The following is a 60,948-nucleotide window of genomic DNA, read 5'->3' as shown; positions in this document are numbered from 1 at the left end:
AATATAATAATAAATGTATTATTATTATTATTATTTTACCTTTTCTCTATCATCCTCCACTTAATATCAAGGACTTTATAGATTTTTAACTTTATTTGATATATGTTTATCACTGTATTCTTTTTTCAGGATAGCATACTATTCTTTCATTAGAATGGCCAGTGTTGCATGTTTGCAGCCCAGCTGTTTATTCTATTATGTTAATAGAGCATTCTTCCTGTTTTCTTTCTTCTTTAGTTCCTTTGCTCACGCTTGCTCTGTGCAAGTCCACAGAAGGTATGAGCCAGGATTCAAACATCCCGTCTCATAACATTGCTGTAGTCAGGCAGCATGGTACAGTTTCCCAAAAATGTTACAAATAACTTTTATTTTGCAAACATCATGAAGGGAATACAGAAACACAATTGCTGGAAACACTTACACAAACCCTCATTTCTCCACCCTCCGTTCCCCACACACCTCCAGGCTTCCTGGTCTGCCCAGCTCCTCTGTCCCTCTTGACAAATTATTCCTTGTCCTGCTTTCACACTTTCCTCCAGCCTCCGCAGTTCCGTGTCCCTCTCCCCACTTTCTGGATTCTAAGACCTTGCAAGACTTGCTTAATTACTTGTTGACAACATGACACTAAAAATGTCTATGATTTTCTACATTTAAAAATCCAACAGATCCTCATACAGGTCATGCTACTAGTAAGAGAGCTCTTCGGGACTGTGAGATATAGTATCACTAAACAGACATGAGTGATACAAATCAATGCTGCTGCTATAAACCAGCAACAAACAACTAGAAAATATCCTCTTAAAAAAGATGCCATTTACAATAGCAATAAAACCTAAGAGGTGTCTCAGAATAAAAAACCTGCATAAGCTCTTTATGGAGAAAATTAGGAAACTATAATGCCAGATGGTGAAGAAGAACTAAATGTTTCATACTTTAATAAAATAAAAGGTATACACGCAAAATAAAAAGAATACACAAAATCCATATGAAAAAGATGTATATCCCTGTCAAACCAGGTAAAGGATATGAATGGGGAATGCTCAGAAGAAATACAAATGACCAGAAATCAAAGAAGTATTCATTAAAACCACAATGAAATATAATTTCCTGAACACTAGAAAAGGATTTTAAAGTTGTAAATATGCAGGATGACTATCAAAGTGTGGAAAATGGGTGGATACCTATAGAAAGAGTGTAAATTGGTATCATTTTGGACAGTAATTTTATAATATCTGCCAACATTTAAAATATCCTGTGGTCCAAAAAAAAATTACATCCTTTGGTCTAGCAATTTTGCTTACAGAGTAAATCCTTTCCAAATACGCCTGTGCTATGTGCAAGGATATTTACTGCAGCATTATTTGTAACAGAATAAATTTAGAAACAGATCTATTCAAATGCCACCAGAAGTGGGCTAAATAAATAAACAAATCATGAAACATCATGGAATACTACTCAAATGTTTGAATGAATGAGTTTTACCTCACAAAAAAAATGTGCAGGAAATACATGAATAAAACTTCTGAAGTCTATTGTGTGACATGAAGACCTGAATAAAGGAAAAAGGCACTTTTCCATTTGGGGCTAGAAGATTCAATAAAGAAAAGATCCCATCTTTCATTGTTTAATCCATTATTTTAATGGGATGCAAACAAATATTCCAACAGGATTATTCTAGAACTTCACTGATTCCAAGGAGCATGCAGGAATATGAAAAAATAAGTCATTAAAAAAAGAAAGAGAGAGAACTCTGGAGAGACAGACTCTGCTGCATTTGAAAGTGTATAACAAAGTGAGAGTAATAGTTCATTATGAATTCAGAAATAGGCAGAGAGATGAATAGAGCAGATGAGTGAGTCTGGAACTAGACCAAAAAATATAAGGTCATTTAATAAATAATAAAGGTGGCATTTAAATCAGTGGAGAAAAGATGGATTACTTAATAAATACTGTTGGTACAACTGGCTAGTTATCTGAAAAGTAATTCAGCTGGAGCTCTACCATAAACCTATACCAACATGAATTCCAAATGGATAAATAAATCATGGTACAGGCATCAGTAAAACACTACAGAACAATGGGCATGAATACAGAATCACATGTAACAGGGATAGATCTTAAAGACCGTGTTCAGGGATGCAGAATTGGGTGGTAAAACTATGAAGAACACCAAAAGGAATATTCTAGGAATTTGTACAGTGCTTTCTTACCAGGGCAACGGAGATTTTTTTTATATAAATTTATTTTTTATTGGTGTTCAATTTGCCAACATATAGAATAACACCCAGTGCTCATCCCATCAAGTGCCCCCCTCAGTGCCCGTCACCCAATCACCCCCACCCCCCGCCCACCTCCCCTTCCACCACCCCTAGTTCGTTTCCCAGAGTTAGGAGTCTTTCATGTTCTGTCTCCCTTTCTGGTATTTCCCATTCATTTTTTCCCTTTTTCCCTTTATTCCCTTTCACTACTTTTTATATCCCCCAAATGAATGAGACCATATAATGTTTGTAAAGCAGCAGATTTTAATCAGGAAAGATGATAGTGGGGGTTTCTGGGGAGGGAACACAGAAAAGCAATATTTAGTTTCTTGACCACCGTGATTACATGGGCTCATTTTATAACGTTACTAGGTTGTACACTTAAATTTTATGCCATTATTTACATTACTTTTTTTACAAGAAAGATTTAAAAGAGGGGTGCCTGGATGGCTCATCTAAGCATTCAGACTCTTGGTTTCAGCTCCCGGCGTAATCTCCTGGAATTCCAAGCACAGCACCGTGTTGGACTCTGCGCTCAGCATAGAGTCCGCTTCAGATTCTCTCTCCCTCCCACTCCCTCCCTCTCTCTCTCTGTCAAATAAGTAAATAAAATCTTTCTAAATAAAAGGTTTAAGAGAATTAAGTGTATGGAAAGAAAACATAAGATTTTTTTCATTATCTCAGAGTAAGGCTTTTCTAAGTATGAGATAAAACTCAAAAAGCAATTTTAAAAGATTGCTTGATTTGAGACCATAAAGAATTCTGCATGAAAAAAACACCCAACAAGTCAAATGACAAACACCCATTACAGGAAAATGGTTGTAATTCTTCTCACGTTTCTTACTATAAAAAAACAAAGGACTGGAGGGTGGTTTTTCAGAATCTTGTGAATGCCTTATCCATAAGACATAAGAACAAAGAAAAAAAAAGAATGTAGAAGTTCTCTTTATATTGATGTGGTGTGATCTCCAAGATATGTTATACTGTGTATGGTCTGCTACTATTTGTGGAAATAGCATATATCTAGGTCATGGATATGCAGATCACATACTCATGGAGTTGTTTATCATGTTTGTGACAGACACATATGCACATACATTTTTCAAAGATGAGAAGCCACTCCATATGCAGTGAGGTTGCATAATATCTAAGACATATTGCTACAGAACAAACAAAAAAAGGCTAGATGAGAGTACTATGACTCTAATTTTTTAAATGGGAAACTTCAAACACATGCAAAAGTAGAGACAGAGGTATAATGAACCGGTGTACCTATTCCTCCCCACCTAACAGTTGGCAACTTTTCCTCTGTACCTCCCTCCCACTTGATTACTCTGGAGCAAATCCCAGACACATCATTTCATCTGCAAATACTTCAGTATGTACCTCCGATAAGCCTCCCCACCCCTCTCTTGGCATAACAAGTACATCAGAAAATAAAAACTTATCAATAATTCTCATATCATCAAATATCCAATGGTCACATTTCCCAGATTTTTTTCAGAAGTTTATTTTGTTTAACAGTTGATTCATTACAATCAGGATCTGAACGAGGTCCAAACTTCGTATCTGTGTTTGGTTTCAAGTGTCTTTTAGTTCACGGGTCTTCCTTTTACCCCCTTTGCAGTTTATTTGTTGGGGCAGGAGGAAAGTTAATTTATAGGTTCCCCCCACCCCAGCCTCTTTTTTTCCCCCCATCTTTGCAATTTATTTGGTGGAATTAAAAAAAAGAAGAAGAAGATTGTTTGTCCTGGAGAGTTCTCTGAATTCCGGATTTTGCTGATTGCATCCCCATGGTGTTAGCATGTTTGTGACCAATTTTACTTACTTGCCCCCTTCAGGTCCTCCTTCCACTCTTCTCCACGCTGGTCTTTGCTCCTGGAGGTTGACCCACGTAGATGGCATCTCCAGGTTCCATCACCCTCTGGCTCCAGGGTCTGGCCAATAGGGAGCCCCGGGGGGGAGTGGGAAGGAGGGAAAAGAGTGAAGTCAGAGTCATCATTTTCCTGGCCCCTTACCTGCAAGGCTACATTGGGTTGGCTGTGCTTCTTGGCCGAAGGTAACTGTTCCTCTCAAGACACAACTCCCTCCCTTTCCAGGTTCTGGTAATTCTTCTTTCTTCTGGGGAAGGCTTCTCTGCCTCTCATTCCATTAATTCTTTCCACACTGCCTTCACCTGGATAAATAACCCCGCTTGGAATTTCCCTAATCAGAGTTCACCATCTGCTTCCTGTTGGGACCTTAATTTATACAATGCTTCTCTGCTCCCAGTATTTCCAGGAAACTGGCAGTCAAATCTGGGGGCCTGACTAGATTCAGATTAAAAATTTTTTGTTAAGAGTACTTCATGGATGGTGTTCAAGATGTTATATTGCATCACGTCAGAAGGCACATAATATCCGTCCATTATAAAGATACCTTCAGCTTTTCACCCAATGGGTTTTAGCAGGGGTTGGTGATCATGGCCTCTTGCCATTGTCAGGAGTTAGACAATGATGGTATTCTATCATTCTTTCTTCATAGATTAGCTAGAAGTCTTCCATAAAGAAGAATTCTCTTACCATTTATTTGTTTACCATGGGATGCAGTTGGTACAAGGCTGAATCAATGCTCACTTCTTTCACTTTATATCATTTGCAGAATTATGAGCTGGTTTCTCCAAAGGCAACCAATGATGAATTCATGGATTTTCATATCTGATGTGCTTGAACCCTTAATTTTTTAATTTCTTCTTTTTTAAGATTTTATTTGAGAGAGAAAGAGAGGGAGGGGGAGAGAGAGAGAGAGAAAGAGAGAGAGAGAATGAGCAGGGAGAGCGGCAGAGGGAGAGGGAGCAGCAGACTCTTTGCCGAGCTGGAAGGCTGACCCTGGGCTTGATCCCAGGACGCCGGATCACGACCGGAGCCAAAGGCAGATGCCTAATCGACTGAGTCACCAGGTGCCCCCATTTTTGTTCTTTCTGACGCTCCAATGATCTCATTCCTCAGCCAGTGGGAGCCACTTCAAGTTGGCTCCTTCTTTCAATATGATCCCAGGAGTCTTTGGGAGTCTTTGATAGTTTCCTTGCTTTCTGATGCAACAAGGTAGGCCAGGTTCATCTTTCCTGCCCCAGAGATGGAAGCAGCCATTTCTCCAAAGAGCCCTGGTTCCTTTTAATGAGAAATGGTTAATAAAAAGCCACACTAGGGGTGTTCCTTGATACTGGGATATTATTTCCAGATCATATTTCAGCTAAGAAATTAATACTTTTAGAGAGAAAATACATCATGTGCTCATACTGATACTTATGATTCAAATTTAGGATTGCAGAACTTTTAATTTTTGGTTTTATATGTATACATATATATTTTTTATTTAGACAAAGAAATAGCACACAGTGGGAGAGGGGCGTGGTGAGGAGCAGAGGGAGTGGGAAAGAGAATCTTAAGTAGGCTCCATGCCCAGCACAGAGCTGATGCACAGATCTCACTACCCTGGCATGACCTAAGCCAAAATCAAGGGTTGGACGTGTAACTGAGCCACTTAGGCACCCCTGATTTTATATTTTTATATCTTGTCTCTTATGCTGGAAATCCTGGTTTCTAGCAACATTAACAGAATTATTTGCATATATATATACACACACACACATTTATATCTTCAGAATAGCCATTACCAATGCCATAATTGCTGAAACAGCAAGATGTTTTTACAGTCCTTTTTTGTTCTTAGACTATATCCCACGAAAGATGTACATTCAACTACTGGTTTTTTTCCTCACTATTGTGAAAAAAGTCACTTAAAATAATATCACCTTATTAAAGTCACCTCATTCAAGACTTAAAATAAGACCTCTGTGTAAGTAAGCTACCAACCTGATAATTAGGTTCACTTCTTTCACTTTGCTTTTGATTTTTAAGGATTGTGCTCTTACTTTGAGTAAAACTTTGTTTTATAATTGCAAATAACATACATACAATTCCAAAGCCAAATGCACAATTTTGTACATTGTATTGTGTATTGTTAATTTAAAGTCATAGTGACAGGAGAAAGAAGAAGAGGTAAATTGCAAAGCTCCTCTGGCCAATACAGACAATGGACAAAGGGCTATACCTTTATTTTTAAAACAGAAATGTAAATGAAATGTTATCACTTGGGCAATATATAATTAAGCAAAGCTACTGATTAATTTTTTTAATTTTAAAGATATCACTTTTTTAAAAGATTTCTTTTTTCTTATAGCACATGATTGTATTTCTGTAAAACCCAGACAACTTTAAAGAGTGTTCTGTTACAGGGGTGTCTGGGTGGCTCAATCAGTTAGGCATCCAACTCTTGGTTTTGGCTCAGGTCATAACCTCATGGTTATCAGATCCAGCCCCAAGTCAGGCTCTGGGCTCAGCGCATGGAGTCTGCTTGAGATTCTCTCTCCCTCTCCCTCTGCCTCTCCTGCTCATGCTTTCTCTCTCTTTCAAATAAATAAACTTTTTTTTTTTTTAAAGTCCTTTGTTACAAATAACACTTGCAGCTAAAATCAGAGCAGGATGAGAATCCCATATTTTAAGGGAACAGGCTTTTTTTTTTTTAAGATTTTTTTATTCATGAGAGAAAGGCAGAGACATAGGCAGAGAGAAAAGTCTCCCCACAGGGAGTCCGATGTGGGACTCGGTCCTGGATCCCAGGAACACACCCTGAGCGAAGGTAGATGCTCAACTGCTGAATCACCCAGGCATCCCAGGAATAGGCTCTTTGAAACAGCTTTCTGCTGCTCTCCAGAGAGTGTCTGCTTTTCCAAATTTTCAGGGTAAGAGGGAACACTTCCTCCTTTTCTGAGATTCTCTTCACTAGAAATTGCCAATAAGGAGGCTCTCTATTCTCAAGGCCAAGCCCTGGAATCCTGTTAGATAGCAGCAAGTGAAAAGAGCAGGCCTGGGAACTCAGAATGAGGAAAATAAAAGCACATTCATTCAAAAATCACCTGACTGCTCTCAGAGCTCACAAGGGGCGGAGCTTCACCTTCATCTTCCCCAGCCACCCCCTCCTGTTCTCATCTTCTTCACCCAAGCAGGCTCTTCTAGAAGCTCTTTTGATTTTGGTCCTTCCCTCAGAATTGGCCCCAAATTCAAAGAACCTTTGGGATGTTTTGCATTCCATGTCTTCTTTGGTGTACCCCCAAAGTGGGGGCACCACTTTGAGGCACCAAAGGGTCTGTTTGTTCATCCTGTTTCCAGAACCCATGGCTTGGCACACACAGAGAGGATGTCAGGATTAACTGGGTATAGTTGGCAGGTCCCCAAATTTCCCAGTGTTCCTCAATGATCTTGTAAGAACTTCCCTATAGTCAGACTCAGAATGTGGGGAAAGCTGTCAAGAAGAGGGCAGATCTACCTCCTCCTTGGGGGCCTTTGTAAATTTTCTGGTCAGTTTTATTCAGATTATTATTTGTATATTTTAAGCAATTGGGTGTACCTCCTCACAATGGCAGAGACATGCCTATGACAAAGACCGACAGAATCTATCAACAAAAGGACTTCCTTAGTTCATACTCTCGGAATGTCCTTTACTATGAACAGTGATCAGGGCATGGATTTTGCTGACCCAATTATAAACCCTTCTAGATTTAACAATACTTCTATGAAACCCAGTCCAAAATACTACTGGTGTCCTGAGCTGGGGAATGATCAGCAGGTAAACTCCTCCTCCCACAACTAAAGTTAGAGTTTGCAGAATTTTGTCTAGACTGAGAAAATACCCATCACCTTGACTCCCAGGCAATCTCCAGATGGTTGCCCAGGCTGGGAGAGGGCTGGTAGGATCCAATATAGCCTACTCCCAGCCAGGTTTTCATCGAAATGTTACGCAGGCTAGAAAAAGCCAAGCAGGTGAATTCATCTTCCAGACAATTCTTGTCCAATTTGCAGTAAGGCTCCAGGGAGAACCCACTGCATTTCCTCTGGAAGGTTTCCAAAAGGCTGTTTGGCTAGGCACAGGCCAGAGGGAAGCCCCTCCCCCATCCTGTTAGTATGAGGAGAATGTGCCAGAACTAATGCCAAGAAAATGTTCTCCTCCCACTCCCACGTTCTTGACCAGAAAGAATCAATGTGCAGGTAAAAGATGATCTTTTTAGATTTCTCCAAAAGACTACTAACCACATTTTAAAAATTAAAAATGTGTTATGGGGTTTGTGACAGTAAAGCACATACCAATAGCAAATCCCCAAAGTGAAAAATGGAGTTATATGTGGCAACATTCTTACATTGTATGTGAAGTATTATAGAATCCATACAATAAATAAAGGATGCATAATGTAACTTCTAGAGCAATCACAAAAAAAAATTACATAAAGATATAACTAGTTAGAGGAGGTAACACAGAATGCTAAGAAATCACACACAGCTAAATGACTTGCTTTGGCCAATGAAATCAGAGCACATGTGTTGTGTCATTTCTGGGTGAAAGCATCTGGAGCCAGGACTCGATTCCTGTCAGGTCAGTACTGGTACATTCCATTTTCCTAAAAAATGATAAATTTTATCTATATTTTCAAATGTATTTGCAAAGAACTGTAGAAAGTAATGATTTTTCTTGTTTTAGTAATTCCTTATTATTTCATGTATTTGCTCTTTCCCTATTCTTTCTAGTAGTTTTAAACTGTTGTTGGCCTTTTTCTAGCAGGTTTCTTAAATTTTTTTTTCAAGTAAGTTTATTCTACCGTTTTTGTTTTTTCATAATTCAATTTCTTTGGTCAACTTTCTAGTATTAAATTACACAGAGTGCTGTCAGAAAGTCTGATGACATCTAGTTTTTCTTGATACTGTAAGCCATTGTGTCTTTTTGCCTAGAAGCCCAGAGGATTTATTTGCCTAGGATCTTCTTAGAGTTGACACTTCTGAGTCTCTCTTCCCAAGTGCATACACAGTGTGTCTTTACCGTATTTGTATTCAGAGCATTTTCTCTCTCGGAGGAAAGTATTACCAAATTACCACTGAAATATGAATTTTTATTCCATTGTTTTTTTTCCTTTACAATATAAAATTCAATATACCGAATTTTCAACTATGTCCAACTTGATTAGATTTCTTGTGCCTCTTCTTCCTTATCTGTAACTTTCTCTTATTTTCTTTCACTTTGTTTTTCCTTTTTCTTTCCAGTTGACTGTATCTCCCCTTTGTGCATCTTGGATTTAGATTTCTGAGATCATTTTTCTTTTATATTCAGTTTCTTTTCCTGGGTCCTCTCAGTTCTCATTTCACATCTGCTTGGTCATTTTTACTCGAAGCTTTTGTTTTGTGGTGTCCTCACAACTGCATTTGCTTGTCTAATTATTTTGTGTTGGAATGCTGCATTACAATTTTTTTCTGTCTTTTATCCTCCTGTGTTTCCTGCTAACAAGTTTGACTTTAAATTTTCCGATTTTAGTTTTATCTTGCAATATCCCCTTTAGGATGCTGTTTTTATTACTCTTCATATTTAGGCATGTTAAGTTTACCTGAGCACCTATTAGCAGGATATAGGTGAGGAGCAGGGCAGGGAGAGTATTTTAGTTGGTCTCTAAGTCTCTCTAAGCTCCCCCTCCTGGTGCAGCAGTGAGGTAGATTCTCCAGTATTTAGCACCTTTGGATGGTCCAGCTTCCTGTGATCTTCTGTTGCTGTAATAAACCTCCAGTGCCAGCCCCTTCCATGCTTCCCCATACACCACCTCGGACTGCCTAGGGCCTCTCTTATCCCCAGAAGGGGCGCCTCTCCAGGACCTTCAGCTCTGGTCCTGTGCACTTCCCAAACCCCACCTCCCTATCCTTCATTGCCAATGCCAGCTTGCCCCATGATAGATGTTGGTTGTTATCTTGGTCCTGCCATTGCTAGGACTCCTCCATCTTGTAGGCAAGTTCTCTGCTTCTTTATGGCTTAAAAATTTCCTACCCATACCCAGATTCCTTCCCAGACTCGACCTAGACATTTGTGTATATAACAAATGACCACAAACACAGTACCTAAAGCAACAGAAATTTACTCACAGTCCTGGATACCAAATCAAGGTATCATCTGGGTCATACTCCCCCCATGAAGGCACTAGGGGAGAATCCTTCCTTGCCTCTTCTAGCTTCTGGTGGCTCCTGGCATTCCCTGGCTTGTGGCTGCCTTACTCCAGCCTCTGCCTCTCCATTGCTTTCTTTCCTGTGTCATTTATTTTATAAGGATACCAGCCATTGGATTGAGGGCCCACCCTACCAGGCTGATCTCACGTCCAGATCCTTAATTCCATTTACAAAGAACCTATTTCCTAATAAGGTCACATTTAGAGACACTGGGTTACCACCTGGACATATCATCTCAGGACACAATTCAACCCACCGCATCACCTTGACTTTCCCTATAGCACAGACTCACCCTGCCCTCATGGTGACTTTGGTCAGTAAAAATGTGTGCTATGGGAAATGGCTTCTGGGCCTCTGGAACGACTGAATTTCACAGGGCTCCCTGGGCCTAGGAAAGGAAGAGGAGCCCTGGTGGGCATGAGGCACAAGGGAAGAGTACCTGGGTCTTAGTGGATGCTCACAGACATAAGCGGAATTGGGGGAATAGAGATGTCATGGAAGGAAGGGAACAGAAAGAGAAAACAAGGAGCAGGTCAGTCTGCCTGTGGGACTTCCCAGGGCTCAGTAGTCCCTGTCCATCCCTAGGGCTCATCTCAGCCTGAAAGCTCTGGTTTCCCTCAGTGCGTACTGTGGTTACCACTCCAGCCACGATTTTTGTATTTATTTCTGATTTCTATCATTTCCTATGATAGCTAGAATTTTCTCTTTCGGGTTCAGCATTACAACTTTTTGTATAGTTATACTTTAACTTTTTGCCTAGCTTTGTAGCAGGTTGGGGGCAGGGGGTCTTCTAAATCAGAAGTCTGCCATGTTGGTAGAAATCCTTAGGTGATTTTATTCATTATCTCATTAATCCTCCTACAGGATAAAAGTGATGGTCATTCTCATTTTCTAAATGAAAGAATCACTATCTGTCACATTATTCTCCTAGTTTCATATTTTTATTTTTTTCCCTGTTTAACACGAAGTTGATGACATTTTTATTTGTAACCTAAAGTTTTTGCTGGAATAATGCTAGTTGCTATAGTAGATAAGGCCTGAGCGCTCTGCAGCTTAACACAGTGAGAGTTTACTTCCTCACAGGGGAAGAATTTGCAGGGCCGCTGCTCCAGGCAGTCATTTAGGAACTTGGTTCCTTCCACTTTGTGGCTCTGCACTCCTCGTGGGCCTTAGATGGCTCTCCATTCAGCCCACAGTCAGGGAAGGAGGAAGAAGAGGGCTCTTAGGGGAGGTTTACTGAAGCCAGCCCTGGAAACAATGGGCGAACTTCTGCCCATATTCCACCAGCCAAACTCAGATGGCCCTGATAACAACCACAAGGGAGGCTGGGAAATGTAGTGCAGCCATGGGCCCAGAAGGAAAGGAGAATGTACTCTGTACACAGCCAGGCTCTGCCTACACTTCTGAATCCTCTGGCACCCTCTCATTCTCTAATTTTCTGGTGACAATCTAATGGCAAAGTTCTATTAATGATAGATGTCACTTTATTCACTTAATCCCTTAGGTAGGCATAAAATAATCTTTGCAAGTTACATTTGTCTAAATCTCCATTTCTTGGTTTAGCCTTGTCTGCACATCTCTGAACACTTAACTACACTCTTGTGCCACTTCCTTTTATTTTTACCTGCTCTGTTCCTTTGGCAAAACTGCTTATTTCCAGAGATGCCACCAGGAGGCAGAGGCAGCATAAGCAGGAAACAGTCAGGGTATCCCTACCACCATCTTAGCCCGGGCGGGGGGCTCAATCACTCTTTGTGGCTGCCCAACTTTGAGAGCTGCCCTAACTCAAATCCAGAGCTAGTTGGTCCTAGAGACACAGGACAGTCCCTTCCTCAGGCTATCTCCTCCTGCCACGAGAGCCCGAAGCTGGGATACAGGAGTCTGTTCCTTCACAGCCGCCCCCAGAACATTCAGCTGCATGCAGTCATGGCCCACCTACCCAGGAACATCAGATGCCTCAATGAATAGGGCTCCCCGGTTGAGAGGAAGTCCTCAGCATGGACTCTTGATCTGTTCTTCTCAACAGAGTAGACAATCAGACTATTCTCAAATGTTCTCTGGTCATAGATTTAGTCATCCATTAAAAATCCTGTGAGCCCTCAGCACCCTCCAGGTCCAGCACTCAGCTGTAGATACTCTACACTGAATGGAACACTTCCTGCTCTTCAGAACACTTCAGTTTAAGGCAACAGTCCTGGGGGAGAGACAAAGCCCAGGCTTGTGGTGAGTGTTCTGCTGGTGGTCTGTGCAAAGCTGAGGGAATGCACGGATGGCATATGCCTGCTCGGCATGCTAGGGAGAGTGGGGCAGCTTCCTTCAGAAAAGCCACGGTAACCCGTAAGGCGGCTGTGAAAGGTCACGGTATACTTAATGTGAGGAGTGAAAGATGCAACTGGAGAGCCCAAGCCCCTCAGCCTGCCCTTCACTGCAGCCCCACACCTCCTCAGTTCCGGTAGGCCCAGCTTAACCATGTCTGGGCTTACCTGCTCACCCAGGGGCCTTGCCACCAGGGCTCGGCCTCCCTGACCACGCTGATTTCACTATGTCGCTCAGGCTGTTAAAACTGTTGACAATGGGAGAGGGAGGGACCTCCAGGCCTACCAGAAGTCAGTGTGCTCCTCTTCCTGGGAACAGGATATGAAAACCTCCCTCATGTGGAGGTTGGTCCTGCCTTCTTCTTGGCAACTATTCTTTTTTCATAACAGCACATGCCTATCAAAGTCTCCTTAGTACCTGGGCCCTGCTATACATGGCCAGTGGCTCACTGGCAATCCTCTGGGAGACCCTGGGTTGGCTTGAGTCTTCTACCTTCTGCACCACCACTGCCCACTCCAAGCCTTTAGTTTCTAACCCGAGGGCTGCAGATCCAGGTGATAGCCCCTAGTACACTGCATGAGCCAACAGGTCCTGAGGGGGCCTCATCGGAAGGATGGGCTAGAGGCTCCATAGGATTTAAATGGACAGATTCTGGGACAGACACTAGCGTCTCAGGGGCCTCTGGGCTCAATTACCAGGAATGTTTCAGAGTTAAAATTCACACTGAGCAATCTCTATAAAAGAGAGGGGTCATTTGTCCATTTAAGATGATGCTGCAAGGGCACAGGGAATATAAGATTATGGCAACACTGAGGCAGCTACAGAATTCACCTTTTCCTGACTTGTTTCATTCTTCTGAAAGGCCCAAGAAAGTTAAGCAGCCAACAAACTTGTGGACATTGAAAGAAAAATCTGTAGGAAGGCCTCATGTGGTGGAAAAGTTTCCAGCATAGAAAGTATGAACAAAAATTGGGCAAAGGCCTCATTTCTGCCCATTCAGAAGTGGACCTATGCAGGTCCCTGATGGAGAAACTCTGCCATTTGGTCACCTTCTCTAGGCCCTTTTTACCTATTTTAAGAGGAAATGATAGAAGGAAAACATTTCCAGCTCCTGAGATTTCGTGGGCAACTGCTTTTGTCACATTAACACTATCTTTTGTTTATACACCTGTGAAAGTCCTCCATCTGCTGGGCAGTCACATGATTTCTGAATAAAGTCAGAAGAATATCTACACTGACAATATCCGTTTTGAAGGATTCTTTTAAAGAACTTTTTAAATAAAGAAATAAACTTTTTACGTTTTGTACATCCTTGTCCTACACGGTCTTCATTTACTGCTGCAGGAAGCTGATGCCACAGTTCGTCCTTGGTTCAGGAACAATACCAGAAAGCCATTTCAAGTCTCTTCACTGCAGGAACCCCCAAGTGAACACACTTCCAAAAGGAAACTCCCAGTGTCCCGTAACTATTCTCCCCAGGAGAAATCCACCTTGTCGCCCAGTGCTACCAGCTGGCTCAGGGCAGAGCCAGCTAGCACAGCCACCGTCCGTCACACTGGCCGAGGCCCCAGGTCCCAGAGGGCATCTACTATGCCTGCTCACCAGCACTGCCTCCACTGGCCCCCGAGCCTTTGCCAGGGGCCTGCGTGTCTGAGAAGCGGGAGGCCTGCTTGGGCAGACGGATGGGGACGTAGATGTTGGATGCACAGTGCTCCTTGAGGTACTCTCCTCCCTTCTCTTCATACTCTTTCCTGGTGATCCACACTTCATCGTTGTCCAGATGGTCCAAGGCCCAGTCCCGAGCGCCATACCAGGCGTCCAGCACAGGGTTGGAGGCAAGCTGGACCTGAAACACAAACAGCACTCAGCAGAGGGCCATCTCCAACCCTAGGGCTCATGGAGTGACTATTTAGCAGGCTCAGCTGCAACCCCCTATGTGGTATCACCAGAAATACACACATGTGGGGGCCCCGGTGCGGAACTGCCCGCACCCTCCAAATACAGCTGGGTGGGGAAGCTGCAGACTCTACAAGAGAGCACACAAGAATGCAAAATGCAGCAGACTCGACCTCACACAATCAACGGCTGCCAGCTAGTTCACCAACACTGGACCTGCCACAATGGGGCAACAAAGGCCCAGCTGCCCCTCCTGTTCCCACACTGTCGACCACAAACTGCCATAAGCTGCCACATGGAGAAAGGAAGCAGAGCCAGCACTCCAGGTGGAAGAAAGGGTTTCTCACCCTGACACCCACTCTGTGAGCAGAGGGAAGCAGAGGCTGATACAAGGTGGTTCTGGCCGTGGTGGACAAGAAAAGTCAGGAGTGAAAAGCAGAGAGGATGGCCCAGGCATTCTCCAGGACGCTGCCAGTGCTGTTTCCACTGCTTACTGTCAGAGTGAGGCCACAGTCAGCAGCCCCGTGGGAGCCCCTCAACTCGGCTGACCTGACCAGAGCAGGAACATCCTCTGGAGCTCCAGTTAGGCTTCCTGTGTCGCCACCTGACTCCCTGCTCCTTCTTACCTCCCTCCCCAACCACAGGATTTCCAGGTTGGAATGGTAGTTTGAGAACTCTCTGAAGTAACAGGGAGGTGACATAAAGTAGAATCAGCATGCACAGATGGAGGATGAAGCAGACAAACACAAAAGTCAGAAGATTGACTGGGCTGACATGGGACATACTTGTGATAAAAGAGCGTCAGTAAATTAGGGTCACAAGAGCCCTTATGCTCTGGCTGGAGCAGGAGAGAATGAGTGTGAAGCAGTGTGATACTCCTGGCACAGACTAAGTATTCAATAAATGGTAGCTAGCATTATTACCACTGAAAAACCAGTAAGATAATGGAATAAAATAATGAAATACTATACAGCCATACAAAAAAGGCTTTGGACATATACCTACTGGCAAAGAAAAAAAATTTTGAAAAGTAAAACAAAAATACAGGTCACAAATAAGCCATCAACAATCTCTCCTTTTTTTTTTTTTTTTTAAGCTAAAATCAAATACAAGAGAAGAAAATGAACCAAAAGTTTATATGTAACTCACAGTGGCTGAACTACAAGTGTTTTGCTTTTTTTTCTATCCTCATTTTGGCCTACTTAACTTGTCTGAGATTTTAGTAACATTTTTTAATGTTTTGCTGGGGTTTTTTTTGTGCTTATGTTGAGATTATTCTTTGTTAACTTTTAAAACACTATTATAATTGAATATTAAAATGTTTTGCTCCTTAAATAAGAAACCAAGAGAAACTTAAAGTATGTTCAAGTACCATCTCAAGATCTTAAATGGCTCACACTTGAGCTGCTGAATACATAACCTAAATGTTGAGTGAGTATCAAGGGTTAATTCTGGCATGACGCATACTTATCACATCATAGCTGCAAAGGAGCAGCAAAAGTGGAAGCCACGGAAGCTGGGGCGGTGCCACATGAGGCTGAACCAGCTAAAGGACAGCAGCAAAGAGCAATCTGGCAGCATTCCTACAGCTAATGTTCACAAAGTAATTCACAGGAAGGGCTTTCGCGATGATCAAGCAATAGATCTTAAACATCCAATAATATGATGTGTTATGTCATCACAAGTCAAGTTTGCCAGCGCGCACCTGCACTCACTTTCTGTACCGTCACCACCACCCCCCACAGGGTCTGGCCCTCCTCCTGCCTCTCTTCCTCAGCCTCCTTCATGGTTACCCCCACCCTCCCAAGACCTTAAATGCTGATGTTATGTAAGGCCTAATCATGGACATCTCTATCCTCCAAACGGTGCCCACTGACAACACAGTTTGTGCTGGGGGATCTGAGTCCACCCTTCTGCTTTCCTCTCTCCAGCACTCAGCAGCTGGCTATGAGTCATTGCTTCCTGGGCATCCCACTGGAAATCCAACTCAACCCGCCTCAGAAGTGGAACTCATTCTCCACCCACGAGCCTTCTCTTCATCTCCCATTTCCTAGTCTAAGGAATGCTGTATTTGTCCCACCAGTTGCGGGACAACCTAGAGCGTAGGAATGGTCTTGGGTCCCACACTTTTCTCCCTAAATCCAACCTGTTATTCAGTTCTTACAACTTCACTCCCCTAATCTCTGCCACATCAACTCCTTCCTGTCCTCTCCCAAAACCTACTGCATATTTCCTGCATAGCCACCCAGTGACACTGAACCAAGACCTGGGGCACAATTCACAAGACAGTCTGTCCTCCCTAATAGAGGTGTGTAAGGAATACAGGGAAGGACAGGGAAGGCTTCTGGCAGATGTGACATCTAAGCCAGCCATGAGAGACATGAGTATCAAGCTGGGAAGAGGATTCCAGGCAAAGGGAACCAGCAGGTGCAAATGCCCTGAGGCAAGGAAACATGATGTATTGGGGAACAAAGTACAGGGTGGAAGGGGAAGTGATGAGAGGTGATGCTGGAGTAATTCAAGGTCAGATCATAGGAGACGCTGCAACTGGTGGAATGAGGACTCCATCCTGAAACCTGGGAGCTGCGTCCTAACTGACCTCCTGCTTCTGATATTTCACATAGATACCTGATACCCTATTTTCCACAAGTCAAAAACAGCTTCCTAAAATTCAAACTAAACAAAATGATTCCCCTGCTTAGACTCCTTTATGGTGTCATGGGGCCTAACAGTAACAAGAGCTGTGCAAGAAAGAGTTAACCTGCAGGCCTAACTGCTCACGAGGCTGTCCTTGGCTGGCACATTCAAACTTGGATTTCAGGGGGGCTTCCATCCTGACTGGTAAGAGCAGCTCACTCTCCTGATGTTTAGACAAATAATGTAGTTTATGCTGAACACCAGCTTCCTTCTGTGAGTCTAGAATTTGGATATGTGCCAGGCAGGGGGTACCTAAATGATCAGCCCTCAATAAAAACCCTGGGCACTGAGTCTCTAATGAGCTTCCCTGATTGTTGACATTTCACATGTGTTGTCACGGCTCACTGCTATGTCCTGTGTGACTCCACTGGGTAAGGACTCCCAGAGCTCATTATCCGCTTTCCCCTGACTTCACGCCATACACCTTTTCTTTACTGATTTTGCTTTGTCTCCTTTCAAGTCATAGCCATGAGCATGATTATATACAAGTATGATACGTGATTATGTAGTGTGTGTGTGTGTGTGTGTGTGTGTATATGATTCCTGTGAGTCCTCCTAGCAAATCATGGAACCTGGGGTGGTCCTAGGTTCCTACTCTATACAACAGCTCACATCTTAAGTGTGCACTTTGTACAGGCCCTATGCTGAGCACTAGACCTGCACTAGCACAGTGAATCCTGGTCACAGGAGCTCTGATTATCCCTTTGCACCACTGACAAAACAAAGGCCTGGCAAAATTCAGTAAGAGTGGTAATGGAGTCAGGACCAGAGCCCAAAGACCATGCCGTGAATGTGTAATAAATACATCATACAGCAGGAAACCAAGATCAGCCTCAGCAGGATGTATGGGCCCTGCTGACCTCTCCACCGCACCCCCCTCCACTCCTCTTTAGCGGCCCTATGCTCCAGCCACACTCCACTGTACCTCAGTCCCTCAGCAGGCTTCTGGTCCCTGAACCTTTGCTCATGCTAGGTCCCTCTCTGGAATGCTCCCTCCATCCCACCCCACTCCACACCGTCTACATGGCACACACTTTCTCATCCTAGGGACTCAGGTCTGAACCCCTCCTGAACTCCAAGACAGGCAGATGCCCGTGCATGGATGTCCATCATGTTCTGGAATATCACGGTCTATTTAATTGGCTGCTGCCCCTCAGGTAGTAAATTCCCTGCAGCTAAGGGCTGTGACTAGGCATCTTAGCAGCTGCAAGGTGCCTGTCCTCTATGGGGGCTCAGACCATGTCTCCTAGTGATCAGAGATTTGGGAGATACACTATGGGGCATAAACACCATTCAGGGAAAAAAAAAGTATTTTGAAAAAATAATGACATGGGAAAACGCTCATGGCGATTTAAGGAAATGCAGGTTACAGGCAGGTTACACTCATATACAAAGAATCTGCACAAGAGAAGCTTTGCCTGTAGAATGGAGGGGGGGCGAAGAGAATGACTACTCTTCAGTGTGTACTCCTTGTAGTCCCCAAATTTTATTAGATGCATGTCTTTTTTCAGTTAAAAAACAACAACAGAGAAATACATAAAACATGATTCCCATTCTGCTTTAAAAATTCAACACATATCAAAGACCAGAAAAAACCCAAAAAATGTTAACAGTAGATATTTCTGGATGATGGAACTAGAAGTAATTTCCCTCCCCTACACCATATTTATGACTTTTGCAATCAGAAAACGAATAACTAATGCTATTTACAAAACAGCTGGTTATATGAGCAAGCAGTACCTTAAAAGCAGACTGGAAGGGCCTCATCTCCAACAACTCCTTCTCAATTCTACTTTTCATCCCAGGGTACATCATGTTTCCACCGGTGAGGAAAACGTTCTGAACCAGCAAGTCCTGAACATCCTTTGAGTATCTAGGAGAGAGATGATTCCTTCTGGCATAGTCTTACCAACGTAGGATCAGAGAATGCCAATGTAGAAATGTAAGAAATGTAAGGTCTTGCCAAAAAACAGAAATCTGCACATAAAGTGTTTTTAAAAACTTCCTGGGGCACCAGGCAGCTCAGTCAGTTAAGCATCCAACTCTCAACTCAACTCAGGTCATGAGACTGAGCTCTACATCAGGCTCCATGCTGGGGATGGAGCCTGCTTGAGATTCTCTTTCCCTCTGCCTTTGCCCCTCCCCATCTTTTAAAATATATAAATAAATCTTAAAAAAAAAACCCACAAAACTTCCATTTGTCATTTACGATTTTGCAGAATTCACTTCCTTAGTAGGATTACAAGTTTTATGCCTCTTAACACACTTTTTAAAAGAACTGACTTTATGGAGGACTGATTTCCAAACATTCTGATAAAGTCTGACAAAGGTAATGACTACAATCAAAATACAGATATTTCCATTACCCCAAAAAGTCCTGCCTTACTTTTGCTGACCCATCCCTCCACCTGCGTTTTTTTCTTTTTTCTTTTTTTAAAAAATAACAGCTTTAACTTATACATGTTTGAGTACTTTCCCATTGAGACAAAGCTCAAAGCCACTCGAAGTGGCCACAATAGCTTTTCTTCCTTGCTAGGTGCCAGTTTTCATTCTGTTTCAATCAACAGCAGCCAGGAAACTACAAATCATGCTCTCCACTTGTCCAGCTTGAATTATGAAAACTCACACTGCAGGAAAAATGCCTATATAAATGGGATGGGAAAGGAGCAGTTTATAGAAGTACAAACTCTTAAATATAATGTCGGCAAAGAGGAAAAAAACTCATAAGCTCTGCAAATTTTAAGGGTACTTAAAAATCACTAGTCTTCGATAATGTAAAGGTTTATATGAAAACCAATGCATGTACATTACTGTATTGCTTAAACATCAAAGAATTTCTTAAAGCTCCTCAAATCAACTGAGCATTTACATTTTCAGAAAAGAATTACAGAGCCCCTGTGACATGCCAGGGCTGGGGAAAGTTAAAGAATACTATCAGAACACAGCAAGTCAATGAAAAGGAGGGCATGAAACAGATTTTCAAATGCCCAACCATCTCATCTACCATTCAGTGTCAAATCCAAGGAAATGGTTCTGGAAGATGGAAGGAAAAGGAGGTTTAATCTCACCTGTCCAGGATGTACTGAAGGGTCTCTGCTATCCCAGCCTGCTCTTCCCCTATGAGGGACGGCTGGAAGATAATTTCTGGAGCTCGAATTCTTTCTGTCCCAACAAACAGCTGATGATAGGCTGCCAAGTTAAACACGGGCTTTAAAAACCCAAGGTTTAGAAGATATTTTTAGGCCACAGTGACAAATATTCTAGTTGCCAGTATTTCTTATTCCAACATAGCTTCTGTTCTTTGTTCCTGCCAGAATAACCTCTCCCTAACTCTCCTGATAGGATAATCCCATTTTCGGTCTTTCTCCCACCTCTGTATTACAAATACCTTCAACTTTGCATGATGAAATGGTCTCTGCATTACAGGGAAAGAGATATCAGAAGAAGAGCAGTGGAAAGGACCAGCACTGCAAGACCAAACCTCCAGCCAGCACAGTGCAGCCCAGTCGCTACACAGCAGAGAAAGCACTCTCCCCAGTGAGTCTCAGACTCAGGTCAGTCTGTCTGATTGCCATTTGCAATGACAGAAACTTAGGCCCAAATGGGGACTAAGCATAATTACCCTGGCTTAAATATAAATGAAACCATTAAAGCTAGGCTTCAGGTCTAAAGTCCTCAATTACTTGCCAAAATATTTCTTCCAAGGCAGACTGTTTCCCACAGGTTCACAATCTTAGTGCTGGAACCTCAATCAATAAGAAAAGCCCTGACTTCAGATGTTTTAGTATTAGTACCCTAGCCCACCAACATTCTAGAAAATAAAACTGGATTTTGTTTGTTTGTTTGTTTGTTTGCAAAAATATTCCTAAAGAAGCAGACTAGACCAGACTAGTTGTTTTTATCAATGGTTTCAAAGCAGAAACATGGTGCAGGCTACAGGAACCCAACCTGGACAGTGGTGACTGGCTTCTCCACTTCAGGGGTTTCCTCTGAAAACAAGGGTTCAAAATCATTGATGCTTTCCACATCTTCCAGAGATGGCTCCAGCTGCTCTAGGTCAGGGGTCTAAGAACAGAAGAAACAGAACAAAACAGCACCTGTAATTTAAGAAGGCCTTCACTCTATCAGTTCACAGTCACGAACAAGAATTGGTGTTTTGCTCAATGTCCTCGAAGTTTGTGTAAAAATTATTAAAATTTTTCTAAACTATTAAAAAAAAAAAAAAGACTAAAAGCTCCCGAGGCAGCAGAGAGCTTTGCGACTCTGGCACCCAGCACAATGGGCTTTCCTCTTCAGCCACAGTGAACCTAAGTGGATTCAACTCACGCTGGCAGAACCCCCAACACCGGACTTAGGACATACTGTAATTTTGACCTGAACAAGAGAATCTGAGCAGGGGTAGTGTGGTTCTAGGTGACATCTCTAGCCATCTGTCATTCTGCCATGTGAAAGGCAGAGGAGTTTCACCTTCTGGACTCAAGGGGGAGAAGTTACAGGAAGAAATTCCATGGAAGAATGCTCTAACAATGACAGCTGTTGTAAAAAGGACTGTCTTACGAGAAGGTCTTGGGGAGGACGCAAGCTGACTCGGTACTATCCACCTGGCATGCTGAAGGGAGGTCCCTGCGTGGGGTACAAGCCCTCTGAGGTCAGCCTTACCCTTGGAAATCTATGAAGTGCACAAATTACCAATATAATTCAGAGCACTTAAGTACACTTCTCTAGAACATTGCCACATATATTGCCAATGTAAATTAGCATTCAAACTCACTTTTTTTAAAGGTGTTTTTTTTTGTTGTTTTTTGTTTTTTTTTAATTTTTAAAGAGACAGAGAGTGCACAGGAGCAGGGAGGCGCAGAGGGACAGAGAATCCCAAGCAGGCTCCATGGTGTGTAGAGCCTGATGCAGGGCTCAATCTCAGGACCCTGAGATTATGACCTGAGCCAAAATCAAGAGTTGAACACTCAGCCGACTGAGTCACTCAGGCATCCCTCAAACTCACTCTTAAGGGAATGCCCTTCAACACTCCTGCGGTGCACACCCACCAGAACAGTTACATGCATATATGGCTTATAGAATGAGGGATAATGTATCCTAAATTCTGTTCAATATAAAGAATTCTACCAAATTTAAGGAGAGGGTGAACCCTGGAAAGGACGGGGAACATTTCATCTGAGACTAGAGAACAGAAAGAGAAGAACTAGTTTGGAAGTAGGTAACTTAAGGAGAGAAGAAGGTAGGCTGGGAGGCAAGAATCCATGGACTTTGCTTTCAGGGAAGGAGGTGAGAGCCATCTGAATACTGCATCCAATTCAGGAGCAGAAAACCTGATACTTGCACAATCCTCCCTGTGGAGATGACTACTATGCTTCAGGTGTGAGGAAATGGGCTCCACAGAGGATCAGCACTTGCCCAAGATCACATCACACTACTAAGTGTTGGAAGCTTGGCCCAAGACAGACGGTTTAGCTCCAAAGTCTTGGACCTGCCTCAAGCTAAACTTCTAGACATCGTGAGTCTGAGTGCAGCAGGACAACTGGGCTCTGCGAGTATGGAAAAGATCTGAGGTCACAGTGAACAGGAGAACAAAAGATTTTACAAGCAGCAGCAAGGCCAGCTGAGCGAAATGGCAGGCTTCTCTACCCCAGGACGGGCTGCGAAGCACATGAGAAGACATTCCCCTGGAGGTCTGCAGTCTAGTCTGGAAGACTCTGATCTCCCAGAAAGAAGCCACAACCCTGGGAATGCTTGGGCCTGTTCTAACTCAGCACTAAACTCAGGAGTCCCAAGAGAGGATCAGAAACAGATCATGAAAGTTCTCCCTCATTTGGTGGCTCGTCATCCAGGGCAACTGGCAACCAGGAGCACTGTGGTGTTACAGAAAGAAGGGAGGCTTTGGGGTCACATCAGTCCAGCTCTCAATGGCAACCAAAGATTTATTTAATGTCACAATGGTATAGTCTGAGCATATTTCCTCCTCCTCCTAGGGCATACCCCTAGGGCAGTGGTGGGGTGACAAGTGAACACTTCTTCCTTCTTTCAACTAGGCACTCATTCTGGTCCCTTAACTGTTACAATACCAGGTTGGAGGCACACATATGTCACTTGTGTATTTAAAATAACTACAGGCAATACTTGTGGATCCTTTCTCCGAATAATGAGTAAAGGCTAGCCCTAGGCTCCAGAGTTACCTCCTACCTACTGCTCTACTCCCTATACCTCGGTCTGACTCATCTTCTATCCCAACCTCCACTCCTGACCTCTCCCAGGGATGACCTCCCTTGTGCATTCACAGCTTCCTCTACCCACCCGGGAGCCTGATCATAGCTGCCACCCTCCAATCCTACTCTACCGCTGTGCTGCTCCAACAGCCACTCTCAGATCCTAAAGGGTAGGATCCCACCCATAGGCTCATTCCTCTTCTGCTCTGAGGCAGGCTGTATTTTTCAAAAACCATGACAACGGTATCTTCCATCCTACATGCTCTTCCTCCAGGGGATTTTGACACTCCCCACAAAGGGATGGGGCTTATTTCCTCCCCTCAAATCTTAGCAGGGACCTGTGAGACTCCAACCATTAGAGCTGACACAAGTGGTATCATGTGACTTCCTATGTGAGGTCATAAAAGGCCACACAGCTCCCTTCACCTTGACCTCTGAAACACTGGCTCTCTGGCTACTCTCTCTTGGGGAGCTCCCTCCTAGAAGCCAGTTACCATGCTGAGAAGTCCAAGGCACATAGACAGACCCCACATGGGTGCTCAGGTCCAGCATCCTGCTAAGCATGGCCTTGGAGTCATCCCAACCCAGATGCCAGCTAAGTGAAAAGCCCTCCAGGGATCCCAGTCCCTAGCTGTTCAAGTCTTCCCAGATGAGGCCCCAAGTGTCACAGAGCAGAGATCCCTACTACACTCTGAATTCCTGACCCATCATATTTGGGAGCACAACACAATGGTCATCATTTTATGCTACTAAGTTTAGAGTAGTTTTTCCACACAGCAACAGATAAGTGAAATACACTTCTTGTGAGCAGGAGTGGAGAAAGCCCCAGGCTGCTGCTGGAGGGCCTGCCATCCTCTTCGGCTTCCTTGTGCATTCCCCAGAGCAGGTGTCTGCAAGCCCTCCCAGCACTTCTCCGCAGCTCCCACTTTTAGTCACCACTGGCAGTTCTTAGCAGATGGCCTCAGATGCTTCAGAAAGCCCACTGCCTATTTATCCTGCACCCCACCTCTTTACCTTTCCTCCTGTCCTTCCACGCTCCAGTGTCATCACCCACTCTAGGCTGAGCCCACCACCCAAGCTCTTACGATGCTCCCAGTAACGCTGCTGCTCTTTCAGCTCTTCCTCGGTCTCTTACCCTGGCTTTTCCTCCACCCTCAGAATTCTAAGGAGTGGCCTTCCCCATGCAATACTAGGTCCTTCCATAGCAGGGTCCTGGCAAATTTCATCTTAAGTCCCACAGAGACTCTAAAGATAAGGCACTCAAACCAAAGGCATTACCTCCAGCCTCTGCCTTTCAGGATAGCCTTTGTGGGGCCTCCATGGGGCCTCCGTGGGGCCTCTGTGGGACCCTTGTGGGACCCTCATGGGACCAGAGTGAATCTGCACTTGGATGGCCTGGGTCTGAACCTCAGCTGCACTACCTGTAGCTGTGAAACCTTGGGCAAATTCCTCTACTCCCCTGAATCTCAGCCTCCTTCTCTGTCAAACAGATATATAATAGTACTCACAGAATTGTGAAAATTAATCAAGATAACACTTGCAGAAGTGCTCAGCACAGGGTCTGGCACATGTCACATGTTCTATTATCAGCAACTGCCACTCTGTCAACACATCCACTAAGTGGCACCAAAAGTCCTGGATGCTACCTCTGAAGTGTCTCCTCTACCTTCCACCCCCATGGCTGCTCTCCCACCCTTCCCACATCAGCTCTCTTCCGGATTACAACACATTTATACCTGCCTTCCCACCCCAAGCTTCACCCCTCCCATCATCCTAACTGTCACTAGTTACTTTCCTAACATAAAGTCTCCTTAGATTATTTCCTTGCTGGACATCCTTTGAAGGCTCTGTGTGAAGGCTGACTGATAAAGACCTTTGTAGGCTGGCCTCTGCCTCCCTTCCCTGCTTCATCTCCCACACTGCACACTAAACCTACCATGCTCCCTGCATGCATCCTTCTTTGCATCTAAATGTCTCAATCTATGATGTCCTTCCCTTATTTGCTACCTATTGAAATCTACAATCTTTCAGGGCCCACCTCAAATATACCAATCCTTTCTCAAAACTTCATCTATATTCTCACATACATCTACCATCATACCAGATAAGCTTCATTACAGTCAGCTAAGTATAATACAATATCCTCATTTTTTCAGATAAATGAAAGACGCAGAAAATGTATGTTAATCTATGTCACTAGTACCTAGCATACCATGCCTATTACTGTGTGTGTGGTGAGCCCCTGGGATATACCCTTTAATTTCCTTGGAACAGCAGATTATAAAATGTTCAAGTTTCAAAAGACTTCTTCAGCTATAGCAAAAACATCATCATCCACCTTCATCTAGCTATACTCAGAAGCATGCTACTTAAAGATCACTTCTCAGTTTCACTAGAAATGATAAAAAGATATTTTACTCATCCTAATTCATATGACTCACAGAGAAATAAAGCCAATGATTTCTTTTTTTTTAAAGATTTTATTCATTTATTCATGAGAGACAGAGAGAGAAAGAGAGAGAGAGAGAGAGAGAGAGAGAGAGAAAGGCCGAGACATAGGCAGAGGGAGAAGCAGGCTCCATGCATGGAGCCTGACGTGGGACTCGATCCCGGGTCTCCAGGATCATGCCATGGGCTGAAGGCGGTGCTAAACCACTGAGCCACCCAGGCTGCCCCAAAGCCAATGATTTCAAAGCAGACAATGGGCATGCTAGAGAGAACAGATTTCTCTACCACGGCTGGCTTCTCGCCTTCTAGGGTTTGCCAGAGTGTCCACATGTATTGTGTAGCATTCAGGAACACAAATAGCCATTCTTTTGGAACTGAACAGAATGACAATTTGCCAAAGCACATGAGAGAAGATGCGGCATGGTTCCCTGGAATAGTCTTGATGGAGTGGCATAAGAACAAGCAGAGGCCAGCTCTGATCTTGGCTAATCAGGCAAGAGAACTTTATATATTAAGCTCATTGTATTCTCCAAAAAGTGATGGTGCTCTAAAACTATGCCCTGCCCCCAACGCCATTGCTGTACTTAGTGATGGAAAGCCAACATCCTCTAGTTTAAATACTTCATTAGGAATGCTGACAAAGCCCACTCCTTTACAATATCCTCATCAGAATACTTGCAGAATAGCAAGTGTTGAAATGGACTGGTCTATGGGGAAAAAATGGATTTCAGAAAACACTTCAGTTAAAAATTCTGCTGGATTAATCCAATTTAGCCATTACTACTTGGATGGTATTTCAATATGAACTTTGATCCACATAAATCCATTCTCTCCATTCTAAACAAATTACATTGCCGGAAAACACCATAAATACGTTTTGAAAGGTAGAACTAGCCAGCCAGTGTCGTGGTCACATTTATCCCATGAAATTACTGTAACTGACCCTAATCACACTCACCCTCAATAAATGCTGACTGACCCTCATGCTTTGAGGACAGATCAACTCATTAAATTTGTTGTATACAGAGAAACTACTGAAAGTCCAAAATTTCAAAACCTCCCCAAGCCCAGAGAGATTTGAATATTATCCCCAGAGCACGGAAGGAAGTGGGGACTTAATAAGTACCTGCTAACTGCATGAAGGAGTGGCTGACTCACAGCCTGCAACAAATACAGAAAAATCCACAAAGAGAAGGAAAAACTAGCTCTCAACTGCTTACGAATCACATTTTATAGTTGTTTGGGGCTTTTCTTTTGAAATCTGAAATCCTGGGGTGCCTGGGTGGCTCAGATAACTGAGTAGACGTCTGCCTTTGGCTCAAGTCATGATGTCAGGATCCTGGGATCAAACCCCACATTGGGCTCCCTGCTCAGGAGAGTCTATTTCGCCCTCTCCCTCTACCCTTGCTTGCGTTCTCTGTCTTTCTCAAAAAAAAAAAAAAAAAAAAAAAAAAAAAAAAAAAAATCTGAAATTCCTTGCCTGCCAGTGGCTTACTGATACATCTTTGGTATAAAGATGCTGATGTCCTACTAGCACATTAAGCACGGTAAGAACTGAACAAGGGGGAATACACAACAAAGGCAACATGGGTCTGGACCCCAGTAAACAGCTGAGATGCAAAGCACAACAGGGAATCGGGGAAGCTGACCTGGGATACCACTCCAGAGTAAGACAGCAGTCATGGCCCCTCACCCACACTCTAGCCATCCTGGGAAGCTGTGTCCAGGAAGCTTGACTCGGGGTCTGCTCTGACATGCATGCCCTGGCTGGCTGTTGGCCTCAGGGAATCTCAGGTATTTGGAGAGCTGGAGATGGAGGCTGAGCGCAGCAAGTGTGTAAGTGAGCCTCCAGCTGAGAGTCAGAGCAAGCACAGGCTTCCTGCTGAGCCAAAGACACCTCTGAAGTCACTGGCAAGCAGCCACACCACGCCTAGCACCAAACTGGATTTTTCCATGGGACTGCTTCTTTCTAAATGTATAGGTTTTAGAATTTAAAGAAAGTTGATTTAAAAACAAAAACCTACCAAGCTAGAATGGTTAATCCTGGCCCAGAAATGTCACAAGTCAATGAACAAGTCCTTTGTCTTAGAACTCCAGAGCAGATAGATTTAGGACATGCACACACTTACTAACACTTTCTTCCAGTTCTAAAGCCAAGCAAGTCAACTCGTGTGTATGGGTGTGCAGCGCCCAGTGTGAGGGTGTGCATCACCTTGGGCCCTATCTCAGCCTGCCACTTGCCTTGATGCCATATCAACACTTATTAACACTCCACTGGCATGGAAACAAAAAGGAGAAGACAGAGAACACTGAAGAGCTTATTCAAACAGTTTTAGTCATGGCTAAATCAACGCATGGACATTTTATTAAGCACATCTACTAGGTGCTGTAAAAAATCCATCAACTATTATGAAGCATGACCCCTGTCCTTGGGGGGACATCACGATGGAAAGAAAGTAAGTGAAACATCAACCACAATATATTTAAGAAAATATGAGGAAAAGTAGAAGGGAGTGTGTGACTAACCGCAAATAACCATTAGAAGAATGTTCAGATTCAAGATGGCACCACATGGCTGGTGCGTGAATGTTCTTTCTACTCTACATGCACAGATGCCCCTCCCAGGGGAGCCAGAAATCTACAGGGTGACTCACCCTTGGGTACAAACTTCAGTCAGCACAAGGTCAGTGCCTCTCTGCCCTGTCCATGTCCCCATGGACGGCACTCACCATGCTGCTTTCCAAGTCTGGTCATACCTCTTTGAGGTCAGCCTTCTCAAGATAGTCCTCCCTCCTGCCCTCAGGTTAAACGACCCTACGGGACCCTCCTCCCAAGGCCCCTGGTACCTCAGGCTTGCTGTCCACCACATCCACCTCAAGGGTGACTTCTGCTTGGAGGATTTTCTGCTTTGCCTGCTCCACTGCTGAGCTGAGTTTCTGTATGTAGGACTGCAGTTCTTCCGGGGAGTCCATGTTCAGCTCTACCAGAGCTTTGTGAAACTGATCCATCTGGCCATCCTCTAAAAGTTCCTAAAACCAGAGCAGCTGCAATTCATCTTCAAAGATGACAACACAATCACAAACAGGAAGGAAAAAGAAGTAGTTTGGAAGCTAAACAGAGGAAAACTACAGCAGGAAGGGCTCCCACAACTCCCCTAGCCTGCCCCTCCACAAAATCTCACCTCCCACCCACAGTTCACACACCACCCTCTTCCCTAGCTGTCTCTAGGCTGCATCGTATTACAGTCTCAGCACCATCTGAATAGGCAAAACTAATCTATGGTGACAGATGTCAGAAATGTATTGGCTAAGAAGGGATATGCAGGAGGTCTCTGGGATGCCAGTGCTCTGGATGGCAGATATACATTGTGTCTCACGTTGTGACAATCCATCAAGCTACACACTATAGATTTGTGGACGTGCGCTACACTTCAATTCAAAAGTTATAAGACAAAGGAGATTATAAGGCCAAAGTAAATCGGTGAAGACCAAGCCCACAACTCTCTCAGAGATACCTGCTGCTCTGTATGCAGCATGACTCCTCTGTGCTGAGGAGCTCCACACTGAGAACCCTCGAGTCCTCCTTGACCGCAAGGGGAACTCAGACAGTCACTGCATTTCTTGGCTGAGGAAGAAGATCTAGGAAGAAACCTTTCTGGGACCGCCTGTGCAAAGGCTGCAGCGCCCTCCTGGGATGCACACGCACCTGCACATAGAGCAGTCTGTCCAGCCGCTCCTGGTCCAGCTGCAGCTTCTCCTCCCGCCGGCGGGCATTGAGCTCCTGCAGGCGCCGCAGCTGCTGCTGCCGCCTCTCCTGCTTCTCCTCAGAGCTCAGAGTGCTGCCCAGGAGCTTGCTAGAGAACGGGAGCTGCATCTTGTGGACATTGTTTTCGTAATAATCAGGGCATCTCCATTTTTGCAGTTCTTTGGAGAAATAATTTTGGAAGTTATAAAATGGAAACACTATTAGCACAGAAATTAGAAAGTTAATACCAAGCTTTGAGATCCAGATAAGGTAGAGAAAGCACGGTCCACTCAAACTCTGACTCCACCCCGGTGACAAAACGCAGATATAACACCTGGACATGTGTAATGCCTACAGATCTGTTCTCAAAATATTGCTAACTAAGGTTTGCCAGACAGACCTGATAACAGAAAGAAACTTGGAACTTTAGGGATGAAGAAATAGCAATAGATATGATGAAAATCTCGGTCAACATGATAGACTAACCTCTTCTGGAGTTCTTTTAAAATATGTTTGACAATTCAAAGTAAAAAGCCCTAACAATGTCTGTTGGGTTTTCAACGTGTATAAATGTAATACGTAAGACAACCCAGGATAAAGGAGCCCCTGGGGTGCTAATATTGCCACCTTCCACTGAGATGGTAAAAAGAGACTCTCAAAACACTGCAAGGAGTCTGTTGACTATAACCTCAGGGCAACCACCAAAAAACTATACAAAAAGATACAGTAAAAACACAACAGATAAATTAAAATACCAATACGAAAACAAAATTTTTAATATTTAAATAACCCAAAAAAGGCAGTAGAAACAGGAACAAAGAGAATAACAGACAACAAATAATAAAATGGTAGAACTAAACCCAACATATGAATAATAAATTTTAAACTGTCTTACCAAACTAGTTAAAAGAGACTGACACCGTGATTTAAAAAACAAAACAAAACAAAACAACCAACTATTAAGAAACTCACTTTGAATATAATGATAAAAGTAGATTTAAAAGATGGAAAGACACTCCATGCAAGCACTCAGCAAAAAAAAGTTGGAGTGGCTGTATTAACGTCCAAGTAGACATCAAAGCCAAGAAAAATTACAAGGGGTAAAAAGGGATACTGTATAATGATAAAAGGTCAATTTGTCAAGATAGAATAAGAATCCTCAATATGTACCTAACAAAAGCGCTTTAGATACTTAAAAGCAAAAACTGACAGAAATGAAAGGAGAAATAAAAAATTTACAATTATCTCTTGAGACTTCAAAACTCTTTTAATAATCAACAGAGCTACAAGCACAGGAAAGGAACAGGGACATAGAAGAACTGAAGAGCATCATCAACCAGTGAACCTAAATGACATCACAGACTACTCTGCCCAACAGCAGAAGTCCATGATCTTTTCAAGTATAAATGGAACATTCACCAAAGGAGACCATGCACCAGTGTCATAAAGCAAACCTTCACAAACTCCACTGATACCAAGGTTTTTTGACATAATGAAATTTAACTATAAATAAGTCATGGAAATACTACAGGAGTTATCTCTAAATACTTGACCATAAAACACCTTACTTTAACTTTCAGCCTTCCACATCAATTATTTATTAAACTATCAAATTAGATTGAACCTTTAAAACCTAAATGTTTTATTTTAATTAAGTTTTAATTTTAATTCCAGTATAGTTAACATAGTTTCAGGCATACATTACAGCAATTCAACGATTCCATACATCATCCAGTGCTCATTACAAGTATGCTCCTTAATTCCCATCACCTATTTCACCCATCCCCCCACCTTCCTGCATTTGATTTGAACAAATCATCCATTTGTTCTTGACAATTAAAAGTCTGTTTCTTCAAACAATCCAATCATGAAATGGGCAAAAGACATGAACAGAAATCTCACAGAGGAAGACATAGACATGGCCAACACGCACATGAGAAAATGCTCCGCATTACTTGCCATCAGGGAAATACAAATCAAAACCACAATGAGATACTACCTCACTCCAGTGAGAATGGGGAAAATTAACAAGGCAGGAAACCACAAATGTTGGAGAGGATGCGGAGAAAAGGGAACCCTCTCACGCTGTTGGTGGGAATGTGAACTGGTGCAGCCACTCTGGAAAACTGTGTGGAGGTTCCTCAAAGAGTTAAAAATAGACCTGCCCTACGACCCAGCAATTGCACTGCTGGGGATTTACCCCAAAGATACAGATGCAATGAAACGCCGGGACACCTGCACCCCGATGTTTCTAGCAGCAATGTCCACAATAGCCAAACTGTGGAAGGAGCCTTGGTGTCCATCGAAAGATGAATGGATAAAGATGTGGTCTATGTATACAATGGAATATTACTCAGCCATTAGAAATGACAAATACCCACCATTTGCTTCAACATGGATGGAACTGGAGGGTATTATGCTGAGTGAAGTAAGTCAATCGGAGAAGGACAAACATTATATGTTCTCATTCATTTGGGGGAATATAAATAATAGTGAAAGGGAATATAAAGGAAGGGAGAAGAAATGTGTGGGAAATATCAGAAAGGGAGACAGAACATAAAGACTCCTAACTCTGGGAAACGAACTACGGGTGGTGGAAGGGGAGAAGGGGGTGGTGGGGGTGAATGGGTGACGGGCACTGAGGGGGGCACTTGATGGGATGAGCACTGGGTGTTATTCTGTATGTTGGCAAACTGAACACCAATAAAAAATAAATTTATTATAAAAAAAAATCTGTTTCTTGGTTTGCCTTTTTCCTTTGTTCATTTGTTTCTTAAATTCCACGAGTGAAATCATGATTCGTCTTTTGCTGACTTATTTCACTTAGCATAGTACTCTAGCTCAATGCGCATCATTGCAAAACAACATGATCGACTCATTTTTACAGCTAATAATATTCTGGTGTGTGTGTGTGTGTGTGTGTGTGTGTGTTCCACCACTTCTTTACTCATTCATCTATCAATGGACACTTGGGCTGCTTCCATACTTTGGCTATTGTAAATAATGCTGCTATAAACATAGGGGTGCATATATCCCTCTGAATTTTGTTTTTGTATTCTTGGGGTAAATACCCAGTAATGGGATTACTGGATCACTGTGGTCCTATTTTTAACTTTTTGAGGAACCTACATACTGTTTTCCAGAGTGGCTGCACCAGTTTGCATTCCCACCAACAGTGTAAGAGGGTTCCTTTTTTTCCATACTCTGGCCACACTTGTTTCTTGTATCTTTGATTTTGGATGGTATCTCTTTTGATTTGCATTTTCTGATGGTAAGTGATGTTGAGCATCTTTTCACATGTCTCTTGACCATCTGTATGTCTTCTTTGGAGAAATGCTCATTTATGGATTATTTGTTTTATGAGTGTTGAGTTTAATCAGTTCTTTATATAATCTGGATACTAACCCTTCATTGGACATATCATTTGCAAATATTTTCTCCCATTCCATAGGTCGTCTTTTAAGTTTTGTTGTATCCATTCACTGTGTGGAAGCTTTTTATTTTGGTGTATTCTCAATAAAACACATTTCTAAATAATCAATGGTTCATAAAAATAAATATTGAGGGAAATTAGAAAATATCTGAACTCAATAAAAATTTAAAAATATCAAAATGTACAGAATGTAGATAAAGCAATGCTGAAAGGGAAATTTGCAGCATTAAATGCTTACACTAAAAAGAAGAATGGTCTCATAATAATCTGAACTTCTATCTTAAGAATCTAAAAAAAGAGGGCAAACTAAACCTAAACAAAGTAGAAGGAAGGAAATAATAAAAAGACATCAATGAGATTACCTAAATAGTCCTACTTCTATTAAAGACATTGAATCCATAGTTATAAGTCTTTATTTATTTTTTAAAAGATTTTATTTATTTGTTTATTCATGAGAGACACAGAGAGAGAGGCAGAGACACAGGCAGAGGGAGAAGCAGGCTTCTTGCAGGGAGCCCCATGTGGGACTCAATCCCCAAACCACAGGATCACAACCTGAGCCAAAGGCACTCAACCACTGAGCCACTCAGGCATCCCTATAGTTAAGTCTGTATAAAAAGAAATCTCCAGGCTCTAATGGTTCCACTGGAGCATTCTATCAAATATTAAAAAATATATATATCATCTATCTACACAATGTTTTCCAGAAAATAGAAGGCCGGGGTACCTGGGTGGCTCAGTTGGTTAAGTGTCCGACTCTTGGTTTCCACTCAGGTAATGATCTCAGGTACTGAGACTGAGCCCTATGTTGGGCTCTGCACTGAGCACAGAGCCTCAAAATTCTCTCTCCCTTTCTTTCTGCCCCTTCTCCCCCAATTAATCAAAAAAAAAAAAAAAAAAAAAAAAAAAAAGAAGAAGAAAAGGGAACACTTTCCATCTAATTTAATAAGACCAGCATCACCAGAATACCAAGACTAGTCAAAGACCATATAAGAAAACTATAGATCAACATCCTTCATGAATACATGAATATCGACATAAAATCCCACAAAATATTACCAACTCAAATAAAAAAACGTATAAAAATAATAATATACCTGAACAAGCGGGGTCTATCCCCCTACCCAATCAAGGCTAGTTCAAAATCCAAAAGCCATCATTAAAATCTCCCATAGGAGTAGTCCTAAAGCAGGAACACCACAGGATCATATCAATTGGTGCAAAAAGCACATTTCACAAAATTCAAAATCCATTCATGATAAAAATGCTCAGTAAAACTAGGAAGAGAAAAGAATTTCCTCAGTTAGATGAAGGGCATCTGCAAAAAACTTCACACTAATATCATATAGTTAATAGTAAAAGACCACATTCCTCCACTATGCCAAAAACAGGATCTGGGCATAAAACAGGGATGCTCACTATCACCACTCTTATTCAATATTGTGCTGGAAGTCCCAGCCAGTAAAATAAGGCAAGACAAAGCAAAAAAGCAAACAGATCAGAAAGGAAGAAATAAAACTGTCCCTTTTCATGGATGACATGTCTACATAGAAATTCCCAAGGAATCTACAAAAAAACAAAAATAAATTTAGCAAGGTCACAGGATATAAGGTCAACCCATAAAAATTAATTGCATTTCTATACATTAACAATGAGAAGTGGAAACAGAAATGAAACAAGCAAAGAAAGACTCAAGCATAAATCTAACATGTACAGGATCCGTATGTCGAAAACTACAACATGCTGAAGAAAGAAATAAAAACCTAGGTAAATGGAAAGAGCTACTATGTTCATGGATTAGAAGATTCCACGTAGTATAAAATGTCACTTCTCCCCAGTTTAGATTTAATATTACATCTTGATTTAATATCATATCTGGTAAAATGTTGTTTCATATCCAATCTAATACATATTTCATATACTTTCAATCAAAATTCCAACAGAATCTTTTTTGTACATATGAATAAACTAATCCTAACATCTATATGGAAAGGTAAAGGAGGTAAAATAGCCAAAACCCTTTTCAAAAAGTTAACAGTTTACTGAACAGTTTAAGTAAACACCAAAAGGAAGAGGGGATACTAAAAAGCCAAAGAGTCATCCTGGGCACAATTTAAGGAACACCCTCAATGTAGCCAACATCTATAAGCCGCAGGCAAATGCCCTCTTCATTACCTTCCACATAATCTTCAGCAACGTAGCTGTGCTCATGCAGGATCTCCTCCATGCGGCTGAGTGTGATGGCTGCCAGGTGCCCAGGATACTTCAGCTGCAGGAGGCGCTGGAGGTAGCCAGCTGCTTGGCTTCCTCCCAGATTGATGCGTTTGCAGTTTTTAGCATCTAACCTACAATCAAGGAATGGAAAACAGTGCTGACGTTTTTGGCAACATGGAAGAAAGAACAGGGACCACTTGGTGGGGAGACTGAGAGAAGGGTAACAGTCCAGATGAACAAAGAAGAAACCAACCAGGTAAGGGAAGAGAAAACTTTACAGATGAAGGGACTCTAAAGTTCCCAGTCTCTTACTCAATGCAGGAATTCGTAGTTCACACCCAGACACATGGCATCTAACTTCCAGTAAGAGTCTCAGAAGGAAACAAGGTTAGATGGAAAGATTGTGCACTCTGAATTCAGACCCTAATGTGACTTGTCAAGCATTTCTCAACCTGTGGGCCTTGTAGAATCAGCTGGGGAAAATGTTAAACATACTAATTCTCAGGACTCCTTTGCTTTGGGGCAGGCCCGGAAATATGCATTTTAACAAACTTCCCAGGTAAGTGCAGCAAAGGCTGGAGTTTAAGATCCCCTCCCCTAGATACTCCACTTTTACTGATGCATAAACATTAAGGAACCATGCACATACTGGCTTACTGTAAACTAAAAGGACCTGGTCCCCTTCACATGATATAAAGGGAAAGAGAACCAGAATAACATTTTTCTTAACATGAGAAAGAGGAGCAGAGCACTAGGGTCTTGAAGCATAATGAAATGCTGCCGCTATATCATGCTTCACCAGCAGATGCCAGCATAGAACAGGCTACGCTCCAATGTGCTCATTTCTTAGCTTTCAGGTAAAACACTTTTCTCTCAGTATGATATAAAAATAACAAGGTTATTTTTAATTTCTGCATATTCTGTTTACATAAAATAGAAAACTCTATACATCAGGAATGTTTGGTAATATGTAAAAGAAGTATTATCTTCATAAATTTTTGTAGAAACTTCAGAGAAAATACCACTTTAGTTCTAAATAAATTCAACATTTATTTTGACTTAAACATTCAGACTATAATCTTCTAGTTCACAAAGTGCCATCACCTACATAATTATTTCATCCTCAGGGTGAGGATGAAATTAGTTTCTAAGAAACCCTAAGAAATTAGTTTCTCCCAATTTTACATGTTAAGCAGCTATGTGAAGAGGGTAAATAACTTCACCCTCAGCAGGGCTGCAAATCCAGGCCTTCAAGGCCAAAACCAGGGCTCTACTTCCTACTTAAATGCCCTTTATGCACTGAGAAACCTCAGAGAGCACCATGCTGGCCTCGTCTCTTCTCTGAGCATAAAAGTCCAAACATAAAATGAAAACAGCTTTAAAAATGAAACTACCCTCACCTTTTATCCAACTTGGAAATGTTTTAATAAGTACCTGTATTACATGCCAGGCACTATACCTGGAAAAAAAAAGGTCTAAAAAAAAAGGTCTAAACAATCATGATTAAAAAGCTTTAAATAAAAAAATAACCTCTCAATAATAAGGTGACTCCAGAACATTTCAAAGACATTTTTATGGAGCACCTACTACCTGCAGGTACTATGTGAGCTATCTTGCCATAGTTCAAAATAGCAAAATTCTAGAATTGTGGATTTGGCCCTCGCAGACCATCTACTGCAACTTGGCCCAGGAGATCACAAGGATGGAAGGTGGATTGACTAAAGTCACATAGTCAAGTATGTCAGAGCCAAGCCCAGAGGCCGGTTCACAGTCCAATGCTTGTTCTTTCCACTCCACCTCTAAAGTGGGCCCCCAATAAATGTTTTCTGAATGTTTCTCAAAACAGCACTCAAATGCTGTCAAGGCTACTCACCTCCCTTCTAAGATGGGTAAAATATGTGTACACTGGTATCCAGATGAAATGATGAGCCCACTGGAAATCAAGTTCTTTGGCTTATTGTGGTAAAAGCTGAAGAGGCTGTCTATTCCATAGGCAACCTTAGGGATCCCATAGCACTCAAAAAGAAGCTCGGACATCATTTGTCGAGAATACAGTGGGTTGCACACAGCTTCTGTCAGAACTATGGGATGATCGACACAGCCCTACTTTGAAAGAAAAGAGAAAACAGACAAGTAACAAAAAACACTCTTTTCAAAGCACAAAAAGAAACCAAAGTCCTACTGTAAAGACTGGATTTGCTTTTTGGTCTTTAATCAAAAATCTGACCAGAAGCAACTGTAGAATACTCACCTCATCTCTACTGGAAGTTGTTGTAGAAAATATGAAAGCAGGGTCAATTTAAGGTTGTTAAGTCAAACTCCCTCCAAGGTGTCAGCAAACCATGTCAGCTCTGTCTTCGATTTACCTTCAGAACCCAATGGCTTCACACCACATCCCCCTCCCCCAACTTCCTTCGTGTGTAAGTCACCACCACCTCTCACTTGGGTTATGGCAACAGCCTCCTAACTGACCTCCTGGTTCTACCCCCTATGCCCCTTGCCAGTTTGTTCTGCATTTAGCAGCTACAATGATCCTTCTGGAACAAAAGCCACATCCCTGCCCTTGCTCAACACCCTGCCATGGCTCCTCATTTTATGCAAGTAAAAGCCAAACGTGATCTGCTCCCCCCACGCAGCTCTCTGACTTCCTCCTCCACTTACTATTCTCCTCTCACTCTGGCTGCTATCAGTTAGGACTGGGGCACATTCCTGCCTCGGGGCCTGCTCACTGGCTGTTCCCCGTGTGGAATGCCATTTGCTCATTCACATGGCTGCTCCCTCAATCACCTCCTTGAATCCTTGCTCAAACAGCACCTTCTCCCTGCGTCCTATCCTGACCCCCCGGGGGGGGGGTGGGCGGGAAGTCATCCTCTCCTCTCCTCCTACCCTACCTGAAAATCTACTACCTAATTCTAGTTATTTGCCTTTTCATACTAGACTGTCTTTTTTCCATTCTAGCTCCAAAGCACAGAAAAAATGTGTCACATTCACGGATGTATTCCGAACGCCTAGAAAAGTGCCTGACACAGAGTGGGGTGCTCAAGGCCGAATGTGTGCTGCAAGGGAGGAGGAGCGCTGTGTGCCCACTGCTGTACCCCAGGAGCCTGGCACACGGCGTGCACACGTTGGGCGCTTACGCCTTACTCGACTGACCAAATGAATGAGTGAATGAGCAAGTGAGAGCTCCTGTAGTGAGGACGACCCCAGAGAGCCCAGAGCGCGGAGCCGCGAGCCCCGCCCCCCCTCCCCCCCCCCCCCGCGTCACCTGCGAGGAGACACCCAGGTGCTGGAAGCTGTAGTCCAGCAGCAGCTCCTGCAGCTCCAGGTTGACCGGTACGTTGCGGTCGAAGGGCGAGCGCAGCATCCAACGCAGCGGCTCCAGGCTGCCCAGCGCGTTGCCCACCTGCGGGCCCGCCCCGCCCCGCGCCCCGCCCCGCCCGCGGGCGCACACAGCGCGGAACTGCAGGCGCGGCTCGGGACCCGGGTCCGGGCCGGGGCACGCCCAGCCAGCGCGGGCCTGGAACGACCCGTTGTCCAGCACGAGCGGCACCGGCAATGGCCCGTGTGCCCCCGGCCCGGCCTCGAGCACCGGGTCCGGCGCGGCGCGGGCGTCGCGGAACGGGAAGACGTTGGCCACCGCGCCGGCCGCCCCGGCCGCCGCCATCTTGGAGCGCGCACGCCGCCGTCCCCGCCCCCTTCCGCAGCGTCGCCCAGGCGGCGCCGAGCCCCGCCCCCCCGCAGCCCGGCCCGGAAGGCGCAGGGTCCCGCCCCGACGGCGAGGAGCGCCCGCCGAGCCGACTTTCGCTACGCCCGGCCAGCCTTGCGGTGACTCGCCGCCTGCGACCCAGACCGTGTGGGGATCGCTAGGCCCCGCCCACCTTGGTCTCGCAGTCCCGCCTCTGCTTGACCTCGCCCCGCCAGCCGGCCTGGCCACGCCCCTTCGCCGCAGCCGGGACGCCGGCCAGTAAGCCCCGCCCCGGAGCGTGACGCCACCGGGCCCCGCCCCGAAGCGTGACGCCACCGGGCCCCGCCCCCCCGGGCTCCGGGACGCCTTCTCGACCCGCCACAGCCCGTTTTCCCCGTAACTCGCCTTCACTCCTCCTCCCTCGCCTGCAGCCCGCGAAGCGGACTAGGGGAGCGATAGTGTTCAATTTCTTTTTATTTTTTTTTTAAGATTTATGTATTTATTCATGAAAGACACCGAGAGAGAGAGACCAGCAAAGACACAGGCAGAGGCAGAAGCAGGCTCCATGCAGGGAGCCCGACGTGGGGCTCGATCCCATCCCGGGGCTCGACCCCGGGGCTCCAGGATCACGCCCTGGGCCGAAGGCGGGCGCCAGTCCGCTGAGCCACCCGGGGATCCCCCTCGATTTCTGGCCCAGCAATCCTGCTACGCACTTTTTCACTTCGTGAAGCTTCATCGTACTGTCCACTTATGATTTGTGCACTTTCCTGTAATATTTTGTGATACAATAAAGCGTTTTCAGAGGTTTATTATTATTATTTATCGTTTATTAGCTCCCACAGACTGTGCCCTCCCACTGAGACCTCAAAGACTTAGGAAAAGAGGAGGTGGGTAGAGGGATTGGGTGACGGGCACTAAGAGGGCTTGTGATGAGATGAACACTGGGAGGGTGTTACACTCTATGGTGGCAAATTAAATTTAAATAAAATGTTTAAAATTTTGAAAAAAGGACTAATTGATCCTCAATATGTATAATCTCTCTTCCTTTTGGTGACCTGCCAAAAGGGGTGGTAACCTGCCCCCTCCCCACCCTGCAGGAGGTCATCTAGTATGACTATATGACTAAATTCTGGCCAATGGGCATGGGAGCGGAGGTAATGGGACACTCCCCCCCCCCCCAGCTCTAGCTCTAAAAGGATTGGGCGTTGTACTGTAAGTTGGCAAATCTAATTTAAATTTTTTAAAAAATGGAGACCACAAAATAAAGTCTACACAACGATGGATTATATATGTACAGGAATATATTTTTAACAGGTAATGTATTTATGAGGATGTTTTCTATTTCCGATATTCATGATTACAATTACAATTTTTGCAACTGTTCTCTACATTTCCCAAGTCAATGACCTTTAAACCATTGTCAGGCATCAATGTTTCACTTCTAAGGCATAATCATTTAACGGACAAAAAATTAATTAATTAGATTAAATACAATAGGGGCACCTGGGTGGCTCAGTGGTTGAGCATCTGCCTTTGGCTCAGGGTGTGATCCCCAGGGTCCTGGGATGGAGTTCCCTGGCACCCTCTGCATGGAGCCTGCTTCTCCCTCTGCCTATGTCTCTGCCTCTGTGTCTCTCATCAATAAATAAATAAAATCTAAAAAAAATAAATAAAAGGACTGAGCAAGCTCTCCCTTACTTAATTTCCCTCAGCTAGCAGTATACAAAGGTTTACAGCAGCTGCCTTGACTCTATGCTTCCAGTTCTGGAACACATTACTTTGAGAGGAAAAAAGCAAGTTAATTATAAAAGACGGCTCTGAATAAACATCTTAAGCAGGAGATGAGACCTTAAACCTTTCTCAAAATCTCTGTGAACACTTCTAGGCCAGACTGAAAACTAGCCAAGTGGCAAAATCAGATTAAGGGTGTTGCCTTCCAACACAAACCCATTATCTCATATCTGAAAGTACTCATCACTCATCCTTGAGCTGAGAAAGCAGGAATAAGCAGAAGACAGAGAATAGTAAATATATGTGAATGTAAGTTTAAGAACTACATCTCTACATACTAACATGGAAAAGTCTTCAAAATTTAGTTTTAAAAGAAATAAGTGAAGGCAGTACAATGTGTAATGGACTCCCTTTTTAAAAAGGGGGAGTAACAAATACATATGGTTTTGCTCATATTTTCATATAGATAGAAAGGAAACTAATATGAGTTTACTTGTAAAGAGTTGAGCCAAGGGTCGCCTGGGTGGCTCAGCGGTTGAGTGTCTGCCTTTGGCCCAGGGAGTGATCCTTGAGTCTCAGGATCAAGTCGCACATCGGGCTCTCTGCATGGAGCCTGCTTCTCCCTCTTCCTATGTCTCTGCCTCTCTCTCTGTGTGTCTCTCATGAATAAATAAAATAAAGTCTTTAAAAAAAAGAGTGGAGCCAAGGTGGGAGGATCAGGTGGAGGAAACTTTTTTACTGCACACCTTAAAACATTTTCAGCCATGTGAATGTATTACTTTTTCACACACACACACACACACACACACACACACACACAAGCACTATGTCTAAGAAAGGTAGCCTGGATTCTTGATCCCACTTCTTTGCTTCCATATAATAAGAGGATAATAATCCATACCATCTGCCATGTAACTTTAAAAGACCTCTCACCATAGTCATTGATCCTGGGCTTGGTCATGTGGCTTGCTTTTAGCCAATGATAACCAAATGTAACCTAAGCAGAGGTTTTTGTTGTTGCTTTTTTTTTTTAAGATTTATTTATTTATTCATCACACACACACACACACACACACACACACACACACACACACACAGAGGCAGAGACCGAAGCAGGCTCCATGCAGGGAGCCCGACGTGGGACTCGATCCCTGGTCTCCGGGATCAGGCCCTGGGCTGAAGGCAGCACTAAACCGCTGAGCCACCCGGCTGCCCTGAGCAAAGGTTTTAAGTGTGCTTTGTGGTTTTAGGCTGGTCTCTTGCACTCCTGCTATTAGTCATGAGAAGAACATATTCTGAGTCTAAAGAGGATGGGAGACACCTGGAGCAGACCAGAACTCAAACAGTGGCCAGGAACCAAGTTCAGCTGACCTGCAACATAAAGTTGATCTGCCCTGTGGCCACATGAACAATAATACCAAAAATGTTTGTTCTTATAATCCATCAAAATTTTGGGTTGCCATGCAGCATCATCATAGGAGAACACTGACAGACACACTAGACCAATGGTGCCCAATAATACTTCCTGCCATGATGGAAATGTTCTGCAATGTCCAATGCATGAGACATGTGTGAGTGGTGCAAACGAGAAGCTGATTTTTTAATTTTATTTAATTTTAGTTTATAGTTAAATTTAAAAAGCCATGTGTAGCTAGTGGCTACTCTGTTGCACAACAAACACAGCACTGGTCAAAATCTATGGCTGTGGTTATTTGCCTACAGAAATGACTAGAAGAAAATAATCAGAAGCCTACTGTATTAATTTCTTACAGTTGGAATAATAAAACACCACTAACTAGAATGGCTGACACCAACAGAAATTTATTCTATCATACTTCTGGATGCCAGAAGTCCCAAATCAAGGTGTTCACAGAGCCATGCTCTCCCTGAAGATTCTAAAGGAAAAAATTTGTTCCATGTTTTTGTCTTATATTTTGATGTTGCTTGTAGTCATTGGCTTGTACGCACATCATTTCACTCTCTGTCTCCACTGTCACATGGCATTCTCCTTGTGTGTGAATCTCTTTTCCCCTTCTTAGAAGGATACCAGTCATATTGGATTAAGTGCCCATCCTACTTCAGTATGACCTTATCTTAATGAATTACATCTGTACACCCTGTTTCCATCCCACCCACAGAGTGTTGTTGGGAGCTGCTGGAAATATAAAGCTCTTCCACCTACCACCACCACCATCCCCCTACCCCTCGATCTTGGCCTTCAGCACTACTGGATCATCCTGCTGGGTGTTTCCGGCTAGAGGCCTCTCCTCTTCTGGCCCCTCCTGATCCCCACATCCTGGTAAGGATGGCACCCACTGTGCCTCACTGTGGGATCAATCACAGCTAGGCTCTTGAACAGACTCTGTCCAAATCTCTAGGAAGTAGAGCTCATCTCCCAAGCCCTACCTCACTGAGATTAGCATGAGGCAAGTGAAGTATTTGCTCAGAGAGTAAAATTTAAGAAGGTGCAAAAAAATTCAATAAGATATTTGATAAACTATTTTCAAAATCAAAATTCGAAACAGCTATAGCATTCAAAATAAAATGAACAAAATAATAAAATTTGAAATCGAGATCCGATTGTTGCTGATATTTTCTTTTGCTTCTGACTCGATATGGTGAAGCGTAGACTATTATCAGTCCTGTGCTATCTGAATGTCATCATCATTACCGATCCTTAGTGCTTCAACAATAGGGAAATACACTAATGTCTGCAACTTGGAAAATGCATTTTATTTAATTGCTAGTGGATTGCTAGATGGACAGATGGATAGCTATGGGATAGATATTTCAGCATTGTAAAAATGGTAATTGTTTGGTATAGGTGGTGGGCATGTGGGTTGTCAGTGTAGAATTCTTTCACCTTTTCTGTATGCTTGAAACTTCTCATAATGTTGAAAAGGAAAAAAATAAAAGCAGTGAGAACACCCAAGGCTGGCTTTTTGGGATCCAACAAGCTCTCTATCCTGAATCCTTGGATGTCCATATCTGGGTTTTCCATCACCCCCTCACTGGCAGTGAGGACTAAGCCATCTAGCTGGTCTGTCCCCTCTTTGATTGAGGGCCTCTCTCTGGCCCTTGACCTGAGAACCTTCATTCCCACCAACAGAAAGTCAAGGATCCTCTCAACTTCCTGACTTGTCCCTATAAGCCTGTTGGGCTCCCTCCTGAGTCCCTAAGGCAGGAACAGATCAGTCCCTGGGGTAAGACCTGTCATTTAATGAAGCATGTTCCACAACAGAGCATTCTTCTATATTTGAGGGAAAAAACTATCAAAACCTACTTTTAAAATATGGAGGACCTGAAAATAAAGCATAGAGATAAACAGTGATTATCAACTGCAGGGTGGGAGGTGATGGGTGGCAGGGAGGGAGGAAGCATTTAGAAATCTGGTGTCTGCAGGAAAGAGTTTACCCAAATTCTAAAAGCAGAGAGCCTTCTTTGAGGGCAGGCAGCTTGGGCTTTCACCACTGGGGGACAAGGCAGGGCCATCTGGGGACCAGGTGGTGGCAACTCTTGGATTCCCCCAGGGGCAAGGGTCTTGGCTCCAGGCCAGGGTCTCAAAGTGTTGAGCCAGGTACACCAATGCGTGACTGACACGGATGCTGGAGGGGACCACTTTTCAGGATCTGCACAAAGAACTGATGAGTTACTGATGGGCACTGATGGGCACCCTGGGGGCCCCCACCCCCTCCTCAATTCGACCCCCTAAGGAATCTAGCTAGGCCTAACTGCTCCCTCAGACTCTGAAAGTGCCCTTACTGAAGACCCGAAGCAAGATTGGAATGCCTCCTTTCAACTTGTACCCACATACATTGGCGTGTTGGAGGCAGGGGTGCAGGGATGGATCTCAGCTCCCTATTTCTCCCTGCAGCCTGAATGCAAGTCAGAAATAGACGTACTACCAATGGGGGTGCTCCTATAAGGCTGGCTGTCCTGCCCCCATCTCACACAGGACCCAGGCTCCTGAAAGCTGAGCACAAAGCCTGGACCAGAATGCTGGGGACTGGATCTAGGCAAGTCCGAGGAGGTGGCACTGTCTATGTGTCTCATTTGTCCTTCTAAAGATAGGAAGGATGGAGCTGATGCACGTGATGCTCCCACTTCCCCTCCCACTGCAGCAGTCCTGGCTTTTTCTGAAGACTACAGACTGCCCTGAGACTCAGAGCGCACCCCAGGGTCAGTGGACCCACTGAGGAGAAGTGGCAGGCAGGGCAGGCAGGGCTGGGGGTGGAAGGGAATCACCTTCCAGGCCTGGGGGACATCAGAAAGCTGAGGGAAGCTGGAAACTGAGGTTCCTCTGGCCAGCTCTGGATCCTGGACAAACAAGAATAGTGACAAATGGTGATAGGCAGATGACAGTGGGCAACTCAAATGACCCGTTTAAATCGTCAGAACCCTCGGCAACAGAGGGGACCAGATCTTATCCCTTATGTTCCATGGCTCTAGAACCAAGGGTGGTCCGAAGTCACCTCTGTCGCAGGCACACATAAACATACACGTACACACACACAGAGGCACACATTCATCAAGACTCTCACAAGACACAGATGCAGGCTTCTCCACACTCCAGACGCACATCTTTATATCTCCTACACAAGCGCGCCAGGCCCCCACAGCCATTGTAAAAGGCAGGGAGAATGGATGTTGTTCTTAGGCATTCTCACAGTTCTTCCTTGTGTACAGATCTCATCTAGAGAAATTGTTCCAAACTAGTCCTCTGCCTTGGTGGTAGAGACCAAAAACCTTTTGCAGGGCTTCTCTTGCAGTAAGGACCCCAGGAATGGCCCAGCCTTCCTGCATTCCTTGGTCCCATCTCTTAAGACTGACTACAACCCTCTCCAATGGGTTCAAGACCGGCGCTTTGGAGTGGGATCTGTACCAAAAAAGGACAGGATTCTCTAGGTAAATTAAAAAAAAAAAAAAAAACACAAAACCTCAAACAGGCTGTTCAAGAAGAGGGGAGACTGGGACTCTAATTGCTCAGGCTGTTTATTCTAAACAGCCAGATCTCTTCGCTGTGGCTGTGTAAACTTAGCTTGGACTTAAGTGGGGTTCTCCAGGGTGAGAGATGCCTGGGAGGTCAGGTTGGCCCCTGGCCCTGGGAGCCTCAGGAAAGACACCTGCTGATTTCCTTTATAGTTCTCCTCACAGTCCACAGCCAAGTGCAGATTTCTGCATGCCCTTATTTGTTGGCTTTTTCTTTCCCTCTCTCTCTCCCAGGATTGGAAGTTAAAAGAGTCCCTGGAATTCTCAGATGGATCCAACCCCTAGGAGGGATTCAGAACAAATCTTGTCCTGGTGGCTATAGGGCTGCCAATGCCACACAAATCGCTGGGAGCAAGGCATGCTCCTTCCCCTGCCTCCCCCAAACGCCTGGAGAGCCTCCTCCTCTTAGTGAGGACCATCCTCACCTCTTCACTCCCCAGGGTTCTCTCAGGCCCCTTTACCTACAAGTGCTCCTTCACCTACCCCGGCTTCACCCTACCTGGCCAAAGCCGGTTTCCCCGCGGTCCAACGCTTTAGGATCCCGGGGGGGGGCACAGAAATGCAGAACTGACACGAAGGGCGGACGCCTTTGTTTCTTCTTTATTTGCGGATATAATTATGTACCGCACTCTAAATTAGAGATAGATTTTTTTTTTCTGATATACATTTCATCTTATTCACCACGAGCACACCACACGCACAGTAGAACAGTTCCACAACCTGATAAATTGCACAAGATGAGTTTGGATTCCTGAAAACCGGCAGGCAGGTCAGCCCTGCCTCGGCTTCTCCCCTCCCCGCTTCGCCGTAGGAAATCGCCCACCCGAATCGGATTTCCCGGCCAGCCTTTCCCTCCGCGGGGTTGAAATGTCTCTGGAATGGGAAGCACTCTTGCTTGGAAATGGCTGGGGCTGCAGATTCCGAGCACTGGATGGCTGTGAAATGTCCCCCCAAGGTCAAGTTTCTGCGCCTGCGAGCTGCGCCCCCTCTCCCTCCCTTCCCACCCGCTTCAGCGACAGGGGCCGAAGAGTCGGGGTCCCTCGGGGAAGGACAGAAAGCCCGGCCCGTAAATTCGTCCCCGCCTCCCCAGAAACTAGGGTGTTGTGGTAAAGAAAGGACAACAGAAACGCAGACGCGATGGATTGTGGATTCCTATCCCCTCCCACCCCCCATCCCCAATAATCAGAAACTAGGAACCAGAGATGTTTGAAGCTTGGCTTCCCAAGCGCGGCGGCAGGGCGCACAGGGCTGGTGGGGGTGGGGGGGACGGTGGGAAGGGCGCGGGGGAGCGGGAGCCCCGCGCCCTAGTCCTCCGCGTTGGTTCGGTAGGCCTCGATGAGGCCCTCCAGCGAGTGCACGAAGCCGGACACGCTGCAGATGCCACCGATGACGAAGATGGCGACATCGAAGAAGACTTGGTGCCACAGCAGCTTGCGCCAGAGCAGGCGCAGGTGGAAGAGACTGGGCAGCAGGAAGCAGAGCCCGGCGCCCGTGAGACTGCCGGTGAGGCCCATGAGCAGCGCGAAGTGCGGCACGTAGATGGCCATGAGCAGCGTGAAGACCACGAGCGCGCAGCGCAGCGTCAGCCCCCACGACTTGAGGCGCCCGTCGCCGCCGTAGCAAGCCGGGAAGAAGGCGCGGCTGCCTTCCTGGAAGAGCGACTTCTCCAGCACCTCGACCGCGGCGAAGAAGGGCAGCGGGTAGGACAACAGCGCTTTGGCCACCAGGAAGATGTTGACCACGGCACGGATGGACCCGGGCAGGTTATCCGTGATGACCTCCTTGGTCTCGTCGGCCCAGGTGAGGTAGGCGACCAGCGCGAAGAGGCCTTTGAGCACGCAGGCGGCGATGTGCGTCCAGTTCATCATGCAGTGGAACTCGCTGGGCTGCTGCATGTTGCCCTCCAGCGAAGGCAGGAAGATCTGCGACGTGTAGCTGAACACGATGATGCCAATGGAGATGGGGAACTTCTTGACGTCGATGTAGAACTTGACCTTCTCCCAGGCCCAGTCGCGTGCCCGCGAGAGGCAGTAGGCGATGACCAGGATGTTGATGACGAAGTGGGCCAAAGTGCACAGCAGGCTAAACTTGGACACCGCCTTGAGGTTCTTAAGGAAGGCGCAGGGCAGCAGCACGGCGGTGGCGATGATGGACCAGGACTTCTGCGACACGGGCAGCCCCGGGAAGCTGTTGTACATGAGGTTGCCGCTGACAACCACGTACAGGATGCAAGTCATCACCAGCTCGATGATCTGCGCTACGTTCACCACGCGGCCTCCCAGCGTGGGGAAGCGCGGGGCGCAGCACGCGTTGGCTATGGCTACGTAGGAGTCCCGCACCCGCACCACCTCGCCGTCCTCGTTCTCCTCGTACAAGCACGCGATGAGGATCTTGCCGGTGTAGCAGCACACCACGGCGGCGAAGATGATGAGGAACAACCCCAGGTAGCCGCCGTGCAGGATGGCGTAGGGCAGGCCCAGCACGAACATGCCCTGCGGAGCGGAAAGGCAACCAGACCCGGGAGCTCAGCGGCGCAGCCCCGCTCCAGGGGACCTGGGGGCGTGGCTTAAGGCAGTAGCCGCAAGGGGGAGCTAAGCGGAGTGAGAACCCGGCGTAAACCACCGGGAGGTTTAGAGGTTAGAGTAGGCTGGATTGGGGGTGCACCGCGGCCTAATGAGGGAAGCCGGGGCGTCGAGTCAGAGATGGAGTGCGAGGTGTTCGAGGCCGGACCTGAGAGGGGAAAGTGCGCTCAAGGCTGGGAGGTGCGGAGGAGGCTGAGTGTGGGAGGGTCAACACACCAGGAGGGAATGCTACATAAGATAATTTGTTAGAGATAAGGGGATGGAGAGGTCGTGGCTAGAGATGGGCGCTGAGGAAGGTAGAGAGCTGGGCCCAAGTCATTGGGAAGAGAGGGCGCGGGATTTAAGGTGGGGCTGGAATGGGATCCAGGGAAGCTCATAAGAGCCTATGGCCAACTGGGGAAGAACATGAAAGCGGCAGGGAGAGAAAAGAGCTAGGGTAGGGAGGAAGAGAGGCTGAGGGTGCGAGAACGCGAAGCAGAAGGAGGCAAGGAGGCGGGAATGTGAGGATGCTCGAAAGGGCTTGGGGGGGGGGGGGGCAGGGATGAGGCCAGAGGCGCCGGGAGTCCTAGGGCTAGCCCCGAGTAGGGTAGCAGAGGCTGAGGCCTGAGGAAGGGGCCGTGAGTGGTAGAGGCTAGCAGGATAAGGGGCCTCCGGGGGAAAGCGCGAGCCTGTGAGAGTCTAAATCGAGCAAGCGTCAAGCTGTGGACAGAGGCGGGCGGACTACGGAAGGAGGGTTTGGAATCTACAAAGCGAAGAAAAGCTAACGAAATCTAGGGTTCCCGCCGTCTCCAAGCCTCCAGGTCCGCTCCCTGGCCTCCCTCGGGGCCTCCGGAACGGGGCCTTCAAAGATGCCCCTGGCGCAGGCGCGGGGGGCCAGGAGGCGGTCGCGGTCCCCTGCCCCGTGGTTCCGCTCGGCCGTCTCGCAGGGCCCGGGAGCAGGAGGCGCCTCGGGTCGAACCACTCAGTGCGCAGGGACCTGCGCAGCCTGGTTCCCCAAAGCACCCACGCAGCGGCCTTCTGCTCCCGAGAGATCCACGTTGTGCGCCCCAACGACCGTGAGCTCCGGGGACGCCAGGGGGACCAAGCCACAGGGCCCGGGGGATCCTTGGGTTGAGGCCTCCTCCTCCCCTCCAGCTGCGGCCTGCCTCCCTTTGCCAGCTCCTGGGGTCGTTAGGCAGACTCCAAACCCGCTCCCAGCGGAGTCCGGCGCCGCCTGGTGGGGAGTGGGTCCTTGCGGGTAGGGTGAAGGGGTGGCAGGCCTGGAGACCAGAGGTTGTTAAGAGCATCCAGAGGCGACTTCTCCAGGGTGACCCGCAGAGAAGCTGGTCACCTCTTTGCGGCTTAGCCGGGATTTCGGGTGAAAGGGGTGAGTCTGTGTGCTGCAAGCGCGGAGCTACCACAGACCAATTGTGCTTGTGCGGGTATAAAATTATGTGCTTACTTTTGTGTACACCTGTATGTCCCCAATAGGGCTGCACCTGAGAAGGTGGGCTGGATCCTATTTGCATGAATCTGTGCTTGTATGCATGTGTATGTTCAAACAGGTTCGTGCGCGTGTTTGGTATGCACGGGTATGTGCTTGTGTGGGGGCGTATGAAGGTGCGTTTGAGGATAATCTTGTGGTCTATATATAGCTGCATGTCGTGTGCACCTGTGCCCAGCGTTTGTTCTTGTGGGAAAGGGGTATATGACCAAGTGAGTCTGTGCCTGTGTCGGGGGAGGAGAGTCCCAGCTCAGCAGTTTCCCTCTCCTCTTTCCGTCTGAAAATGCAGCTGTGAATCCATTCCGGAGTCCCCCGAGACACGGTTCCCTCCAATCCTGATTTTCTTTCTTCCTCACCCCTCTCCTCTCCCCTCTTCCTGTTTCCCTCCCGTCTGCAGGGTCTGAGGGCAAGTGCCTCTCAAACCAAACCCCAGCCTAGCAGTCCTGCGGCTGGAGCCGCAGGAGGGAGTGAGGGTCAGGGCGGGAGACATCGATTTGTAGGGTTGTAGATACCCGCCCCCCCCCAAAGGCTGGGAGGGATGGGGGGTAGGCGAGATCCTGGGTGCGGAGGGGGTCTCTCGGCGGAGATCGAGATCGCCCGGGGGGACTCGGCTGAGGGTAGAGCCTGGTGCTCCAGAATGGGAGGAGGTGGAGGGTGGGGGCCGGCAGAGCAGGGAATCCCGCGCTCACCTGGATAGCGTTGGTCACGTTCCAGCCCGCCTCCCACGCCGTGATCTTGGGTTTGTCGTGGCCCCCAAATTCGCCACCAGCCCCCATAGCCTGGTCTTTGGAGCCCGAGGGCGGCAGGGGCGCGCCTCCGCCGCGCTGGTAATGGATGTCTCCCTCGACGGGCGGTTCGGCGCCCTCGTCGCCGCAGGGCTCACCCTCGGTTTTTAGGATGTCCATCTGCAGGCCCTGACGGTGCTCAAAGTCGAGGTCGTCGCAGTGAGCAAAACCCACCGCTTCCTCGTCGGTGGCCGCCTGGAAACCCATTCTGGCGAACATGCCGCTCACCTTGGCCTGGGACTTGTTGGACACAGTTGTGGCCACATTGGACAGCTTGCTGCGGAGAAGGGTGGCCATGGCGGCGGCGAGGTCCGCGGAAAGGACACAAGGGGCTGGGGACGCGGGGGACGCGCGGCAAGGCGGCGAAGGCCAGGGGGGCGCGAGGCCGCTATCTTCGCTCGCTTTCCCCGCGGCGCCCCGAGGCGCCCTGGCTCATGACCCTCTCGGCTGGCGTTTGAGGCTCGCTCGGAGCCCACCCTGCGGGCGGGCAGCGGGGCTGGCGGAGCGGCGGCGGCGGGTGCACTGCGGAGCTGCCGCGGGGCGCGCGCTGGGCTGCGGAGGGCGGCGGCGGCGGCGGCGTCAGAGCCGCTACGCGAGGCTGGCGCGGCGCCCCCACCCGCGCGCGGCCCAATGCGCTCCCGCCCCTCGGAATCAGGCGGAGGGCGGGCTTTGGGGAAGGGGGAACACCCGGAGGCGGGGGGTGGGGGGGGAGGGCGACGAGAAGAGACAAGGGGCTCGGAGGGACTCCTGAGAATTGAGATGGGGGCCGGGAAGGGCGGCCGCGGGGTGGGTGGCACCGAGTGGGAGCGCACACGGGGAAGGGGCTCAGAGGGCACGGTGGGGGCCGGAGTGCTGCATTTCTGGGGGAGGTGCTAAGCTCGGATCCTAGCCCTTCCCACCTCGCCACCGCAGGGAGGGAGGGGGCCGAAGCGTGCTGATTCTCGCGGTCCCGCTGCCGCGACTACCCCCTCCAGAGCCCGAGAGCCGTTCGGCCCCAGAGCCTCTGGCCAAGGACTGGTCTAGACGTCCAGAAAGGCAGCGACAAGTCACCTGTCTCCGGCGGCGCGGGCCGTCTGGGCGTCGATCCGTACCCGTTACGCACACTGAGACCTGTCCGCAAGCCCCCCTCGAGGGCAGAAGTGTCCGTCCTGGGCCGCTCTCAAGGATGCTCAGCCTGGCCTCGGTCGCCGGGCAGCTTCAGCCCGTCCAGGGCCGCTGCGCTGGAAGCGATTCTGCGGCTCGCTCGCCACCGACCGCTCTCAAAATGTGAGCAGAATGGAGGCGAAAGGTTGGCCTTTCACTTTCTTTGCGTTTGGGAGCGTGGAAGGAGGCAGGACTTCTTGAGGGCCTCTCTGGACAGCCTCGTGGCGGGTCTGCGAATGTCCACGCCGCGGAGGGGCGCAGCCGGTGTCGCGCGGCGAGGAAAGCAGGGCTCGCGGCGGGCCCGGGGCGCGCAGGTGCGCGGGGCGCTCGCCGCGGTGCTGAAACCCTGGACCGGTGCCGTTGAGCGCGGTGCGTGTGTGCGCGCACGGGTAAGAGAGCGACCCGCAGACAAAGACCGATACTGCATCAGATACAGCTACGGGCCGAATCTGAGCGGACTCCGAGGGTGAGAGCTGGTAACCGTGTTTATTCTGTAGATGTGTGGTTTCGTGCGCATTTGAGTCTCTGCGTGCGCAGAGCTTGTGTGTTGGATTGTGTGGTTAAGTGTTCCCGAATGGGTTGCCTGCGGTTTTGCCTGTGTGAGCCCTTTTGTGGTTGTGTCTCCCTGAGGGTCCACCGCTCGGTTTGGGTCCCTGCCTGTGTTTCCAGCTGGGCTCCCGCAGGGATTCTTCTTGAGCCTGAGCTGTAAACAGCGGCTTTGCAACCCGGCCTAGGTGGAGGACTGGCGGCTGTGACTGGGGTGGGGGTAGGGGTAGGGAGAAACTGAAGCAAAGGGGAAAAAAAAGGGATCCCCTATTTCCCCCCTCTCGAGGCTCTGTCTCTCTGAGAACCCCAGTCTCCCCCTCCCCTGTAGTATTTCTAGATTAGCTCACGCCAGCGCACAAGTAGGGCGGCCTGAGGGCTTTGACCAGCGAGTTGGAGCTGCCAGGACGAGATAGGCTTCCCCCTACTCCCTCTCCCTCACTGTCAGCACCTCACAGTCTTCCAAAGCAGCTCCTCTAGAGTTAGGGAACCTCCACCACATTGGACAGAGATGCTCTTGATCCCACCCCAGGCACACCCCCCTTAAATTGCCCCAAGAGCCTGCTTTCCAGAAACCAAGACAGAACCACCCCTCCATAACCTGAAGAATCAGTCTCCCTGCACCAGCTGTTGTGACAAGAAAACCTTTCCATAGAGCCAGACCCCAAACACAGACCCTCCAAGTCATGCTTTGACTCAACAGACAGAACAGAAATTCTTCCTCCTCAAACATAGACCGTCTCCTCCAAAGAGACTTGAAGTAGAACTCATCTCCCATTGCAGAGATTTGCCCTATGCAGAGACCCTCCTCTACCCCCATCCCCTAAGGCTGGGGAAGAGAGATCCTTTTCCTACAGACTACTACAGACAAAGATCTTTACCTCCTAATCCTCAGCTGCCACCTTTTCTGTTCGAGGTGAAATTCTTTAGTTCCACACAAGGTGATGTGGGCAGAGACTAGGAGTCCCTAGTGCCTGCCTCTACCCCATACACATCCAGACCTGAAGATGGCCATTGATGCCTTCTTTGACAAGTGAAGTAATGACATATATGTATCAGTTGATCATTGCTGATTTATGTGTAGATTTTACGAGGGTCCAAAATGCTTACCCTCTCTTTTTCCCTTACGATGTCCACTGCTATAAGACCCAAGGGGAGCTGTGCAGTTCTTTCATTAGTGAAAAATAGGGTCATTCATTCATTTATTCATTCAGCAAACCTTCTCACTGCCCTACTACGCATGTGTCTGTCTTCCCACTGTTGTGGAAGCCACCAAGACATGTGAAAATGGTCTCTGCCTAGGCTCCCCACCACAATTCTTGGGTTTGTGAAGACATCAGAGGGCATTCAGTCTAATCATCCTTTCTGCGATGCTTAAAACATCCTTAAAGCACTGCTTCTTTTACAGATAAGCACACCCAGGTGTGGCAGTGAAGTGTCCTGCTCAAGGTCACCCAGAGTCTAGAGTAGAGCCAGGCTAGGCCCCAGGAATCCTGATGCTCCTCTGATACCTTTCCTTCCATGACCTTGTCTGTCCTTCCATTTCCTCTTCCTGGTTGTTTGGTATTTGCCCACCACACCATCAAGAGACGAAATTCGAAGCAGACATCCATCTCTCTGGCAGTTAGATGCCAGCAGTTGGAGGAGGAAAGCCTTGTATCCCTCTTTTCTGGCTAATTGGGATAAATGTCTCTTCTCTGGCCAGGGTGGCAAGCTCCCAAGCAGCCCCTCCCTTGTTGGAAAATTCTGCTCCCTTGTACTAAAAATTCTGCTCTTAGTGTACTAGCTGTGTGACGTTGGACTACTTACTTAACTTCTCTTAGCTTCTACTTCCTCATCACTAAAATATGAAAATAATAATAACAACCTCATTTGGTTTTTGAAGGGATTCAGTGAGTCTTGTATATAAAATGCCTAGCAATGAATGCTCAGTGGCCAGTTCATGATAGCAATTATTCTATCCTTGGTGTCATATCAAATGGCCATATCTCGTTGTTCAGGGAAAAGTGAGTGTACAAGAAAAATCCTGTGATGGGTGTGAAAGTCAGGGTGAGTTGGCATGTGCACTTTTCTGTCTTTGCTTCACCTCTCTGTCCTCACCCCTTCCAGGGAAAGGAATGGACATCAGGTGTTGGGCAGAGGGAAGGGAACCTGGCAGGCAGCCCCAGGAGGCAAACAGGACAACCTGCCTAGCTGGTAATGAGCTAGGCGTGCTCTAGTGAAGCCATCAGCCTCTAGATTCTCCTGACAGCTCCTCTAGGGGCACCCTCTCGAGAGGAATTTGCAGCATCGAAGCCCCCTGCCTTGAAACACAACGCACACATATACACATACACTCGCATAACAGAGAATGACAAGGCAACTGACAGATGGACAAAGAAATGGATTCAAGCACATTGGCAGATTTACACTGGGCAGCGCATACAGATCAAGGACAGGGCAGCACATGGACACACAGAAGATTTGACCCAAGATTGCCTGCCACACAAAGAAACCAGGACAGACACCCCTCGATCAATGCCCATAGGTACCACCACCCAGATAACAGCCTTGGACACATGGCAGCACGGGACAGGCATATACATAGGATCACACATCCAGATTCATGCTGAGACCCATATTCAGGCACCCCCAGTGCAAGAATATCTCTATAGGATTACTAAAGGGGAAAAGAGGGGAGAACAAAGAGAGGAAAGGGGTGGAAGAGACATAAAAAGGAACATGCCAGAAGAGGGAAGTGGGAGACAGAGGAGGACATGCCCGGCAGAAGCACCAACTAGCAGGGCACAAAAGAGACAGAGATGCTACATACAGCCTTCCTCTTGACCCATGCCAGGGACCCAGTCCTGTGACTAAGAAAATGGGAGCTGGGAGGGAGTGTGGGGAGGGAGCACACCTTGGGAGTGGGGGTGCGGCTCTCCTCTCAGGGCCATACAAGGTCCCACAGTCTTGAGGGGCGTGGGGGATCCCAGGACTCCTGCCAAGCCCCAGGAGGTGAGGACAGTGTTCTGGATCAACCCTGCAACGTGGGCCCAAGTGGAATGCACAGCGCTCTCACAACATGAGATCCGTCTCTGTTTTGTTTTTTTTTTCCCATTTCTGTTTTTGAAGCTTTCAGTACCCAAGGGGTTAAACGCCTGGCAAAGGGAGATGGAAGCCACTTTTGGGGGGGGGATAAATAGGGTTAAATAGAACTGGGCTTATCTCCCAGAGCAGGCAGTAACATGGGGGATGGGGCAGGGAGCCCTTGAATTAATGGCCTGGAAAGCCAACATCATGAGCATCATTTCGGGGCTGAATGATCACAGACAGACACCCCCTCCTTCTTTTTCCAGAGCAAGTTCTGTCGTGAGCCTTTTCCTGCTGAGGGGACAGGTGCTGGATCTATAAATCATCCTTCCTCCCTCAAGCTGGGGCATTGGTTTTCCTACAGCTGGAGAAAGCCATGCCTACCTTGCCCAAAACCAGAACTCAATTTCCTGATGCTGTATCTGTGGGCACAAGGGAGGCAGGGGGCAGCAGGGCTGAGGGTTCCAAGCGGGCAGCCCATGCTTGAAACAAAGACCTGATTCTGGGGGTAGCCCTGGTGGCGCAGCGGTTCAGCGCCGCGTGCAGCCCGGGGTGTGATCCTGGAGACCCGGGATCGAGTCCCACATCAGGCTTCCTGCATGGAGCCTGCTTCTCCCTCTGCCTGTGTCTCTGCCTCTCTCTCGCTCTCTCTGAATGAATAAGTAAATAAATCTTAAAAAAAAAAAAAAGACCTGATTCTTCCCCTCTTTAGTGTGACAAATCAGGTGGGACCATGGAGGGTGTAAGTGCTGCCTCCAATAGCTCTGGGTAAAACATATTAAAATAATTAATGACAAAATATTAGTGGTTTTCCTTGTTAAATTAGCATCCCATCTCTGAAGGCATGCTGGGATGATGTTCAGGGGAGTTCTGTCTCAGAGCAAGGGAGGCTGGATTTCCAAACCTTCTGGGTTTCTAGACTCAAGCTTTCTGTGCGGATGGCTCTAAGGAAAAACCAGGGAACAGGGGAAGTGGGGACCCAGGCCTGGCCCTCGGCAGCCTTGGAAACCAGAAAAAGCTGCCTGTAAAGGAGGACCACCTGGACCAGACTTGGTGGGTTAGAGCAATGGTTTCTGCCCCTTTCTGAGAACATAGCCTCCTGTTATGGTGGGAGGTGGGGAGCACAGTGACATGACTCCCCGAGGGGTTCCCAGCACACATTAGACACTCAATAAACATTTGTGGGGTTTAATTAAATCCATGTCACAAAACCGTTTGCCCTTGTGAACTTTTAATTGGCTGAGGAAACACACATACACAGTGGCCAAAATCCAGCTCTGAATTTTAGGATCTGTAGCCCCTCTAAACAGATTCATTTTTCACACCCACATCACCTTCTGCAGGGTTGAAAGTTAGTCAAACCTGATGTGGGAAACCAAGACAGAGGAAAATTATTAAATTTCCTTACTACCTATACAGCCTATTGACAAGTCCTTGAAACAGAGTGACATTCCTCTAGGGACTCAACTGTCTTGATGTTAGTACTTTGCTAAGGGCAAAAGGCAATGTTAGCCTGACCCCCAGGATCCTGTAAGTCTATTTTAACATATAAAAATTCCTTTAGAAATTTCCTTTATCTCTAAACTGCCTGAATACATGTTGGCAATCATCCCCAAGCACACGGCTTGGAGAGTGAACCCATATACATCTGAAGGGTCTCACGACTCAGGTTTTATTAGATGATAATAAATGACTTTTTCCCAACAATAGCTAGCCCCCTCAAGGTCCTGGTAACCTTGTTTCCAAAATTCCTTAGAGACTTACCCTATCCCTGACCTCCTCCCAACTTGAAAGTATATAAGGGGCCACTCCTCATGACCCCAATGCAGCTCTTTCTGCCCACAGGTCCTGTCCCTGTGCTTTAATAACACCACCTTTTTGTACCAAAGACGTCTCAAGAATTCCTTCTTGAACCCTAATGTCTTTTCCTACATACGGACATGTGCAAGATGTGATCTTTGTTCAGAACGTGCTTGGGGTGCACACTCAGATTCAGGGACTCCTTTCGAGAGCACTCAGTGATCCTAGGAATCTGTGGATCACTGGTTATAGCAACTGGGAGAGACAGCTGTGGGGGAGGTTCTGACTCTGGTGAGCTCTGCATTGAGGACCCTGGGCTCCAGGAGTGCAAAGGGGCTGGGGAGATGGGGGTGTCTGACCTCCTGGACCCTCAAACCTTGCTTGCTGTCTCTGCCATGTGAGGACACAGTGACAAGGTGGCCATCTGCAGACGAGGAAGAGTCCTCCCCAGAAACCCACCCTGCCAGACCTTGATCTGGGATTTCCAGCTTCCTGAACTGTGAGACGGTGAACATTTGTTGGGTAAGAGAGCAAGTTTGTGGCATTTGGTCAGATAGCTAAGACACTGAGTCACTCTGTCAGCCCCTGACCAGCACTAACTTAGTGGGCAAAGATTTTTCTAGGTCACAAACCCTTTGGACGTCTGATGAGGTTGAAGGTCCTCTTTCCAGACGCATACACATGTCACACAGGGTTCCAAAGCCTCTATAGCCTGCCCATGATGACTTCATGGCCTCCAGCTTAAGAAGCCAATCTGTAAGTTTCTTTCTCTTCCAGTTTCCCTGAGAGCTGGAGTCAGCCGAGGTGTCAATGTTACTATTTAGCAAGTGTTTATGCTATGCAAGTTCTTTCATGATTCCCTTAGAGCATCCCTGTGAGCTTGGATTGGTTTCGTGTCCATTTACAAGATGAGGACACCGGAGTACAGAGAGGTTAAGTAACTTGCCCAAAGTCTCACAGCTAGGTTGTAGTGGATCCAGGATTCAGAGCTATCCTTGTAAGTTCAGTACTCTAGGTGAGTCCTCCTAGTAGGACCTGGACCCTGGGCTCCAGGGAGGGGCTGTAGTCTAGACTTGGCTCCCACTGGCCAGATGTCTCTCCATGCACTGACTAGTGTATATGTCTACTCTGGCCACCCTCTTCTTCCTCCCGACTATACATGCAACTCCTCTGGGACAGGGAGATGGAGAGGCACAGAGCAGGTGCTCAGAAGAGCTTGTGGGTGTCACTAATGTCTGGATGCAGGCTGGCCTCAGAGGGCTGCACCCTGTGTCCTGGGCTTTCCAGCCTCAAGAGAACATGGTTCTTCCCCGCAGGATGGCTTAGCCCAGCACAGTTGATAAAGACTCCTTGGACATCGATTGTTTCCTAACCTGAGGTGTGTGAGCTCTCACTCAGAATTGGTTCATTCTGTGTTATATTATTATTTTTTTAAGATTTTACTTCTTTTTTAAAAAGATTTTTTTTTTTTTTTATCGAGAGAGAGAGTGAAGACGAGCAGAAAGGGAGGGTCAGAGGGAGAGGGAGAAGCAGGGTCTCTGCTGAGCAGACAGCCAGACAGACACAGGGCTCAATTCCAGGACAGGGCTTGATCCCAGGACCCTGGAATCAACCTGAGCAGAAGGCAGATGCTCAACTGACTGAGCCACTCAGGCGGCCCTAAGATTTTACTTTTATTTCTTAAAATATTTTATTTATTTATTCATGAGAGACATAGAGAGAGGCAGAGATACAGACAGAGGGAGAAGCAGGATCCACACAAGGAGCCCAATGTGGGACCCAATCCTGGAACCCCAGGATCACGCCCTGGGCCAAAGGCAGACCCTCAACCACTGAGCCACCCACGCATCCCAAGATTGTACTTTTAAGTTATCTTTACACCCAACATGGAGCTTGAACTCAGAACCCTGAGATCAAGTGTCACACACTCTAGCCACTGAGCCAGCCAGGCGCTCCTATATTATTTTATATCTAAAAAATCTACCAGCCAAGGGCAGCCGGGGTGGCTCAGCGGTTTGGCTCTGCCTTCAGCCCAAGGCCTGATCCTGGAGACCCAGGATCGAGTCCCGTGTCAGCCTCCCTGTATGGAGCCTGCTTCTCCCTCTGCCTGTGTCACTGCCTCTCTCTCTCTCTGTGTGTGTGTGTGTGTGTGTGTGTGTGTGAGTGTGTGTCTCATGAATAAATGGATGAAATCTTTAAAAAAATAAAAAATAAAAATAAAAATGAAAATCTACCAGCCGACTCTAGGTCTTCTAGATGACCAAGCTGCTGTCATTGTCACAGGTCTCATGACAAAAGATCAGCGGGGGGCTAAATGCTGCTGCATAGAGAACCATACACATTGTGCAAGTGGCGATTTAATTTCAGCAGTGCATCATCTATCATATTAAATTAATTGTGTTGTTTTTAATCTTTTCATTTTTTAGCTTTCTTTGTATCCCATTGGCACATTGTCTTAGCTTTTCCTATTGTATAGAGCTAAAAGGATAAGGATTTCTACCTAGCTTTATGTTTATACATATTTCAGTATAATTGTAATAAAGATAATTCATCAATTGTTGGGAAGGGGCTGTGATTTGTTTTTCCCCTTTAAAAGTGGCTCATGTCTGACTCAAGTGTGAGAAGCATGCATTTAATTCATTCTGACCAAGTAGAAAATAAGCTTCACACATTGGTGCTCTACACACAGCCCCTGCCACCTGGACGGGTCCCCATCCTCAGTTTGGCTCCCCCACTGCTGCCTTCGAGGGGAAATATGACAGCGTAATGAACAGTTGTACGACGTGCTATAAAAAGGCAATTAAGGGAACTATTGGACTGGGACAAGCCAGCGTGACCTGGTTAATAGCTCTGAGCAGAGCTGGGCTGTGGGGAGGAGGGGCAGGAAGAGGGGGAGGGGGCTTGCTGTTCCACAGTCGGGCTGAGGCTGAGCATCCACTGCGTGTGCTATGTACCCAGGGCACCTAGGCTGGCCTTATGACCAGTGGGTCCAGGGACAGCTTGAGGGGGATGTCCGTTCTGAGCTCAGCTCTGGAGTCCCCTCTGCTACTCCTGGTTGAGTGACCCTGGGGAGGCAGTTCAGGGTCTCTCAGCCTCAGTTTACCCATCTACTAAATAGAAATAAAAATTATTGTCCTAGAACTATGTCCTGGCAGTGGGAAGAAGGGGTGGTGCATTCACTGTTAAACTGGTCAATGCTCAGAAATGCACACACAGTCCAGAGGAAGATGTGGAAGAGGCTTTCACTTTGTTTTCAAGTAGGATCTTCCAATTTGACACAATCTGTGGCTGGGATGTGTGTGTGTGTGTGTGTGTGTGTGTGTGTGTGTGTGTGTGTTCTATTCTAATCAGCTCACCCAGGCACTGCAGGATGGGAGTTCTTTGATCATTTCTCCTGGAGCCGTCCATGTGGCCATCCACCTTGAGATGACCCCTCCCCTTTGGACCCTCTGTCTTACCTCCTCAGGCCATCAGTCCTGTTCTCTCCAAATGCTCCTATTTCTGAAGCATCTTGGGCTGTGCTGACCTTCAGGATGAAGATGGAGAGAAACACTTCCTGCCCCATTCAAGCACCTGTTTCACTCTCCTTAACAGTGTTGGTGGGAAGATTGGTGAACTGTAACATGACAAGTAGGCAGCAAAGCAGCTGGCACATAGTAAATGCTTGGTAAAAGGTAGCTATTCCTATTGTTTCAATTGGAAAACCTCTGGGTTTATATTTAACACCTAGCACAGTGCCTGCCGTAGAGTAGGTGCTCAATAAATGTCAGCTGATTGATAATAAGTGAAACCTCACTTGGTTCTATGCTTTATGATCTCTGATCATACACAACCCT

The 60,948-nt window shown here is 46.4% G+C and overlaps 2 protein-coding genes across 2 annotated transcripts; both read right to left on the bottom strand.

The window, feature by feature from the left end:
• Positions 1–2,502: 2,502 nt before the first annotated feature.
• On the bottom strand, positions 2,503–38,966 carry ACTR5 (actin related protein 5). Its single transcript, XM_072801873.1, has 10 exons — positions 38,568–38,966; positions 37,176–37,405; positions 35,264–35,433; positions 29,617–29,834; positions 28,758–28,940; positions 21,191–21,307; positions 20,311–20,450; positions 18,983–19,115; positions 14,252–14,495; positions 2,503–4,195 (listed from the first exon to the last, which is right to left on the bottom strand). The coding sequence occupies exons 1-10, from the start codon at positions 38,964–38,966 to the stop codon at positions 4,176–4,178; spliced, it is 1,854 nt and encodes a 617-aa protein (XP_072657974.1). The 3' UTR covers positions 2,503–4,175.
• A 7,319-nt stretch (positions 38,967–46,285) lies between these two features.
• On the bottom strand, positions 46,286–51,112 carry SLC32A1 (solute carrier family 32 member 1). Its single transcript, XM_072801013.1, has 2 exons — positions 50,462–51,112; positions 46,286–48,199 (listed from the first exon to the last, which is right to left on the bottom strand). Exons 1-2 carry the CDS (start codon positions 50,852–50,854, stop codon positions 47,012–47,014), a joined length of 1,581 nt encoding a protein of 526 aa, XP_072657114.1. The 5' UTR covers positions 50,855–51,112; the 3' UTR covers positions 46,286–47,011.
• Positions 51,113–60,948: the final 9,836 nt, after the last annotated feature.

This window comes from Canis lupus, chromosome 26 (genome assembly GCF_048164855.1).
Source record: "Canis lupus baileyi chromosome 26, mCanLup2.hap1, whole genome shotgun sequence".
Lineage (NCBI taxonomy): Eukaryota > Metazoa > Chordata > Mammalia > Carnivora > Canidae > Canis > Canis lupus.
The sequence above is the reverse complement of the archived record's forward strand: the minus strand, read 5'-3'. Positions and strand labels throughout refer to the sequence as shown.

Excerpts from the sequence above, each read along its gene's own strand:
- ACTR5 (XM_072801873.1), bottom strand. The coding sequence starts at position 38,966 with ATGGCGGCGGCCGGGGCGGCCGGCGCGGTGGCCAACGTCTTCCCGTTC. Across the intron at positions 35,434-37,175 it reads TTACCCATCTTAGAAGGGAG|GTTAGATGCTAAAAACTGCA; the intron begins GTGAGTAGCCTT and ends CCTTGATTGTAG. Across the intron at positions 19,116-20,310 it reads CTTCAGTACATCCTGGACAG|ATACTCAAAGGATGTTCAGG; the intron begins GTGAGATTAAAC and ends TCTCTCTCCTAG.
- SLC32A1 (XM_072801013.1), bottom strand. The coding sequence starts at position 50,854 with ATGGCCACCCTTCTCCGCAGCAAGCTGTCCAATGTGGCCACAACTGTG. Across the intron at positions 48,200-50,461 it reads ACGTGACCAACGCTATCCAG|GGCATGTTCGTGCTGGGCCT; the intron begins GTGAGCGCGGGA and ends TCCGCTCCGCAG.